A 72089-nucleotide genomic window follows, 5' to 3' on the forward strand; every position below is an offset into this window, starting at 1 on the left:
AATATCTTTATTTCTTAGTTTTCAGACTTGCCTATCAAGAATAGAAACTGGAATTTCTTCATAAGTCAATTCCTTATTAATCTCAATAGTTTCAACCGGAACAATGAGTGTCGGGTCTCCAACAACTTTCTTCAACATAGACATATGAAATATTGGGTGCACTAATGACATCTCAGGTAGTAGCTCAAGTTTGTACGCCACCTGACCAATCCTCTGAATGATTCTCTACGGGTCCGACATACCTCGGACTCAATTTCCCCTTTTTACCAAATCGCATTACACCCTTCATGGGGGAAACCTTCAAAAATACCCAATCATCTTCTTTGAACTCCAAATTCCTATGACGAACATCCGAATTGAACTTCTGATGACTCTGAGTAGTCTTCAACAGCTCCTTAATGATTTTAACTTTTTTCAAAGCCTGATGCATGAGGTCTGGCCCTATCAACTCTGCTTCCCCAATTTCAAACCACCCAATGGGAGATCTACACCTCCTACCATATAAAGCCTCGAACGGTGCCATCTGAATGCTAGCGTGATAGCTATTGTTATAGGAAAATTCTATGAGTGGCAAATGATCATCACAACTGCCTTTGAAGTCTAGAACACAAGCGCAAAACATATCCTCAAGCATCTGAATAGTCCGCTCTGCCTGCCCGTATGTTTGCGGGTGAAAGGTTGTACTAAGATTCACCTGAGTACCAAAACCTTGCTGAAATTTCTTCCAAAAATTAGCAGTGAATTGTTCTCCCCGATCCGAGTATATTATTCCACTGAATCGGTAGACTTAACCGGCAAGAAGTGTGTTGATTTCGTGAGTCGATCCACAATCACCCAAAATGAGTCAAACTTACGAGGAATACGAGGTAATCCTACCACAAAGTCTATATTAATCATTTCCAACTTCGACATATGAATTTATATGTTCTGTGCCAACCCACCGGGCCTTTGGTGTTCGACCTTCACTTGCTGAAAAATTTGGACATCTCACCATAAAGCCCGCTACATTCCTCTTCATATCATTCCACCAGTAGACTTCCTTAAGATCATGATACATTTTCGTAGAACTCGGGTGCACAGAATACCTAGAAGTGTGAGCTTCAGTCATAATTCTTTCCCAGAGACCATCAATATTTGGAACACATAGACACCCTTGGTACCTTAGCGTACCATAATCCATGCCAAGAGAAAAGGACATGGTCTTATGTTTATGGATCCCCTCTTTTAGTTGTGCCAACAATGGATCATTGTACTGTTTCTCCTTAACTTCCATAAAAAGTGATGATTTATCCCTATTTTGTACAATCACCCCTCCTTCACGAGAGTCCGGAATATGAACTCCCAAACTAGCCAATAGATGAACTTCTTTGGCCAATGGTGTTTGATATGCCTTCAAGTATGCTAAACTACCCATGGATTTCCTGCTAAGGGCATCTGCCACAATATTAGCCTTTCCCGGATGATATAGAATATCAATGTCATAGTCCTTGAGTAACTCAAGCCATCTTCTCTGCCTCAGATTCAATTCCTTTTGTTTGAAAATATATTGAATGCTCTTATGGTCCATGAATATATCTACATGGATCCCATATAAGTAATGACGCCAAATTTTCAATGCAAATACCACCGCCGCAAGTTCTAAATCGTGTGCAGGATAGTTCTTTTCATGATTTTTGAGTTGCCTAGAAGCATAAGCTATCACCTTACTGTGTTGTATTAATACACACCCAAGCCCGATCCTTAAAGCATCACAATATATCACAAATCCATCTATACCCTCTGGTAGGGTCAACACTGGTGCCGTATTCAATCTTGCTTTCAATTCCTGGAAACTCCTTTCACAAGCATCTGACTATTGGAACTTAATTGCCTTCTGCGTCAATTTAGTCAATGGAGAGGCAAGAGTAGAAAACCCCTACATAAACTTTCTGTAATATCTACCTAAGCCTAAGAAACTGTGAATCTCTATTGGAGTTGTAGGCCTTGGCCAATTATTCATAGCTGCAATTTTCTGAGGATCAACCTTAATTCCCTCATTAGAGACTACATGACCCAAGAATGTGACAAATTTAAGCCAAAATTCACACTTCAAAAACTTTGCATAAAACTTGTGCTGATATAGGGTTTGCAGAACTACCATAAAATAATGGCATGGTCTTCTCGATTGCGTGAATACACAAGGATATCGTCAATAAACACTATCACAAAAGAGTCTAGGAATGGCTTGAAAACTCGATTCTTAAGATCCATGAAGGCTGCTGGGGCATTTGTTAGCCCAAAAGACATCACCAGAAATTCAAAATGCCCATACCAGGTCCTAAAAGCTGTTTTCAAAATATCCTGCACCTTGATCTTCATTTGGTGATACCCGGATCTTAAATTAATTTTAGAGAAGTACCTGGCACCTTACAATTGATCAAACAAGTTATCTATCCTTTGTAGGGGGTATTTATTTTTGATTGTGACCTTGTTGAGCTGCCGATAATCAATACACATTCTCAGTGACCCATCTTTCTTTCTTACAAAGAGAACAAGTGTGCCCCAAGGCGACACACTTGGTCAGATGAAACCCTTTTCTAACAAATCTCTCAATCCCAAAATCAATCTCCATGTCTGGAGGTATCCCAGGGAGCTCATCAGGAAAGACCTCCGGAAATTCATTCATCACTTGCATAGACTCAAGTGTATGTGTCTCATCATCGGTGTCCGTAACCCGGACCAAATGGTAAATACACCCCTTGTTGATCATCTTCGTAGCCTTAAGTTAAGAAATATACCTTCCTTTCCGTACCACATCATCACCCTTCCACTCAATAACTGGCTCATTTGGAAATTCGAACCTAACAGTCTTAGTTCGGCAATCAAGCTTGGCAAAACAATAATAAAGCCAATCCATCCCCATTATCACATCAAAACTGACCATTCTTAATTCAATAAGATCAGTCACGGTGTCCTGACCACGCAATGTGACAACACAATCCCTATAAACCCACGCGGCCAAAATAGACTCACCAACCAGAGTAGATACAGAGAACGGCTCATGAAGCTGTTCCGGTTCTATCCCAAATTCCATAGCAACATAAGAAGTGACATATGACAAAGTGGAACCGGGATCAATAAGAGCATATACATCACGAGACTGGACAGTAAATATACCTGTGACAATATCTAGAGAAGCCTCTACACTCTGGTGACCATTCATAGCATAGAAATGGTTGGGTCCTCCTGAACCCTGCGCACCACCCCTAGCTGCACCACGCCCTTCTGGTGCTGGAGTACCTCGAGCTGGAGGGGGTACTGAAGATGTAGCAGCTACAGAACGGGATGGTTGTGTTGTGCCCCTGCCCGCACCCTGGCAGGATGCACAACACTCCCTCTGAATATAACCCCTCAATCCGCACCCGTAACATACTGGCAGGTCCATGTAGCAGATTCACAAATACATCATCCCATACTTGGGGCATGGGGGCCTCCGCTGCTGCTGGAATCTCGGTCCTGATCGGCCCTGCTGGTGGGGTCCCCTACTGCCCTGATTGGTCCTCAAACGACTCGTTTGCTGCTGACTAGCCCCTGCTGGCATTACACTGGCTGAACACTGAGCAAAAGACTAGGATGGCCCTGATGACCCTCCCCTGAAAGCTGATCTCCGCCCACCAAATGACTCCCCAAAGTTGCCCGCGGACCAGGCCTTGCTGGTACACTCTCACTCCCTTATGTTCTTCAACTTACGGTCCTCTATAGCTTGAGCAAATGCTACCATTTTCCCATAGTTCATATCCGAATTCAAGGCAGCTGTAGCGGCCTCAATGATAACCAAGGGGCTAAGGCCCTGCACAAACCGGCGCACTCTAGCCTCCATAGTAGGAAATATTAGAATGGCATATTTTGACAGTCGCGCGAACTCCATATGATACTCCCACACACTCCTACTCCCTTGCTTAAGATTCTCAAACTCTGTGGCACGAGCTACCCTAGTCTCGGCCGGCAAGAAATGGTCCATGAAGGCGTCAACAAACTCGCTCCACCTTGCTGGAGGGCTCCCCTCCTCCCGAGAGTCCTCCCACAACTCAAACCAAGAATAGGCCATCCCTTTCAGGCGGTAGGCGGCCAACTCCACTCCCTCCATCTCAGTAGTGCGCATAACCCGAAGAGACTTATGCATCTCATCAATGAAGACTTATGGGTCCTCCTCGGGATTAGCACCTGTGAACACCAGAGGATCCAACTGAAGAAACCTGTTCACCATGGAACAACTAGAATCCCCTTGTTGGTTAGAAGAAGTTGGTGCAACATTTGATCTCTGGGCTTGAGAAGCCACTATCTATGTCAGCATCTGGATAGCTCCCCTAAGATCAACATTAGAAACACCAGAATCGAAAGCTGGGACTGGAGGTGGAAATGGTATATCAGTTGGAAGACCATTGTACCCTCAGTAGGCATAGGGACAGGTGCGGTCTGATCAGTTGTAGTAGAGTCAGGCAGTGGAGTAACTGGAGGAATGTTCTCACTCCTCAGGTTCTCACCCGCATCATCAATTATAAGGTCAACTGTCACTCCTGGGGTGACATTGGCTCTTTGGCCAGTTCTTGTCTTCTTCTTAGGTGCCATATACTGAAAGCTAAAGTAAAGCACGAGTTAAAGGAGGAAATATCTTACAATTAGCTTGATCGCATGATCGAGAACATGAAAGAAGGGTATTGTTCCTAAATGCCCATGTAGCATCCTAATTATAGATGTGGTTGACAACACACCGATAATAAGGACTCTACTAGACATGGCTCCAAGACATCCTAGGACACTTTAAAATCTTTGGCTCTGATACCAAGTTTGTCACGCCCCAAAACCGAGGTTTGAGACCGGCGCTCAGCTGAGTAAACCCGGTCGAGCAAGCCTGTTAGATTCTTTCTACCCAATTCACCCATGATCAAGAAAAGACATGATTTCATAAATTATACAGCAGGAAGTTCATACATACGATGCTAAATCATTTGATTAGCCATTACGCCTTTAAGTCTCAAAATAAATATTTCATATAGTTCTAATGGAACAAGTGATCAAACACAACATAACTGGTTTAACATTCCCAACACCCATATACAACCCACATAGTGCCTACGGAGCGTCTAAAAATACAAAAAAGAGTAAAGATGGTGCCGGCAACAAGGCCCCGGCTATACCTCAAAAAATGACCACAATATAAACAAAAGATACAATACATGACCCCAGAATGAAATGGGGCTCACCGAATCTGCTGGGAAGATGATGATGAACCACTAACTGCGATCAACATTGTCTGCTATGTAACCACCTGCATCCATTTAAAGATGCAGTACCCCAGCAAAAGGGATGTTATTACCGTCGAATAGTACTAGTATGTAAAGCGAAAACACCATCTCAATAGAATGGACAATAATACAAGGGGAAAAACAGTCATGAGTTCAATAAGAGCTTCAAAATAATACTAAAACATCAAGTAAGGATCACATAAGTTCTCAAGTCAATTTCAATCTTATTAGGTTGGGTAATCTTTAGTGCCATACACCAGAGTCCGATCTCGACTCGATCAGCTAGGTCATCTCATTAGAGACATCAACCATATCCATAAATTCAATTATCATTTCCAACACAGTTACCACCATGTGTGCGACATGGTGTCCAATCACGGCCCAATCAGCTAGGCCATCTCACTTGAGACACCAACCATAACCACAATTTTAATTATCTCACATCATAATTCTTTCATATTCTTTCCACTCATTGGCACTAGTGATCACGATTACAAAATCATTCTTGGCACTTGGCCATATTTCATAATTCCAGTCCCCTTTTCCACATTCCAATATCATTATCATAATAATTATCAACAACAATAAGGCTTTCCGTTCAAGACATTAATTTCACATAACCCAGCAATTTGGGAATCTTAGGCACATAGAGGCTTTTCATACTATTTGGCATAACAACCTTTACTTCGATCTTGACATGAAGTCTTAACATTTCTAACACATATTCCACATTTTGAGCATATCCTCAAATGGCAAGAAGACATGATGAAGCATTTAGAATAAATATTGAATATATATCCTTCGACACAACCACATTAGGAATAGCCAATTCAATAATGATCAAGGTCTTACTTCAATTAAATGAACACCGTGGGATTTGATTCTAAGAAGAAGAGGGTTTAGCCATACATAACTTAATTAAGCTTCCTTAATCTCTAAAATATTCCGGAATTCTTAGCAACTTCGATCTAATTTAGAAATATAACAAGTTGGACCAAGATTAGGAAGATGAATATGGTTTTAGCTCATTTGAGCATATTATCAAACACTAGGTATGCATCAATGTTTTAAGCCCCCTTTTTGATGGATTACATCTTTCCCCAACCCATTCTCTACCATTTTTAGCTCACAACCTTCCCACATACTTCAAGGATACATGCATGCAAGACAATAACCCTCGCACCCAATAACTGTCTCTCTAATTAACCCATTTTTGTAAATTTTTGAAATCGAGAGCTATGATATAGATTCTTACCTCTTATAAAGAAGACCTAGGTGCCTCTCTTGATAATCTTCAAGGTTTTAAGTGAGAATTGAAGAGCAATTTTGATAAAGATCACTTCTCCCTCTAGGACCCTCTCTCTCACTCTAAAAATATCAGAAAATATGTTCAAAATGGTCCAAGTAGGTGTTTTAATGGAATAGGGTCGGGTTTAAAAAATAGGAGAATGGATACTCCAAAATTTTGGATCGGTCTACAGACCAAGCTAGGCACACTCTGTAGCGAGCTATAGACCAGGCAAGGCACGCTCTGTAGCAAGCTATAGACCGGGCTAGGCAAGGGATATAACATAATCTAGCGCGCTACAGACCTGGCTAGGCGAGGGATATAGCATGGTCCAGCGTGCTACAGACCTGGCTACGTGAGGGAAATAGCATGGTCTAGCGCGCTACAAGCTGGGCGACGCGAGAATGAAAATTTTCAACTCCCCAACACACTGTTCAACCCAAAAACTCCGAAAATATAATACATTAGCGTACCTTGGCACCACTAAACCTTAAATTACTTAGCGAAATTTTTTCGGTTCCTTACAGTTCCTCCTTAGTAGCCGAAGTGAAGGAGAAACAATTAGATGATCCCTACTTATTGTAGCTGAAAGAGGGGATTCACATGCATAAGACGATGGCTTTTGAACAAGGGGGATATGATGGTACTTTGAGGTACCAAGATAGATTGTGTGTTCCAACCATAGATGGACTTATCGAGGGAGGAAGATGTTAGAAGTCCATAATTCCAGGTCTTCTATCCACCTAGGTTCCCCAAAGATGTATCATGATCTTATGGAGATTTATTGGTGGAACGACACGAAAATAAACATCGTAGACTTTGTGGCCAAGTGTCCTAACTGTCAATAAGTGAAAGTCGAGCAGCAAAAAGCCTACTGTTTTACCACAGAATACACATATAATTTAGTGGAGATGGTAAATATGGACCTTATAATAGGATTATATCGCTCATTTTGAAAGCATGATTTGTATGGGTGAAGGTGTAGATCACCAATTGGTTGGTTTGAAATTGGTGAAGCAGAGTTTTGGTACAAAATTTGGTCTATCAAGTTGTGGAGAAATTCAAGTTGATTCAAGAGATTTTGAAAATAGCTCATAGTCGCCAAAAGTTCTATTCGGACGTGCGGCATAGAGATCTAGAGTTTCAAGTTGTTGATTGGGTGTTTCTGAAAGTTTCACCTATAAAAGGTGTTATAAGATTTCGGAAGAAAGGATAACTCGGTCCTAGATACAACGGGACGTATAGGATCCTACAAAGGATCGGGAAATAGACTATGAGGTAAAGTTGCCACCAGAATTGACAGCTGTACACCTAGTATGTCACGTGTCATGTTATAACATTCATGTTTCCAGTATTCAGATGTTCATGTCAGTTTAGTACTGAGATACTTATGTCAGTTCAGTACTCAGATACTTATACCAGTTTTGTACCTAGATACTCATGTCAGTTCAGTATCAAACACTCATGTCATTCAAATATTCAGATATTCATGACACCTTAGTACTCAGATATTGATGTCAGTTCAGTACTCAAATATTCGTGCCAAACCAGTATTCATGTATATGTTTCATGTTGTGAGTATTATGATGCCTTGTGAGTCTTGTGTTATGCTTTGTTAGCTGGAAGATGTTTTGGAGAAACGTTAGAGGTAACTAACCATTTCATTTAGACCTTAGATTATAACCTCCATGTCTTTCAATATTCAGTAAGCTGAGTATTAAGTCAATTTAGTAGCCTTTCAGCTCAGTAACTATTCAGTTCAGTATCTCAGAACTGTCGCGACCCAAACCTTAGGACCACGACGGGCACCCGGTGCCTACCTCAATCGGGTACTAACGTAATGTATTCTTGTTATCATACTATCATGGGTAAATGAACCGGAAAGGCTGTCATGAGATAACTAGAATTAAACATAAGAGAATACTCGACATGGGATGATCCAACATGATATAGAAGCTTATGTATGCGACATACGGGCCTATAAGGCCGACATGATCATTTGTATACTCAAATCATAGGCCGACAAGGCCATACAAGTATCCATATATATGACATCTCTTTACAAGCCTCTACGAGTACATAAATGTCAAAAAGTTTTAGATATGGCCCCGCCATACCCATCAATATATGTCCAAATCATACTGACCAGATAGGCAACTCCGAAGCAAGTGGAGTGCACCAACACCTTCTGCTGAGCTGATAGCCTACTAGGAGGACTCTCAACCTGCTTATCGGGACCTGCGGGCATGAAACACAGTGTCCCCAAGCAAAAGGGATGTCAGTACAAATAAAGTACCGAGTATGTAAGGCATGACAGTAGTATATAAAAGACATGAAAGAAACATGGAGTAAAGAACTCAACCTGTAATTCTGAATAGCTCTGCGAATCATGAAAAATTTATAATGCCATGCATGTGCGTATAAATGCCATACCATGCATAGGTATATGAGTACATAACATCATCAAGCCTCTGAGGGTATCCCATCATATCATCTCAGCCACTATGGGCGAAATCATCAACGTATACTAGCTGATCAGGTGGTGGTGCGCATATAACGCCATTACCCTTTCCCGTATCCCATATACATATAATATACGCGTATATAACACCATCTGGTCATGGGTCAATGTACATATATAAATGAATGCAATGCATAATGAAGTAAGTTAGTAAGATTTATCGTAATGTCATAAGATCAATATGCCTTCGGATAAACTTTATCAACTTACGTATTTTCTGAGACCCATGAACAAACGATGTAATAATAGGACACATGGGGAATCAAGAACATAGGCACCCCTAGTACTTCTATGAATAGAGTCATTTATGAAAGTTCCACGTTTGCACGTTTTGTTTGTATCATATGGATCTTGCCAAAAGGAAAGAATGGATAGCCTTAACATACCTTAACTCCATTTAGTCCTTAATACCTTCCAAGAAATTCTTCAAACAACTCAATCCAATATACCATAGCATAAGGAAATTCAAATTCAGTGTTGAGTAAAGGCTAAGTCCGCAACTTAAACTAGTAGCTCGTTTATGTAAATTTGGGCAGCATCTCCCCTATAACAAGAGCCTCCTCCAATACCATATACTAATAACAATGACCAGAGAAATCCAGCAATACATAATTATCAATAACAAGACACCATATAACAACAACAAGTCACAACTACTTCACGACGAGCTACAAGCCCAATTGGAATCCGTATACCCCATATCACCCCTTATAGATTTATTACTTTAACTTACTAGTATCATTAACATGATAATGAAGTCATTCATCAATGATTCCATCCTTATACCATATATTTATAACAAATAAAATAATCCACAACTCCAACTATCCTCAATTAGCAACTTTATACACTAGTTCATGTCTAGTCAATCCGTTTAACTTAATCAACATCACGATAACCTTAAGCACATGAAAGAACACAATATAATTACCTCCAGTGGATTCAAGTCGAGATCCATGTTATATATAGCTTACAACATCCCAACACACCCCAATCACTTCATACCCAAAACGACAACTATAGTAGTGTCAAACACCCCGAACATGTTATAAAGAACGACTAATCCACCATTTCGCCATTATGTGGTGTTCCTCCACACCATTTCTCCTCCAAACCTCCATTAAATATTATCAAAATAGACAGCCCAAAAGAACACGAAACAACCCACAAATCAGTCCCTTACAAGTCAAATAACTCAAACTCACTGCTTCCAATTACCGTCCTGTGAGTTCTAACTATTAGGAAACGAATTTATCAACCTTTCATCATATTTAAAAGTGTAAATAGAGAAAGTTGGCATTTTATTAACTATTACATACATTCCAAAACTCAAACTACAAAGAAAAAGAGAGGCGATATAGCGATACTTACATCGTAGGGATCGTTTTAATGTTATCGCATCTTAATTTTATGATCAGGATGATAATCTTGTTTAACGCCCTTATGGAGAGCTTAAGGGGGAGGTTAGGGGTGTTATTTGGTCGTTCTCGCTGTAAAAATGGAGAAAGAGACGAGATAAGGGATGTAAATATCTCGTTCTTTATCCGAACATCGTATGAATGAACGGTAAAGAGAATTGAAAACTACATTCCAAGACCTTCAATTTGGTATATAATATGTCCCAAAAGACCCCATATAGCATACAAAATTTATTGCTCAAAAAGCTCTGTTACAAGGCAAATCCTTAGTCGGTTTTCCGCAACTTTAATCCGATTTTTTCCAAACTTTATATTTCATATCTAAACATCGTATATAGTCATATCATGAATTTAAACTCATTTAAATCATGATTAAAAAGTCTCATATTTATCTTAACTTAAGACTTCGGTAAACCTTTCTTATCCCTATAGAAGGATTTTGTCCTTTTTGAGCTTACATTAGATAATCCTATAATGACAGTGAATTCTGAAGTATGGGGTGTAACAACATGTCCCCTTAGAAACATTTGTCCCTGAATGATAACTCTTAAAGACTTGCAAAAATGGGACGTAACATCATTAAATCACTTTATATACCTTCAAAGAGGATCTCATTTTCAAGCTTACATCAATTGACTTACGACGTACTTTCACGTACAAAAATATGGGGTGTAACAAGAACATCAGTAATCATGTATTCATTCAGTTTAGTGTGCATGTGTTCATGACGGTTCAACTTTCACATGTATCCATCCATCCCATTAAGGTCCAGAGTTAGTTGTAGTTACAATCAGGACAACCATTTGAGGACGAATGATCCCAAGGGGGAGATAATGTAACACTCCGTAAATCTGAAATTAGTTGTGGATGCATTAAATGAGTATTAATGTGACCTTTTAACATGTGAAGTCTTATCGGGATTGCGGGAGTAGATCAAGATATCATCAATAAACACGATCACAAAGGAGTCCAAATAAGTCTTGAACACTCGGTTCATCAAATCCATGAATGCTGTTGGGGCATTTTGTCAACCCAAAGACATCACTAGAAACTCATAATGCCCGTAACGAGTCCGAAAAGCTGTCTTAGGGACATCGGATGCCCTAATCCTCAACTGATTGTAGCCAGATCTCAAATCAATCTTCGAAAACACCCTCACACTCTGAATCTAATCAAATAAATCGTCAATCCTTGGCAATGGATACTTGTTCTTGATGGTGACTTTGTTCAACTGCCGATAATCTATGAACATCCTCATCGATCCATCCTTCTTCTTCACAAATAACACAGGTGCACCCCAGGGCGAGACAGTAGGTCTAATGAAGCCCTTATCAAGCAAAACTTGTAATTGTTTCTTTAATTCTTTCAACTAAGGCGGGGCCATGCGGTATGGTGGAATAGAGATGGGCTGAGTGCCCGGAGCCAAATCAATACAGTAATCAATATCCCAGTCGGGTAGCATCCCAGGAAGGTCTGCAAGAAAAACCTCTGGAAACTCACGAACAACGGGTACTAAATCCATGGAAGGAACCTCCGTACTAGAATCGCGAACATAAGCCAAATAAGCTAGACACCCCTTCTCGACCATATGTCGAGCCTTCATATAAGAGATAACCCTGCTGGTAGAATGGCCAGGAGTCCCTTTCCACTCTAATCGAGGCAACCCCGATAAGGCTAAGGTCACCGTCTTGGCATGACAATCCAATATAGCGTGATAAGGTGACAGCCAATCCATACCCAAGATAACATCAAAATCAACCATATTGAGAAGTAGAAGATCTACACTAGTCTCAAGACTCCCAATGGTGACTACACATAAATGATAAACACGATCTACAATAATAGCATCTCTCACATATGTGGACACATACACAGGAGCACTCAAAGAATCACGAGGCATAAACAAATATGAAGCAAAATAGGATGACACGTAGGAATAAGTAGAACCCGGATCAAATAGAACTAAAGCATCTCTACTGCAAACTGAAACAGTACATGTGATAATAGCGTCAGACGACTCAGCCTCAGGCCTAGCTGGAAAAGCATAACATCGGGACTGGGCCCCACCACTCTAAACTACATCTCTATAACGGGCCCTAGCTGACTGGCCTCCACCTCTAACAGTCTGGCCTCTAACTCTGGCTGCCTAACCCCTGCCTCTGGCTGGCTGAGCAGGCGGTGCAGAAACTGGTGCCGAAACCATGGCACGAGAACCCTGATGCTGTGAGCTGCCCGATGCCCGAGGGCAAAATCTAGCAATGTGCCTCGAATCACCACAAGTATAACAGGACCTCGGCTGCTATGACTGCTGACCCTATAACTAACCCTGTCGACTTGAGTAACCACCCTGAAAACTCTAGAGCGGAGGTGCACTAATAGGAGCTGGTGGTGCACTTTAGGCTAGCTGGTTGGAATAAGGCATATGAGGGCCACGACCACCCGAGGCACCGTGGGATGCCTGAAGTACTGAATGAAATGGCCTGGGAGGATGGCCTCTACCTAAAGTACCCCTGCCTTCAGATGAGGCACCGCTGAACCCCCCGGAATGTTGTGGTCTCTTGTCAGACCCCTGACCTCCCTGAGCAAGAACCATCTCGACTCGCCTGGCGACATTGGCAGTCGCCTGAAAAGAAATCTCACTCCCAGTCTCCTTAGCCATCTGCAATCTGATAGGCTGAGCAAGTCCGTCAATAAACCTCCTCACCCTCTCTCTCTTGGTAGGAAGCAAAAGAAGAGCATGATGGGCCTAATCCACAAAACGGGTCTCATATTTAGTAACAGTCATATTGCCCTGTTGGAGATGCTCGAACTGACGAAGGTGCTCCTCTCCCAGTGTGTTAGGGAGAAACATCTCTAGAAAGAGCTGAGAGAACTGGTCCAAAGTAAGAGCAGGCGACCCCGCTGGTCTGGTCAACAAATAATTTCTCCACCATTTCTTGGCGGAACCAGTCATCTAAAATGTAGCAAAATCGACCATATTGGTCTCCACTATACCCATGTTCCATAGCACCTCGTGACAGCTGTCAAGATACTCTTAGGGATCCTCTGAAGGAGCACCACTGAAGTGAACAGGAAAGAGTTTGGTAAACCTGTCCAATCTCCATAAAGCCTCAAAATACATAACTGACCCATCACCGGTCTGTGCCGCTATAACCGGCTGAACTACTCTGACTTCATGAGCAGCTGGAGTCTGATACTAGGGAGCCATCTGCTCCGGTGTGTGAGTAGCAGGAGTCTGGGCTTCTCCTCCAGTCTGAGAGAAGGCTGGTGCCATGAGAAATGTGCCAGTCTGGGCCACACTCTTCATAAGGCCCACCAAATAGAGCAAAGCGTCCTGAAGCACTGGGGTGGCAATGAACCCCTCCGGGACCTGAGCTGGTCCGACAAGCACAACATGGACTGGAACCTCCTCATCAAACTCTACCTGAGGCTCCACCGCTGGTGCCACTGCTCGGCCTCTAGGCTGAGCCCTGCCCCTGCCTCAGCCTCTGGCACGGCCTCGGACTTAACCTCTGCCCCTCGTAGGAGATGCCACTAGAGGCTCTGGTTGCTGCTCGGCTGAAGATGCGGTACGTGTTCTCGCCATCTGTGAGAGAATAAGAGTAGAAGAGTTCAACTAGCATTGTGAGAACAAAATCGCATGACAGAAAAGAATAGAAGTGAAATTTATTCCTAAACTTCATAGCCGCTGGGAGATAAGAACAAACGTCTCCGTACCGATCCCCCAGACTCTACTAAGCTCGCTTGCGAATTGTGAGACATAGGAAACCTAGTGCTCTGATACCAACATGTCACGACCCCGAGTCCAACCACCGTCGGGACCGTGATGGCGCCTAACATTCCACTTGCTAGGCAAGCCGACGTTAGAGAGTTATTAAGCCAATTCTTATTTAATCCAGTAAATAACAACAAATAAGCTAAAATGAAATACACCGAGTGCGGAATATTATAAAGAATCTAGCCACAAGCAGTACGATATAATTAATATAGGCCTAACGAATCAATTCCATAAGAAAAACAAAAATTATAAGCCAAAATCCGAAATATGCTCAAATCGGACCCCGGGCCCACGTCTCGAAATCCGACAAAAGTCACAAAATGTGAACACCCATCCACTCACGAGTCTAACCACCGTCGAGACCGTGATGGCGCCTAATATTCCACTTGTTAGGCAAGCCGACGTTAGAGAGTTATTAAGCCAATTCTTATTCAATCCAGTAAATAACAACAAATAAGCTAAAATGAAATACAGCGAGTGTGGCATAATATAAAAATTTCATTAATTACTACCACCTAGAGCTGGAGTCACAACTCACGAGCTACTATGATTTAGTACAAACAGAGTCTGAAAAGGGAAAAAATACATTGTTCTGGAGTATCAGTAAATGATACTCCAGGAAGAGATAAAGCTAGGAAGAGACTCTCGGGTCTACAGACCCCAATAGATCTACCTTGGGTCTCCTGACAGCAAATCCAAGCTGCTAAGCCTCAGGATCAGCTAGGACCTGTACCAAAATCTGCACAAGAAGTGCGGAGTGCAGTATCAGTACAACCGAACCCATGTACTGGTAAGTTTCAAGCCTAACCTCGACGAAGTAGTAATGAGGCTATGACAAGACACCCACATAAATAAACCTGTGCAGATAACAGCGTATGTACAAGAAAACAACAGTAATAGCTAAACATGTACTATTGGGAGGGGGAACATGCTAAAGGGGAACAGGGTATAGGAGATACAACGAAATTGATGACCAGAATAGTCAACATGCTTTTAACCAGAGAAAAATAACTAAACACAATGAAGGAAATTGCACGGCATCACCCTTCGTGCTTTTACTCTCAGCCTCACAATACAAATTAATAGATACGGCATGGAATCACCCTTCATGTATTAACTCTCATAACGTGGCACGGCATCACCCTTCGTGTATTAACACTCATAATATGGCACGGCATCATGATGACATCCAAATCCACTACCAAAAAGTAAATGGACATGGTCGCATGCAATATAATTTACCCAACTATGAGTAGAGGTCGAATCCCACAGAGAACAATATGTAGGCGATTGGGCGTGTAAGAGAATTATCACTTATTATGCAATGTCAAACACTTAGAATGTGATTGTAAAAATATTTATCACTAAATGCAAAAATGTAAACTAACCTAGAAAGCAAGTAAAATGATCAATGGCTACAAGAATAGATGCATCGGGAATTACACTCAAGTCATGATCCAATGTATTTCATGATTTTACAAATATGAGTGAGTTTATGTTAATTAGCCTCGGGTAATAATTCTATATTAGCTTCTTTCGAGGACTAACAAGACTTCCTAATTGAATTATCCCTAAAAAAATTAAGAGATTAAGAACACCTGAATATGGCTACAAGTAGTTCAATCCTATCCCTAGGTAGAATCTATAAAGTGTGGGTTAAAGCCTCAAGTTCTTGTTAATTAATCTTTCCCAACCCCAAATTATCTTTCCCAAAATTAATTCAAAGTTAATGGGTGAGTCCTAGGTTTAGCTAATACCTTTGGAAATATTAAATAACAAGAATAATTAAAGAAACAATAACTCACTTCATAATAAATAAAAATTGTTCAATACATAAGCACAACAAGATATTTAATCCACACTTTAAATATGAATATTTCCATAAACAAGATTCAAGTGTTGGAATAAATACTACACACTTAGACATACAATACAAAGCAAGGAAATGGAGAAATGAGCATAAATGAGTAAGAAATTTTCAACCAAAAGCTTCAAATCTTCAAGACCCAAGTGTGTGTGAAAAACCCTAGCTTCCAAACTTGTTCTCTCTAGTCTAGGAATAGAAAACTAAGCGAAAGATCATTTTCCAATAAGCTAGGTCATGTATTTGTGGGTTTGGAGTTGAGAAAATGTGAATTGTCATTCCTGTCCAGGTTTGAGCCCGTTAACCGCACCGGCGGAAGGATCCTCGCAGGTGCGGCTCCGCAAAAGTAGACCTTCAATCGCAGATGTGTAAACTTAGGAGATTGCCTACTCCGCATATGCGTACATGTTGGCGCAAATGTGTCTCCGCAGATGCGGATAATTCATCGCAGATGCGAGCCTGTGTGGAATTCCCTTCTTCGCAGATGAGGACCAAATAGTCGCACCAGCTACTCCGCAGGCACAGATTCTTGCCGCAGATGCGGTCCTAGTGAATGAAGCTTAACTCCTCAGATGCGGCCTTCCACCTCGTAGATGCAAGGTCGCATATTCGGACAGTGTTCCACAGATGCGGAATCACTGAAGGATTTTGCACTTTTGTACTCTTTTTTTGCTCAATTCCACTTCAATCAAATTCAACTCTCTCCATGGCTTCATTTACCTGATCATAACATAGCACGACATCACCCTTCGTGCATTAACACTCACAATGTGGCACGACATCAACCTTCGTGCATTAATACTCAGAATATGGCACGGCATCACCCTTCGTGCATTAACACTCATAATATGGCACGGCATCACGCTTCGTGCATTAACACTCTCCCTTACCATAATGCAATGAACAAATAACAACAGGGAGATAGAATAACTAGTGCAGTCCTTACTTCAATATTTGGTTCCCAATATCAACCTCAACTTCAAAATCAATACCCAATTATCACCAGAAGATCCGTAAACATGATAAGAAAGATCAATTTAACAATACTAGTATACGCATGGTTCGCGTAGCGTAACCTCAATTTCCCTTCCCAGCCTGCCTATTGCTACGCGTTCGCGTGACATTCATATTCGCAGAGAGCAATCCCTCTAATGCTTCGCGTTCACGACAGTAGTCTCGCGTTCGCATAGGAGAAAAACCCACCCAGCCCAGGTTCACACATCGCGTTCCCGAGAGTGTCTTCGCGAACGCGAAGAAGGAAACCATCAGGCACCTGAAACTATAGAAAAACCAAAATTTCTAAGTTCAAATCACCCCGTAGCTCATCTGAAACTCACCCGAGCCCTCGGGGCTCCAAACCAAACATGCACACAAGTCCTAGAACATGATACGAACTCGCTCGCACGAACAAAATACCAAAATATAGACTAGAACTATGAATCGGATACCAAATCGAATGAAATTTTCAAGAAAACTTTAAAACTTCTATTTTCACAACCGAACGTCCGAATCACGTCAAATCAACCTACGTTTCTCACCAAATTTGATAGATAAGTCATAAATATTATAGTGGACCTGTACCGGGCTCCGTAACCAAAATACGGATCCAGTATCAACAAAATCAAATATCAGTCAGTTCTTAAAATCATTAAACTTTCAAACTTTTAATTTGTCATCAAAATTCCATAACTCGAGCTAGGGACCTCAGAATTCGATTCCGGACATACGCCTAGGTCCCAAATTACGATACAGACCTACCGAGATCATCAAAATACATTTTTCACGATTTTTAACATAAAAGCTTTTCAGAAACACGCTCGGACTGCACACGCAACTCAAGGAGGGTAAAAATGAGATTTTTAGGGCTTCAGATCACAGAATTAGGTTTTAAAACATATGATGACCTATCGGATCATCACAAATGGCACAATTATTAACACAGACAAATGACAAACAACTTACTGTCACTTGGAACATGTCTTAAAGGAAACTTATCAAGAAAACAAGTCCGATTTTATAAAACTTTCTTAATAGTATCATGAAGATTCACAAACAAGCCAGTTGATAGATTTCATCAAAGAGCTCATAAATAATAATATCAAAGCTTTTCGTAGATAATAAGTTTAGAACAAACTAATAAAATTGAAATGGACAAAGTAATAAGACCATGTTTACCCTAAAAAATGGATAACAATTAAATTTATATGCGGTTTTAAGGATATGTGGATTAATTCAATAAAAGTGATTAATGATGTTAGATTAAGCAAATAAAAGATGTGATAAATAGCCAAACCAATGATGAAAGTGATCACAGGCTCGATTAATGGCTCAATGAGGAACCTTCCTTCGATTCCGAGCTTGCACTTATAAAGAACTTATGAACAGAAATAAGAACTTTGAATAGCAAAGAGAATAGAAATAAATTGCCTTGGCTTGCATGTTACAATGTGTCTGATAAATAATAAGCCCCCCTTTATATGGTAGGGGAGTTTAACCCTAATTACAATCCTAAGAAAGGTAAAAATCCTTCATTTTGCTTATCACTGATTTTCTATCAACACGGGCCGAGATTCACGTCGTGATATCGGGTTGGGCACGGACATCACGACCCTTTATTAGGCATATGCAGTTGTCTGGTAATGCTCTCCAAAGTCTTGAGGATTGAACTGGTCTCGTGGAACGTGGTCCCGATGCCCCCGAGTTTGCTCGAGCCCCGATATGAGAGGCTCCTCCCTCTGACTTCGATTCCTTACAGTCACGTCCCTACTCCGTTTGCCTCACCGAGAACCCTGGATGCTCAGTGGGTTTGATTTTACCCGTATACAGATAGTCCCCTAGTTTCTCAGAGAGTAGGCTTGCCGAAACGATGAGAAATGACAGATGACTCTGGTTCCTTCCTTCGTACATTACTACAAGGGAGCCAAAACATCCCGCCAGTCGCATCTTTCAGACATCGAACACGTGTCGCTCATCGGCAGGTTGCTCCCGAATGTGAAACGACGGCTATTTCTCTATAAATGCCTTCTCCTTTTGTTCTTTTTCTACTTTTTGACTAAATTACTACCTTTGAGCTTTCCAGCCATCATCAAACCATCTTCAAACCTTCATATCTTCATCCTTGTTCTTCAATCTCCATAGTGATCTCCAGATTGTTTCCCAGATTTTCTTCAAATCTTCGTACTCTGTTCTTCATCTTCAAAACCTGTTTTCCAAAACATTGCTTTATTTCCTCAAAGTGTCAAACACTCCCCCAGATGACAATGACCAAAACATCAAAAATCGTTCCACAACAAGTTGCCTCTCCATCATCTCAACCGGCCGCTGGTACTAAAGCGGTTGCCCCTGAAGTGGTCGCCTTCGAAACTGCTTCCCACATTTTGGTTACTATCGAACCGATTGTCGAGCCTCCCTTGATAGCGTTCATTCCCGGGGGCTGCTCAATTGCAGATGACTTTAAAGTTGAGAAGCCTTCACGCAAACAAGACCGGGGTAAAGGAGTCTCGAGATACATATGTTCTGTGACTGAAGATGTTCTTCCCATAGTGCGTAAGGACTGCAATTGGGAAGGCAAGAATGTAGTAGTCCCCGGGCCCGAGGATGCCATTACTACCCATGTGGAGGGGTACATAAGTGTTTACACTTATCCCTTCATACTTGCCCAATGGACCCAATCATTATAGACTTTTGCAAGTGGTACGATGTGTGCCTCGGGCAAATCCATCCATCATTGTGGAGAATCGTGACCTCCTACCCCACTTTGTGAATAAGACCGAGTCTCATCGGTTCATGATCGACCACCTGCTCTGATTATACACTCCCCGAATGTTCTAAGATGGACTGATCAAGCTTACTTGTCGGGCTAGCAAGGCCCCCTTTTCAAGTATCGACGAAGATCGAGACCGGGGCTGGCAGGGATGCTTTGTCCGAGTGAAAACCGAGGGTCTGATCCCCCCTGAATACATGCCATTCCTTGAGAAATGGAATTCGTCTAGTAAGTGCAGTCTTTCTCTATACATCAAAATTATTTTTCTACCTTTTATTATACTAACTCCTCTTCCCCTTCTGTTATTGCAAGTTTGAGTAAGACCACTTAACTTAGGCCTTCAGAAGGGGATGAGGATGTGCCCCCGTCTGTTGAACCCTCTGTGGCTTCCACTGAGGGAAAAAAGAAGAGGAAGAGAAACCCTCGGGCTCCCCGGGCTCCGAGGTGAAGAAATCAAAGAAACGAGTGCTCCGCAAACCCAGGAGGGGCTCCAGTACCCGAGTGCCGGACTCCGATTCCCTCCTCCGGCTTAGGGATGAGCCGGAGGATCAATATATTTTAGTTACCCATGGGACGACCTATCCCGGGGACACGGATGCATCCGAGGGGGAGACTCGTGAGATCGACCCCCCTCAAACTCAAAAGACCGATATGGATGCCAGGGGTGAAACTTCCGAGAATGCTGGTTCCGCTCCAAAGGAAGTGCCGGTGTAATTGAGAGGAGGCCCAAGCAAGAAAGGAGAAGTCTAACAAGGGGGATATGGTGCGGAAGATCCCATTCACTCATTTTTCGACGTCATGGACTCATCTATTTGGGAAGACTTTTTCGGGATGTGTGACCTGGAAGTTCCGAAGAAAGACACTTCCTCTAAAATTGGCGGGCCGATCTCGAGCCCGAAACTGATCAATTCGTTCCCTACTCCGAGTGCAGACCCCGGTCGCAAGAGATCATTTATACTGACCGTCCCAGAGGATGCCCGTGTTTTGTCCGCTCCTGTGGGGGTAGCTAGCTACCTTCGATGCCTGGTGACCGTTGACGTCCAGGAAAAATACATGTGATGAGCGTGCCATGCCTTTTCAATGAGGCGCAGTAGGCGCTAAACCGTGTAAGGTATCGTTTCCTTCCATCTATCTATTATTATCTGTGTTTGATGTTTCTTACATTTTCATCATTTTGCCTGCCTCGGTACTTCACCACGAGAGTTTTCTTCGGTACCGGGTTGAGGTCAATGAACTCGAGCTCGAGATCAAGGAGCATGACCAAAAAAGGAACATGTACAAGAGGGGGTCACCAAGAACCTCCAGGCCGATCTAGATGCAACTCAGAAAGAAGCATCAGCCTTAAGGCAGGAGCATGCCGACTTGGTAGAAAAGGTAAAGGTTTTTGAAGTTAGAAACAAAGGTCCAGTCGCCGAGGGTAACAACAATACTTCGCAGGTCCAGCTGAAGATCGACCAAATCGACCAACTCTGCAAGGAGATGGACGAGATCCAAGTAATGGCCGATGGGTGGAAAAATAAGATGGACCTGCTGGCATTGGGGAAGGAGATCGCCTAGGCTAAGCTGTCTTCAGTGGAAGTTCAGCTTCGGGTGGCGAAGGAGAAGGCCGTTGCACAGGCTCAACAAAATGAGGACCTCCAAGCACAACTGGGCTCGGCTATCGCTGAATGGAATTCCCTTGGCAAGGAGCTCGAAATAACGAGGTTGAGGTTGGAAGTAACTTTAGCTGATGCTGACGAGATGGTGGCCCAATACAAGGCCGATCTTGAAGTAGCCGAGGCCCGCCTGAATACTACTGCTGAGTACATGAGGTGGCTATCCTGAAGGGAGACCCTCGAAGAGATCCATGCCCGAGGCTTCGACCTATCTGCCGAGATCGAGGAAGCAATAAAACTTGAGGTCGAGGCCAGGAAGCTAGCTGAACCTCGAGGTGAAGAGAGTTCCGAGAGCTCTGAAGAATTCAAAGGCCCAGACGGTTCTGGTGACGAGTTAGGTTCCAGTGAAGATCAGGCATAAATGCCTTGGATTATTTTATTTGTTTTTGTATCCCGTACATATATTTTGTCGAGGCCATTTTTGTTGGGCCTTTTTGTAGATATTCCAGAATTTTTAAAAAATTTCCCTTTTGGCAATTTTCAAGTCTATTATCTTAAAATCTTTTTATAATTGAAAATATTTCTAATGCTTTAGCACAGAATCAAACATAGTAATAAGTCATTTCTCGGAGGTCCGAACAAAGCATGTCCTCGATGCAATTTTTTCTCGAAACTTGTGAAAACTCGAAGTGACCAGAAATTTCTCCAAGATGCTTGCTTAAATGTTTTTAGACAATGCCTTTGTAGAGGGTAACCCTTGAACATGTTTAGAATGTTGTTGAAGGCCTTATGTTTTGATAACGGGCTACAGACGTCTCTGAACCATTTTTAGGGTGGCCGTTGGCTTTTAGGTTTAGGCACTGCCTAATAGATTTTGTGCCTCCGGGTTTCGATAACCCGAGCCGCCCGAACTTGTCTCGGAGGATAGCCCCTGAGTGGGTGTAGCCCTTTGGGCTCGGATAATGGTGGCCCTTGGGCTCGATAGTCCCCGGGAGATAAAGGTGGCCCTTGGGCTCGATAGTCCCCGGGTAGGAATAGCCCTTAGGCTCGATACTTTTAAGAAGCAAAAGTGCGTATTAGCAAGGCAAAAACTTTCTTTTATTTCTATGTTTAACGTACAAGATTGTAAGCATGTAAAAGCTCGTATTATGGATAAGGTGGCCTACGCGGGCACGGTTCTCTTGACCATTTGAACTTTACTGTGACACCCCAAAATAGAGGAGCGCGACCGGCGCTCAACCGAGTGAACCCGGCCGAGAAAGCCTATTAGATTTCCTTCTACCCAAACTCATTCATGAATAAAGAGAATATATATATCTTCGTTAATCAAACAATAAAGTCATCATGTTTGCAATACTAATTTCTTACAGTTACTTCATTTAAAGTCTCAATTTCACACAAAAATTCCATAATCTTAAGTGGAAATAGTAATTCAAACACAACACAATGCATTTGACTTCCCCAGTGCCACTACACAACCTGCACTATGTCTACGGAGCCTTTATAGATAAAGAAGAGTACAACGATAATGCCGTCAACAAGGTCCCAGCTATACCTCAAACAGAATACACAAAGTACAAACAATTCATGACCCCGGGATGAAATGGAGCTCACCAAGTCAGCTGGGAAGAAGGTGTACTACTATCAGTGATCAATATCTCCTGCTGTGGAACCACCTGCATCCATTAAAAGATGTAGCGACCCCGGTAAAAGGGACGTTTGTACTGTAGAATAGAACTAGTATGTATAACTAAACACCCTCTCAATAGAATGACAAATAATACAAACAAGATTATCATAATGTCAATGGTAGCCTTAATCAACATCAAACCTCAATTTAGAATCAAGATAGTGTTCAAATTAATTTCCATATCTCACATTTGGAAATTTTTAGTATCGATATACCAAGTGTTCACAATACCATTATTCACAATACCAATACCACCGCACTCTCAGCAGGGAGTACGATCATGACCTGATCGGCTAGGATATCTCATTAGAGACATCAACTACAATTAATCTCAATGTCAATACCACCGTCTTTAACACGGAGTCCGTTCACGGCCTGATCGGCTAGGCTATCCATTAGGGACATCGACCACAATTACCATTTTCAATTATAATTTCCAGCACAATCACCACCATGTGTGCATCATGGTATCTGATCACGACCCGGTCGGCTAGGCTGTCTTATATCAATCATCGCATTTCATACTTTTTCACATCTTTACATTTCATTGGCATTAATGGCCATAATTATATAATCATTCTTGGCATGTTGGCCGTATTTAGTATCTAATGCTTACCTTTTAACTTGCTAACATCATCATCATCAACAACAACAATAAAATTTCAAATCAAGGCATGTAGTACATATGTTAGCAATTAAGGATCTATGGCACCTAGAGATTTTTCATAAAATTTGGCATAATAGCCTTCGTTTGAACTTGACTTAAAGTCAAAACATTATTAATGCACAAACCATATTTTAACATATGCTCAATTGATAACATAACATAAATAAAGCATTTGGGATATTTGTTGAGCATATATCTTTCAACTCAATCTTACTTTGAATAGCCAATTTTATAATGAACCACTCGGGACTTACATAATTTACATGAATATCGTGGGATTCAATTCTAAGAGGAGAGTTTAGCCAACATACCTCAATGGAGCTTCCTTAAACTCTAAAATATTTTAGAATTCTTAGCAACTTTAATCTATTGTAGAAATATAACAAATTGAACCAAAATTAGGAAGATGCTCATGGTTCTAGCTCATTTGAGCGTTTTATCAAATACTAGGTGTGCAATAAGGTTTCAAGGTCCTTTTATGGAGGATTCCATCATCCCACAACCCAATCTTTACCAATTTTAGCTCAACAATCTTCCTACACCATTTGATAACACATGCATGGAACATAGACAACTCTCATGCCCAAAAGTTTCTTGCTAATTACCCATTTTTAGACAAAATTCGGAATTGAAGGTTAGGGTGTAGAATCTTACCTCTAGGATGAAGACCTAGTGAGTTTCCCTTCTTAATCTTCCAAAATTTGAGCAAGAATTGAAGAACAATTATTGAGGAACACCTTCTCACTCTAGGTCACACTCTCTCACTCCAAAATGTCGTGTTTTAACTCAAAAATGACCCAAAGCATGTATTTAATGAAATAGGGTCGGGTTTTAAAAACTCAAAATTAGAGCTCCGGAACAAGGTCTGCGATCGCATAATTGATATGCGGACCGCATACCAGCCGCATAATTTGGCATCCAAAACTGGGTGTGACTGACCTGGTCTGCGATCATTATGCGGCCCCCAGGCCTGTTCTGCAGTCGCATAATGCACCGCATAATTGGTCTGCGTTCGCACAATGCGCTGCAAACCTGGTCTCCAAACTTCCCATTTCCTGTCTCACTCTGCGACCATTATGCGGTCCGCAGAGTGATTCTGTGACCGCATAGTGGGCCGCAGAAATGCCTTCTTTTATCGAAAATTTTCCTTTACTCTCCGGTGCATTGTTCAAACACGTAAGCCTAGTCCGGCACCATGAAACATTATTTTTCATTTGCAAAAGTTTACGGGGCCTTACATTCTCCCCTACCTATTATCATTCGTCCTCGAATGAGAGTCAAAATCTATTATTAGCATCTTATGCAACTCATTTTTCATATCACACACCAACAGCCCCAAATTTGACTAACTCCCTAAATTTTCAAAAATTTCGCCAGAGTTTCCCTTGTAACTAGGCTTATCCACCTGTCAGAGAGCCCCAGAAATACATCCTAACAACATATACATAATCCAATGACGTAACATAACACAATAGAACAGCAACTGTGGCCTCACAAGAATCCATAGGCGACAGTTTTATAAAAAGTTCATATAGTTTATACAAACAAGTAAGGATACTTCTTTTTCATTTCTTCCTCGGCCTCCCAAGTAGCCTCTTCAACTTGCTGGTTTCACCATAACACCTTCACAAAGGCAATTTCTTTATTCCTCAACTTTCAGACTTGCCTATCAAGAATGGCAACTGGAATTTCTTCATATGACAGTTACCTCAATGGTCTCAACCGGTACAATAGCTGACGGATCTTCGACTACCTTCTTCAACATAGACACATGGAATACTGGGTGCACTAATGACATCTCAGGTGGTAGCTCAAGCTTGTACGCCACCTTACTGATCCTCTAAATGATTATGTACGGTTCGACATACCTCAGACTCAATTTCCCTTTCTTACTAAATTGTATTATACATTTGATGGGGGAAACATTCAAGAATACCCAATCACCTTCTTTAAACTCTAGATCCCTATGACGAACATCCGAATAGGACTTCTGATGACTCTAAGCAGTTTTTAACCGCTCCTTAATGATTTTAACTTTTTCCATGGCCCGATGCACGAGGTATGACCCTATCAACAATGTTTCACTAATTTCGAACCACCCAATGGGTGATCTACATCTCCTACCATATAAAGCCTCGAACGGTGCCATTTGAATGCTAGCGTGATAGTTGTTGTTGTAGGAAAATTCTATGAGTGGTAAATGATCATTCGAATTACCTTTGAAGTCTAGAATGCAAGCACGCAACATATCCTCAAGCGTCTGAATAGTCAGCTCTGCCTGCCCATCAGTCTGCGGGTGAAAGGCTGTACTAAGATTCACCTGAGTACCCAAACCTTGCTGAAATGTCTTCCAAAGATTAGCAGTGAATTGTGCCCCCCGATCAGAAATGATAGAAACTGGAGTGCCATGCAGCCTGACTATTTCTTTGATATACAATTAAGCATATTGTTCCCCTATATCAGTAGCCTTAACTGGCAAAAAAGTGTGCTGATTTCGTGAGTCGATCCACAATCACCCAAATCAAGTCAAACTTACGTGGAGTGCATGGTAATCCTACCACAAAATCAATATTAATTATTTCCCACTTCCATATTGGAATTTCTATGTTCTGTGCCAACCCACCGGGCCTTTGGTGTTTGGCCTTTACCTGCTGACAACTTGGACATCTTGCCACAAAGTCCGCCACATTCCTCTTCATATCATTCCACCAATAGACTTTATTAAGATCATGATACATTTTTGTAGAACCTGGGTGCACGGAATACCTAGAAGTGTGAGCTTCAGTCATAATTCTTTCACAGAGACCATCCACATTTGGAACACATAGTCGCCCTTGATACCTTAGTGTACCATCATCCATGCCAAGAGAAAAGGCCATGGTCCTATGTTTTTGAATCCCCACTTTTAGTTGTGACAACAATGGATCATTGTACTGTTTCTCCTTGACTTTCATAACAAGTGATGATTCAGCCCTATTTTGTACAATCACCCCTTCCTCACTAGAGTCCACAAGACCAACTCCCAAACTAGCCAATCGGTGAACTTCCTTGGCTAATGGTCTTTTGATATGCCTCCAAGTGAGCCAAACTACCCATGGATTTCTGGCTAAGATCATCTGCCACAACATTGGCCTTTCCCGGATGATATAGAATATCAATGTCGTAGTCCTTGAGTAACTCAAGCCATCTTCTCTGCCTCAGATTCAATTCCTTCTGCTTAAAAATATATTGAAGGCTCTTATGGTCCGTGAATATATCCACATGGACCCCATATAAATAATGACGCCAAATTTTCAATGCAAATACCACTGCTGCAAGTTCTAAATCATGTGTTGGATAGATCTTTTCATGATTCTTGAGTTGCCTAGAAGCATAAGCTATAACCTTGCCATGTTGCATTAATACACATCCAATCTCGATTCATGAAGCATCACAATATACTACAAATCCATCTATACCCTCTGTTAGAGTCAATACCAGTGTCGTAGTCAATCTTGCTTTAAATTCCTAGAAACTCTTTTCACAAGCATCTGACCACAAAGAGTCATATCAGTCAATTTAGTCAATAGAGAGGCAACAGTAGAAAACCCCTCCACAAACTTTCTGTAATATCCAGCTAAGCCTAAGAAATTGCGAATCTCTGTTGGAGTTGTAGGCCTCGGCCAATTCTTCACAGCTAAAATTTTCTGAGGATCAACCTTAATTCCCTCACTAGAGACTACATGACCCAAGAATATGACCGATTCAAGCCAAAATTAACACTTTGAAAACTTTGTATATAACTGGTGCTGATGTAGGGTTTGCAGAACTACCTTGAGTTGATCGAAATGGTCTTCTCGACTTCATGAATATACAAGAATATCGTCAATAAACACTATCACAAAAGAGTCGAGGAATGGCTTAAAAACTCGATTCATAAGATCCATGAAGGCTGCTAGGGAATTTGTTAGCCCAAAAGACATCACTAGAAACTCAAAATGCTCATACTGGGTCCTAAAAGTTGTTTTTGGAATATCCCGCTCCATGATCTTCAATTGGTGATACCCAGATCTTAAATCAATCTTGGAGAAGTACCTGGCACTTTGCAATTGATCAAACAAGTCATCTATCCTTGGCAGTGGGTACTTATTCTTGATTGTGACCTTATTAAGATACCGATAGTCAATACACATTCTTAGTGACCCATCTTTCTTTCTTACAAAAAGGACCGGTGCGCCCCAAGGCGATACACTTGGCCGGATAAAACCCTTTTCTAACAAATTTGTCAATTGTTCCTTTAGCTCCTTTAATTATGCCGGTGCCATTCTGTAGGGTGGAATAGATATGGGATGCGTGTTTGGCATTACATCAATCCCAAAATCAATCTCCCTATCTTGTGGGATCCTAGAGAGTATATCCGGAAAATCTCCCGGAAATTCATTCACAACAGGCATTTTGACCTCCTTCAAGTAGGCATTATAACATGAGCTTAATCTCTCCATTTTGACCATGCTCAATTTCTTCCACTTCCGTATCACTATAATTTTCATCACAAAAAGTATAATCATCATAGCAGGGGCTTGGGGAAGGGAAGGACAAATAAGCACAATTATCCCAATGACCATTTTGACGACCACACTTATCACAAATACTCCACTCATGGGTTTGAGATTGTGCGCACAATCCGCCCCTAGAGAATTTAAATAATTTTTTCACGAGTGTGGTCCTTCACAATAAGGACAAGGGTCATCAAAGTATGAACAAATACCATACGACCAATTTTCATTATATGATGCCATTTTTGTTTTAAAAGAAATTATGAATATAAACAAAAATATCAATAAATAAGAAAAATAAACAAATATTAGAAAATAATTACACAAATATTTACAAGTTTGGACCAAAGCACTTATGCTTATTTCTCAAACAACCTAAATACGCCAAATTGTTCCCCGGCAACGGCGCCAATTTTGATAACATCCAAATCCATTACTAAAAAGTAAATGGACACGGTCGCATGCAATATAATTTACCCAACTATGAGTCGGGGTCGAAACCCACAGAGAATAATATATAGGCGATTAGGAATGTAAGAGAATTATCACTTATTATGCAATGCCAAACACTTAGAATGGTTGTTGTGAAAATATTATAGCTAAATGCAAAAATGTGTACTAACCTAGAAAGCAAGTAAAATGATCAATGGCTACAAGTATGGATGCATCGGGAATTACACTCAAGTAACGATCCAATGTATTTTACGATTTTACAAATATGAGAGAGTTTATGTTAATTAGCCTCGGGTAATAATTCTATATTAGCTTCTTCCGAAGACTAACAAGACTTCCTAATTGGATTATCCCTAAAATAATTAAGAGATTAAGCACACCCGAATATGGCTACAAGTAGTTCAATCCTATCCCTAGGTAGAATCTATAAAGTGAGGGTTAAAGCCTCAAGTTCTTGATTCGAAGTTAATGGGCGAGTCCTAGGGTTAGCTAATCCCTTTGAAAACATTAAAGAACAAAAATATTTAACGAAACAATAACTCACTTCAATATAACTAAAAATCGTTCAATACATAAGCACAACAAGATATTTAATCCACACTTTAAACATGAATATTTCCATAAACAAGGTTCAAGTGTTGGAAAAAATACTACACACTTAGATATTCAATACAAAATAAGGAAATGAAGAATTGAGCATAAATGAGTAAGAAATTCTCAACAAAAAGCTTCAAATCTTCAAGACCCAAGTGTGTGTGCAAGAACCGTAACATCAAAACATGTCTTCTCTAGTCTAAGAGCTGAAATATAAGCCAAAGATATGCCAAAGATCTTCTAGGTCATGTATTTGTGGGTTTGGAGTTGAGAAAATGTGAAATGTCATTCCTGCCCAGGTCTGAAGCCCATTGACCGCACCTGCGGAAACATCCTCGCAGGTGTGGCCTCGCAGATGAGGATAGCCTATCGCTGATGCGTGAACTCAGGAGATTCCTTATTCCGCATATGCGTACATCATCACGCAAATGAGTTTCCGCAGATGCAGATAATTCATCGCAGATGCGAGCCTGTGTGGGATTCCCTTCTCCGCAGATGCGGACCAATTAATCGCACCAGTGATTCCGCAGGTGCGGATTCTTACTGCAGATGCGGTCCCAGTGCATAGCAGCTCAATTACACAGATGCTGTCTTCCACCTCGTAGATTTGAGGTCGCAAAAGCGACCTGTGTTCCGCAGATGCGGAATCACTGAAGAGATTTGCATTTTTTCCACTTTTTGTTTTGCTCAATTCCGCTTCAATTGAATTCAAATCACTTCATGGCATCATTTGCCTGAAAATCTAATAATACACACCATAAACGACCTCATATTATAATTAAAGGACACAAAATCTAAAGAAAAGAGACTAGAATGAGTGGTAAAATCACCACTCATCATCCTACACCTGCTATTCTTGATACCGATAATAGTTTATTACAATTTAGTGACACTGAATTTTTCCATAATATTACACCTGGTGAATTTTTAAACCATGAATTAATGAATGCTCTCTATTCTTATAATTATAATATTATTGATGAAAATGATGATGAGGAAATTGATCTTGATGAAACTTAACCGGACGATGATCCACCCACTGGTCCTGCTCCTGATGTTGACCCAACTAGTGATAACGCTGCTAATCCAAATGATGACCCATATGATACTCCTGTTACTGTCCTTACTTTTTCTAGAGAACCTACCAAACGGCAGGAAACGTCTCCTGTTTGGCCAATTTTTACTCAACTAGTTTCAAAAAAATAAGGCTAAGTGTAAATCTTATGGTCTAGAGTTAGCTTTTAAATATGTAGGAATGCGGTCTGGGAAGAGATCTTTGGGTAGACACATAAAGAAAATACCCTAATGATAACGTCAACTATCAACATCTGAAAGCTCTGGCCGAGGGGAAAAGTGCACCTAGTCCTAATCAGACTTACCCTAGTACCGGTTCAAATCATTTTCAATCGGGAATTAATACTGTTACCGGTGGTATTTTATATTATGATCCAAGAAAAGATCGAGAAGAATTGGCAAAATCGGTAACTGTTACGTGCTTACCCTATAGTTTTCCTTCTGACCCTGCGTTTGTGCATTACATTATAAAAATTTATAATCCTACTTATAAAGGTTTTTCTCGCACAACCGTAAAGAGCGATATATAAAAATATAAGCATGAATATGAATAATATTTGCACTATTTATTTACTCATATAAATTGTCGTGTTGCTATTACAACTGATATTGGTAGAAGTAACAACGACTGTGATTACCTTACTATTACATATCATTAGATTGATGAGGATTGGATAATGCAAAAGTGCATAATTTCTTATAGAATAATTGCTTCACGATACACGGGGCAGTTTATTGCTAGCACAGTTACATATATTTGCAGATATTTTTTGCATTAGTGATTACATAATGTCGGTTTTAATGGATAATGTTACTAATAACACAAATGCTATAGACTTGCTTACTACTACGCTAAATCCTGCATTTAGTAACATTATTCATGTTAGATGTATTCGTCATATTTACCATTTAATTATGGGTGATGGTATGAGAATTTTAAATATTCAAATTGAAAAGGTTAAAATGGCTCTTAACTAATTATTTCATTCAAACCGTAGAAGTAGACTTAGAGAATATTTTAAAAGATGCGATGATTGTAGCCTAAGAGAAAGAAAGGTTCCTAAACCTTGTCCAACTAGATAGAATTACATGTATGAAAGTTTGGTTGTTGCATATGAATATAGAAGCCCCATAAACGCAATGTTTAATACACATGTAAGTGTTGATAACGATTACCTTACGAATGGGGATTTGACTAATGTTAAAATGCATGTTGATTTTTTAGAAATATTTCATAGTCTGCTAAAGAATTTTCGGGAAATTATTATCCTACTATTTCTAACTGTTTAGTTTATATTGCAGAATTTGCAAATTTGTTTGCTCGTTTATCACAGGGTGGAGAAATTTATCAACTTGCTATTGATTCTATGAGAACAAAGTTTTAAAAATATTTTTTTCCTATTCCCCCTATTTATGGTGTTGCTACTTTGTTAAATACTTGTACGAAATTAGGAGGTCCTCAATTTTGGTATAAAACTGTATATACTGGTTTAGCACTTGAAAATGATGAGTTGCCTAAACTTCCGAAAGCAATAGCCTCAATTAGAACAAATGCTGAAACTATTTATAATATTTATCAAGTTGCATTAAATCATTCTAGACCAAATGTTCAAACTCCTTCTTTTTCTGATTCTCATTCTTCCAAAGAACTGCGGGAGTAAGAAGACTTAGTGTTTGGGTGGGGTATAGGGGTTTTTGTACTTCTAGTAGTAATGATTTTTCACAACTAAATGAGCTTGAAGTTTATTTGTCTTATCAACTTGAGGAAGTGAATCCCGATGACAACTTTGATATTTTGCAATGGTGGAAGGACAAAGAAAAAATACTTTCCGGTTCTTTCAAGGATGGCCCGAGATATTTTAACTATTCAAGCTTCAACAGTGGCATCGAAGAGCGCTTTCTGTCAATCAAGACTTCAAATCGGTGATCATAGACAATCTATGAGGGATAGCTTGGAAAAATCAGTACTTTTCAGAGATTGGATCCGTTCAGAAAGAAGAAATTTTGGACTTGCTCAATCACAATTAGAGGTAGATGAAGCTTACGAAGAAATGCTAGCTGAACTTGCTGTGAACGCTGCTTCGTCCGACAATGGAAGCGGCGATAAACAAGCTACTTTTCCGCTACCACCAACAGAACTTCCTCCGAACCTTGAATGATTAATGAAGTTTGTAAGAGATAGCATGTAACTTGTATGATCAAAAATTAGTATGTAACTTGTATTTTGGCACTTTTTGATTAATTTGTTTTTCTTCTCAATGGTGGTATTAGCACCTTGTTGTGCTCATTTCATGGGGGGGGGAAGAATAATAAAGATATTGCCATATTTTTTATTACTATAATAAAATTTTAAGGCATTGCTTTGAATATTGTTTTACAATATTTTTGTCTTTAAATTTGAATTAAAAAATTGGTCACAATTCTATAAAAAAATTACAAGGCAATGCCTTAGATGTTTTTTTAACATCTTTTTGTCTCAAAGTTCTATTTAATTAAAAACAAATTACTGCTAAGCCGTTGGACCCATTTAGCCCGTTTGGCGACCCGTTTAGCCCGGTATCATGAGTTAGTAGGCCCGATCTCGGGTCGGTTCCTACAAAAAGTACATTTAGCCGGGGATTATTTAGCCCATTTATTTATGGACCGGGACCGCGGTCCGCGAGACAGGCCTATTTAGCCTATTTGGGGCCCGACCCGGCCCACTTGCCACCCTTAAAACAACTCAAAGGGTAGTAACTAAGTAGAAAAATGGCAATAAATTCTAAATGCTCAAGAGTGAACGTCAATCAAGCATACAAACTTGCAAATAAAGTGCATGACTTCGCTTGGAGATATATCGGTAAACCCTTATACGATGATATACTTGGAAAACCCCAATTATTCTTTTCACCCACACAGTTAGGGTATAAAATTAGGTAAAATTGCAGGGGAAAAGAATCAAAACAATATTGATAACTTACCCAAGCACAAAGAACTTTGTGGTCTCACATCAACTGGTAAGAATACAGAGTAGCCAAATGCCAAATTTTGCCGTTGCCGTTAAATTACTTACCCTAGGCTATGCGTGAGCTAGATGATGTGTACTGGAGAAGCAATTCGGTAGCCTTTGTTGTAGCCTTGACGGATGGCCTTGTGAATCGTCGAAGGAGTTATGGTACGAAGGGTCGAGGATAAGAGAAGGGAATGGAAATGTTCTAAGTTTAAGAGATGATTTAGAGAAATAAGGTAAAAAGGCCAGGCATGGGGAAAAAGAAGGTAAAATCGAGTTTAATAAAATAAAAAGAGGGAAAATATTTAGTGAAACCGTCGCAATAGCCTAATATTCCAAATAACTGTTGCCACGGATGAATCTATTAGAATGGTTACTGTATCGTTGCCGTAGATTCATTTATTGCAACAATTATTGTACTATTGTAATGGTTTATTTTTGGAAATGTCTCAATAGGGTGGAAAGGCTTATGCAATGGTTGTAACCGTTGCAATAGACTATCTATTTTAACGGTTACACAGCCGTTGCTATTGAATTCATTACAATAGGCCTATTTTCTTGTAGTGGGGTGAGTGGAAGGAATTCAAAAAGATACGCTTCAAGCTGAATAAATGTAACACGATAAGAAAAAAAGGATGGGGAGTATATCCTAAATGCCATGTAACCTCTCGAAGATAGGTATGGACGTCATCATACTGATCCGCAAGACTCTACTAGACATTTGCTTAAGACTCGTAGAACCTATGAACATAGAGCTCTGATACCAACTTGTCACAACCCAAAATCCAACTAGTCGTGATGGCACTTAGCCCCAGCCCGCTAGGTAAGTCAATTTAACAGTAATCCAATTTCAAATGAGATTTACTGAGAAAATAAATAATGATAATATATCTGAACTTTCATACAAAGAATCCCCAATGACTGGTAGTACAAATCATCAGCTTCTAAGATTTAGAGTTTACAAAGCTAGTATAAAATAAATACATGATCTGTTCGAAATGTACATAAATAGATTTTTTTTTTATAAATCTAAAGCTACCATGAAAAAGAGACAGTTGTAACCGGAATGCAGGTTCATTTTCAATGCTAGCTCCTACCATACATAGCAACATCAACATCCAAAATATGCACGCAAGGTGCAGAAGTGTAGTATGAGTACAATTGACCCCATGTACTCAATAAGTAACAAACCTAACCTTAGGTTGAAAGCAGTGACGAGCTTGGACAATGGTCGGAGTCTGACACCAACATCCAAGAATAACTCGTAACAGTATAACAAAAACAGTTCAAGTAATACTCAAAGATATGATACTCAGCTCATTCATAATTACGGAAAATAGGCATGTTTTTCAGGTGTGACGGTAAAACCCAAATATTTCACCGAAAACACCAAAATGTGAGTATATTAGAAAAACTGAGATTTTTTCCAAAACATTCAACAACAGATAAGATGTTTCAATATCAGATTGTATGAGGAATGTACATATCAATATGCCTACATGTCAATGTATATGTGAATTCATGAATGTGACATTACCGTACAGCATGAGGAAATACATCTTTATGCCTACATGATATGTATGCATGTCAAGTGTAATATACCACAGTGATAAACTCATGTGCTCATGCTCTCAGAGCAGTCAACCTCATTTAGCACGATCAATCAATAAGTCCTCCCAGTCATTCAGTCCTGCCAATCACTCAGTCCTCTGAGTCACTCAGACCTCCCAGTCACTTAGTCCTCCCAATCACTCGGCACTCGCAATCAGCACTCGCACTTAGTAGGTACATGCGCTCACTGTTGTATGTTAGACTCCGGAGGAGCGGATCCTGCCCAAGCGCTAATATGAGCCAATTATGTCATGAATCAATAAAGTCTGCTGCGGTATACAGCTCGATCCCATAAATATCACTCGTAATTAGGCCATCAGCCTCACTCAGTCATCATCCTCTCTAGTCTCTTAAGTGAAGCTACTCAAGGCCTCAAATGACCGAACGATGCACTAGGGATCAAAACGACCAGTTAGGTCGTTACACTCTCCCCCACTTAAACATACGTTAGTCCTCGAACGTGCCAAGAACCGCTCCAGAGTTTCCCAAAATCGCTGTTTAACACCTCGTGCACCTATTCGTGCCACCACAACCCATATGAACACATTACCACGAGCCAGACTGAAGACCCTTCCAGCTACCTTAGCCCCCAAGCCTTAGAACCAAATTCCAGCATCCGGAATTCTCAACCAGGTCTGATTCTAACATACGTACGCCGCATCAAATTCTACACGCTGTACCAAAACATGATCATGCACCCATGCTGAAATCACACCATGCACCACATAACTCGTATGTCCATAATAACATCCTCCAACCACAATAACTGCAATTTCATGAATCTGATGCCTGTGATACACCTCATAACACATACAAGCCATATTCCAACTCTCCCAATACTGCCACGACTAAAGAGATGTGTAAAAACTCATAATCACCTGCCACATCAACCACTCAGGGAGTCTCTCTGCTTGAAAGAACCATTGCCTCATTCTACTCTGATTAGTGATATTTTCCCTCTAACATACATTATACAAGTTCGATTGCACTGTTTCCAAGTCCAGCAACCTCGTCTGACCTAGTACAAGTGTAAGGCCCCGTAAAAATTTTCCTAAAAACCCGGATTCCGTGATGCCAAAGTAGTCGTAGAAGTTAATAGTAGTAGAAATTCTTCACGGCGAGCTTGCTCGCTGCGGTTCGGACTTTTTGGATTGAACAGTGCCTGGGGAGTTAAACGAAAATGTTGGGCAGAAGTAGGCATTTCTGTAGCCCATTCTGTGGTCGCAGAATGGTCGCAGAGTGAGGCAGTTTTTTGGGGAGTTTTCTATGTCAATTTCGCGGCCAATTATGCGATCGCATAACCGTTTCGCGGGCCGCACTTTGGTCACATAGTCATCCTTAGACTTTTGCGGAGGGAGGTTCTGCGGCGCATTATGCGACCGCAGAACAGGTCTGCGGGCCGCATAACGGCCACAAAGTGAAGCAGGCCAGCCCAATTCCCAGAGCCACCTTTCGCGGTCATTCTGCGGACCGCATAATCATTATGCGGTCGCATATGCGACCATAGAACCTGTTCCGGCGCTTCATTTTAGGGATTTTTAAACCCGACCCTATTCCGTTAAAACACATCCCATAGACCATTTTGAGCTTATTTCTGATATCTTTGGAGTGAGAGAGAGAGTCCTAGAGGGAGAAAGTGATCCTCATCAAAACTTTCTCTTCAATTCTTGCTTAAACCTTTGAAGATTATCAAGAGAAGCACCCTAGGTATTCATCCTAAGAGGTAAGATTCTATCACCAAGCTCTTAAATTCGAAATATAACTAGAATGGGCAATTAGTAAGGTAGTTCATGGGGATGGGAGTGCCTACCTTGCATGCATGTATTCTTAAGGTACGTGGGGAGGTTGTGAGTTAAAGATAGAAAAGAATGTGGTGTAGTATGGTGAAGTCTTTCATAAAAGGGACATGGAACCTTAATACACACATAGTATTTGATAAAATGCTCAAGTGAGCTACAATCATGATCGTTTTCCTAATTTTTGGTTCAATTTTTGCTATATGCTAAAATAGATTGAAGTTGCTAATATTCCGGAACATCTTAGAGTTTTAAGAAGCTCAATTGAGGTATGTTGGCTAAACCCCCTCTTCTTAGAATTGAATCCCATGGTATTCATGAAATCGATGCAAGTCCCAAAATGAACATCCTAGAAATTGCTATCCCGAATGTGCTTGTTTTGAAAATATATGTGTAATATGTATTCCCATGCTTCCATCATGTTATCTCGTCGTCTGAGGAAATGTTCATTCAAGTCAAATTTGACTAAAGACTGTTATGCCAAATTGTGTGAAAAGCCTCTATGTGCCTTAGATTCTAAATTACTCACATGTGAAATCAAAAAGTCTTGAATGAAAAATGGTGTTGTTGTTGTTGATGAAATACGGTAAAGCGCCAAGAATAACTTTATAATTGGGGCCACTCGTGCCATTGTATTGAAAAGATGGGAAAGAAATATGAAGTGAGATGACTGATTGAAAAGGGGTGATGTCTCGAATGAGATGGCTTAGCCGATCGGGCGGAGATCAGACTCTGTGTAAGAACACGGTGGTATTGTGGATGAAATTGTGAATATGCTTGATATCTTAGATGAGATGGCCTAGCCGATCGGTCCAAGATCAGACTCCGTGTAAGAAAACGATGGTATTGTGGATTGTGGCATATTGGCACTAAAAACCATCCAACCTAATAATGCGGGAATTGACTTAAAAATCTATGTGATCCTTAACTTGATGTTTTAGTGTTATTTAAAGCTCATGTTGCATTCTTGACTGTTTCCCCCTGTTTTATTGTTCATTCTATTGAGACAGCATTTTAGTTTTACATACTAGTACTATTCGATAGTACTAATGTCCCTTTTGCCAGGGACGCTGCATCTTTAAATGGATGCAGGTGGTTCCATAGCAGACAGTGTTGATCACAGATAATGTTGCATCCTCTTCTCAGCGGACTCGGTGAACCCCATTTGATTTCGGGGTCATGTATTGTACCTTTTGTTTATATTATGGTCACCTTTTGAGGTATAGTCGGGGCCTTGTTATCGGCACCATCTTTACTCTCTTTTGTGTCTTTAGAGGATCCGTAGACACTATATGGGTTGTATATGGGTGTTAGAAATGTCAACGGATCATGTTGTATTTTGGGCTCTTGTTCCACTCAGCCATAAGGATGTATGTATTTTGAAACTTAACAATGATGTAACAAAATGAAATGACTTAGTAATGTATATATGTATGAACTTTCTACTGCCTAACTAATGAGAGCATGCCTTCTCTGGATCATAGGTGAGTCGGGTAGATAGTGTCTAGCAGGCTTGCTCGATCGGGTCCATTCAGTTGAGCGCCGGTCGCGCTACCCGAGATTGGGGCGTGACAACAAGCCACCTGGGCAATAAGCCACCTCAAATACCATCAAAAATCTCATATGACGCCACTAATGCGCCGGCAAGCTACAACTGAAATAAGACCCATAAGGAAGAACAAACTCTGGCAAAGAACTATCCAGCCCGCATAATGAATAAAACGGCCAAACATATGTTATGAACCTATCTCAGAGATGAGAAACAAGGCACACAAAATAAGTATAAGGAACCGTACTCAACATCTCACTGTTGTCGCATACAACCCGATCCACACATGACACTGTTGCGGCATGCAACTGTTATATCTCGCATTTTCGTATGTAAAAGTTTCGTCGTAAGTTAATCGACGTAGACTCGGGGATGAGATTATCTTGAGGTTATAAGCATTTATGCTATTTAGAACAAGCGATAAGTAAGTGCCGTGAAGGATAAAGGGGAAACGAATCAAAGAAAATAAGTTTCGTTGAAGGTTGTTGATTTGGATAAAATATGGTCTGAGCTTCAATACCCGGCATTTATGGACTAATGCCATACAAGGTACCCCATGACCACGATAGTAGGGTACATAAAGTATATTAAAAGTGAGTAGTATTTTAAGTAATTTGAGATAATTCTTAATTGTGTGGGTAATTGGTTAATTACAGGGTAACGGAATATTACCTAATTAAATTAATAAGTTAAGTGGATAAAGACTAAAATCTTCCCCCCACCCCACGTGGAAGCAAGCCACTTCTTAGACAAATGACTCTTAGTCATTTTGGTTAGGTGGCAAAGTAATGTGTTAATTACATTACACTTCATTTCTTATATCTTGAATACAAAACACTACAATCAGATTCCTACAAATTCCTTACAAAACTCTACAATCAGATTCTAAAACACTACATTAGCAACGTGATTTCTTCAAGCAATTCCTACAAGTTTTCAACAAAACTTCTTGCAACCAAACAATTCCAACAAGAATTACTAGCACCTTAGCAACGTAAACTTTTGCGGTTCTAAAGGAGTACGGTGCAACCTTTTCCAAGAATATCATACAGATTTTTCCCCTCTCCAGGTATGTTAAGGCTATCCCTTCTTTCTTTTTGGCATGATCCATACAACACAAACAAAGCGGGTAAATGCACAATTTTCATAAATGACTCTATTCATAGAAGTATTAGGGGTGTCTATATTATTGATTCCCCATGTGAATTATTATTATATCTTCTGTTCATGGGTCTCAGAAAAATACGTATTTGATAAAGTTTATCCAAAAGGCATAATGGTCCTATTACGTTCCGAGAGATTTTATTGACGTATTTCATATGCATTTCATTCATTTATATATGTACATTTACCCATGACCAGATGGTGTTATATACGCGTATATTATATGTATATGGGATATGGGAAAAGGCTATGGCATTATATACGCACCACCACCTGATCAGTTGGTATATGTTGATGATTTTGCCCATAGTGACCGAGATGATATGATGGGATGCCCTCAGAGGCTTGATGATTTTATGTACACCTATACCTATGCATGACACGACATTTACATGCACGTGCATGATATTATAACTATTTCAGGATTTGCAAAGTTATTTAGACTTACAGGCGGAATTCCTTATTCCATGTTTCATCTATGACTCTTATGTACTGATTTTCATGCCTTACATACACAGTACATTATTCGTACTAACGCCCTATTTCTCGGGGCCTGCGTTTCATGCCCGCAGGTGCAGGTAGGCAAGCTGATAGTCCCCCTTCTTAGGATTCTTGATCAGCGAGAGTTGGCGTGCTCCACTTGATCTGGAGCTGCTTTTGATTTTGGTACAATATGCTTGTATACATATATGGGTATTACGTGGCCCAGTCCCGTCCTTGTACAGTTGTATTTTCTATTAGAGGTTTGTACACAGTTATGTACAGTCAGATAGTATGTGGCCTTGTCGGCTTCCAGTTTTGGGTGTATAGTTGTCTATAGCAACCTTGCCGGCTCTCCCACTATATTTTGCATGTATATGTACATATGTCTTTTGGATAGGTTTCCCTCACGTATGTTATTCATGTTTATATCTTAAACGCATGCTTAAGGATGTTCGACATGTAGGATTCGGGCACCCGTCGCGGCCCATCGGTTTGGGTCGTAACAAAAGTGGTATTAGAGCAGTTCTGTCCTAGGGTTGTCTACAGACCGTGTCTAGTAGAGTCTTGTTTATAGGTGTGTTGTGCACCACACTTATAAATAAGAGGCTACAGGATATTTAGAATTGTTACTTTTCCTTCTAATCCATATTGTGCGATAGAACTGAGTCATAGGTATCCACTCCTAATCTTTACCTTATTTATGTTTTTAGTGATGCCTATTACTACTAGACGACAGGCGCAAACCGCTATCACGGGTTAGAAGGCTACGAAGGTGTTAAAAGGAGATATAAGTTACACTATGGAATCTGATACATCAAAGATCATGGGTTCTATCGAGGAGGATCTATCCGAGGATCCATATGAGTCATCCGTTCGAGTAGTTTCGATTTTGCCGGCAGCAGATGAGGTGAGAGGAGTTCCGACCTCACCAAGGCCCTTAGTTTAATTATCAGGGCCCATTAATCAGGGTATAAGGAGAGTGGTGCATGGATTGGCACAACCAGGTTCCCCTCAGGCTCAAAACTATGTCAAGGTATTTGCGGACACCAGCTCTTCTGAGGTTCCAGATAGTCCACAGTCTTGGGAGTCCGTCAATCAAGGCTCGTCAGTGTATGTTATGGGATATGCAGAGGAAGAGGATAGTAGTCGGGCCAAGAGGAGGAAGGTAACTGATAAGGATATAAAGATTCCGCTTCAAAGTGTGTCTGATCGAGGCTCTCATATAGGACGAGTCAAGGACCCTCTACTGTAGACTTCCTCCAGATGTCAGCTTTTGGTCGGTGAGCTCCACTTCTTCTTGGAATATTACCAATTCAGGGTTCTGAATATGTTAGGTTATTTTATGAGGACGTAGGGAGCCCTGTCCCGACTTGTATATATTATGGTTATGTTTACTTAGAGGTTTTGCAGATAGTATCATGTATATAGTTTTGGGTATGACATGTCTACGGCCTTGTCGGCCCTTATGCATCTATATAAAATTTTTCTTGCTTTGAATGACTTCTATGAATTAAGTCCTGATATTGTTACATATATATAGATGTGGCCCGTTATGGCCCGTGATAAGTTTGATAACAAAAAAGGATAAGGTACGTGGCGCTTGGTTGGCTAGGATTTGATGTTATAATGGGAATGGATTGGTTGGCTTCTTGTTATGCTAACATTGATTGTAGATCAAAGGTGGTTCGATTCTAATTTCCAGGAGATCCTATTTTAGAGTGGAAAGGTAATACGGGATCACCGAGAGGTAGATTTATTTCCTATCTCAAGTCAAGGAAGATGATCAGAAAAGGTTGTATTTATCACTTAGTTTGAATTCAGGATGTAGAAGTAAAGTCACCAACCATTCAGTCCATCCCTGTGGTTAATGAGTTTCCCGATGTTTTTCCCGATGAGCTTCCGGGTCTTCTGCCAGATCAAGAAATTGAGTTTGCTATTAACCTACTACCAGATACTCATCCAATATCTATTCCTCCCTATAGAATGGCCCCCGCAGAGCTAAAAGAGTTGAAGGAACAACTAAAGGACTTGCTTGAAAAAGGCTTTATCAGACCTAGTACATCACTGTGGGAAGCACCAGTGTTATTTGTGAGGAATAAAGATGGTTCCTTACGAATGTGTATTGATTATAGACAGTTGAATAAGGTGACGATCAAGAATAAGTACCCGCTCCCAAGGATTGATGATTTATTTGATCAGTTGCAAGGTGCCAAGTGTTTCTCAAAGATAGAATTAAGGTCCGGGTACCATCAGGTAAGAGTTAAGGAGAAAGATATTCCGAAGACAGCATTCAGGACTAGGTACGGCACTTAGAGTTTCGTGTTATGTCATTCGGTTTGACCAATGCCCTAGCAGTATTCATGGATTTGATGAACCGTGTGTTCAGACCCTTTTTAGATTTGTTCGTAATTGTATTTATTAACGATATATTGGTGTATTCTCGTTTAGAGGCTGAGCATGCAGATAATTTGTGTACTGTGCTCAGAATTCTATAAAGAGGGAAGTTGCATGCAAAAAACAAATTCTCAAAATGTGAATTCTGGTGGAACTCTGTAGCTTTCCTTGGGCATATCATTTCGGGTGAAGGCGTCCAGGTGGATACACAGAAGATTGAGGCAGTAAAGACTTGGCCTAGACCCACAACACTGACGGAGGTTTGTAACTTTCTCTGTTTGGCAAATTATTACATGAGACTTGTAAAGGAATTTTCTTCTCTTTTAGCACCTTTGATAAAAGTGCTATAGGGCGACAAGGTTTTAGGAAGACAGGAGTAGGATAAGAAAAGGTGAGTGAGAAGGTGACGAGAATGGATAAGTCCTTGGGATTAAGCCCATGAAAATAAGAGAGCTGATGGTTTCTCTAAGTCATAGAAAGATTAGTATAGCCTGAATGAACTCAAAGGAGTCTAAGACCAGTAGCATTTAGAAGAGATGGAATGCTGCCCTGGTAGTGGAATAAGGGCATAATTGTGATAGATAAAGGATGACGTTTGGGCCTTCAAAAGGAGGAATTTCATGAATTGTAAAAGATTAGAATACCCATGTAAGTTGACTCAAAAGGGAGCTAAATTTCAATGGACTGACGCTTGCAAACGGAGTTTCCAGGCATTAAAGGATAGACTAATTTCAGCACCGGTTCTAACGCTCCCAGAAGGGACCGATAGTTATGTTATCTATTGTGACGCTTCGGGCATTGGACATAACACGAACCTGCTCGAGGCCTCAAATCACGCCAAGCAACATCCAAACTTTGAATCAACGATCAAAACCCTTCTTTCAACTTTCAAACTTCGTCGAACGCGTCTGAATTATACTTAAACATACTGGAATGATGCCAAACTTTACGTGCAAGTCACAAATTACAGTACGAGCCTATTCCAAGGCTCGAAACCCCATACAGACATCGATAAAACCAAAGTCCACTTCAAACCAAACTTAGGAATTCTAAACCTTCAAAATGCCAACTTCCACAATAAGCACAGAAATGCTCCCAGACCACCCGATACTCAACCCGAACATACACCCAAGTCCGAAATCATCGTACGAACCTATTGAAACCTTCAAATCTTGATTCTGAGGTCATTTACTCAAAAGTCAAACCTTGGTCAACTCTTTCAACTTAAAGCTTTTGAATTGAGAATTTTCCTTCCAAATCAACTCCGAACTTCACGAAACACAATTTCGACCACACGTACAAGTCATAAAACATGAAGTGATGCTACTAAAGGCCTCAAATCGCCGAACGATGTGCTAGGGCTCAAAATGACCGATCATGTCGTTACAGATAATAGAGAGACAAGTCTTTGCCTCAGTAGTGAAGTCATGGAAACAACATATTTGTGCAATTTCAACTAATTCGACCATTTGTGGTGTCACATCAGTGTTATGCAATTTGTCCACCAACCATTGGTATCCTCCTACTTTTTCTCTATCTCTACAAACCTCAATATAAGCATTAGGGAGGACATAAAGTGCATTGATTATTGCACGGTTGAAATTGACTTGCACACCCAGTATAGTGGTAACTAAGGCTCCTTGGAAGTCGGTTCTCAAGGCATTTGCATAAAATTCTAGCACCATTGTGTAGTTGCCATCATTTGGTTGAAGGGAAAAACAAATCCACCCACTTTCTACCAATCTTGTTTAGAAGCTCGGCATTTTAGCTTCAACCTTTTCCATGTTTATGCCTCAATCCTTGACTATGGTTTTGGACAAGAGTTCTTTGTATTTTCGTTCAGATGCCTCAATACTGGTAAAATAAGCCAAGTATAGCTAACATGAGGAGTATTGCATCTCTATGTCTACATGTCAAATATGCATGTCACCTGTAATGCAACACAGTGATAAACTCATATACCCATGCTCTTGGAGTATTTAACCTCACTCAGTACGCTCAATCACTTAGCACTCCTAATCACTCAACACTCTCAATCACTCAGCACTCACACTTAGCACTCAACGGTACATGCGCTCACTGCTGGTATGTCAGACTCCGGAGGGCAGATCTTGCCCAAGCACTAATATAAGCCAACATGGCATGCTAAGACGTGCAGCCCGATCCCACTATGAATCAATAAATCCTGCGGCAACATGCAGTCCGATCCCAAAAATATCACTCACAATCAGGCCCTCGGCCTCACTCAATCATCAATCTCTCCAGTCTCTCAGGCTCACAAATCTCATGCCAAACAGCCCAAACAATGATACATGATGTAACAATAAATGATAATAGAGACAGAAATATGATATGCAAATGATGAATGTGACTGAGTACATAATTGTAATTTAAGCAAATAACTCAACAACAGAAACGTCCTCGGTGGATCCCAACAATACCAACATATAGCCTAAACATGATTTCTAACATAGACCACAGCTCAATTTCTCTAACACGAGGAGATTACATGAATAACAACAAAATTAGGTAATTACACAGTACCACGGAATCAACCAAGTCACAATTACTATGGTGCATGCCCACACGCCCGTCACCTAGCATGTGCGTCACCTCAACACCAACCACATAACACGTAGTTCCGGGATTCATAACCTCAGTATCAAGTTTAGAAGTGTTACTTACCTAAAACCGTGCAAATCCTTACTCCAACAAGCTCTTACCTAGCGAATCGGCCTCTGAACGACTCGATCTAGCCATAAACAACTTAATACAATCAATACAAGCTATAGGAATCAATTCCATATGATAAAGCTAAGTTCGTTAACCAAGGTCAAAAATTAAACCCCAGGCTCATATCTCGGAACTCGACAAAATTTATAAAATACGAGCACCCATTCAACAACGAGTCCAAATATACCAAAATCATCCAATTCCAACCACAAATCGACACTCAAATTCCCAAATCATGCTCTCCAATACATGGGTCAAAATCCCCAAATTTCACCTCAAAAACACCAAATCTATGGGGAAAATCCAATGGGTATTCAATATTAATAGATAAAAATGATCAAAAGTTGCTTATCTCTTGAAATCTAGTGAAAACCCCTTCAAACATCGCCTTAATCCGACCTCCCAAAGTCCAAAAATGAAGAAATTATTCTAACCCTCGACTTTATACATTCTGCCAGTGGTTCTGCTTCTGCGGTCCACTTATCCGCATCTGCGGTACTGCTTTTGCGGTTAAAAGTCCGCACCTGCGGAAAAACACTAGACCTCCGACCTGTCACTTCTGTGGCAAAAGGCTCGCACCTGTGAGACCGCTTCTGTGGCACCACATCCGCATCTGCGCATCCAGGCCAAGTTCTCAAACTTCGCACCTACGGACTCCTCATCGCGGAAGCACTTTCGCTTCTGCGGAACCTCACCCGCTTCTACGAGCCTCCCCGCCTTCACTCCTATCCGCACCTGCGACCACATATCCGCATCTGCGACCTCACAGATGCAAAATATCCCTCGCACCTGCGCAACCACTCCAACTCGCCCAGAACCGCATCTATAACCCCTTGGCCGCTTCTGCGGCTCTGCACCTGTGACCAAATTCAGGTAGGTGCTGTCACACTAGATTTGAACATACCAGAAATTTTTACAAGTCTAAAATTCAAATCCAATTTAATTCTGAATCACACTCGAGGCATCCGGGACCCCATCCAAATATACCAACACATCCTAAAACATCATGCGACTTTAATCGAGGCCTCAAACCACATCATATAACATCAAAAACATGAATCACACCCCAATTCAAGCCTATTGAAACTAATGAATTTCCAACTTCAATAATCGATGCCGAAACCTATCAAACCAATTCCGATTGACCTCAAATTTTGCACACAAGTCATAAATGACACAGTTACCTATTCCAACTTCCGAAATAAAAATCTGAGCCCATTAACGATAAAGTCAACTCTCGGTCAAACTTCTCAACTCTCCAAACTTCAACTTTTCTAATTTTTGCTAATTCAAGCCAAAACGATATACGGACCTCCAAATCAATATCCGGACACACTCCTAAGTCCAAAATCACCATACGGAGCTATCATAACCATCAAAACTCCATTCTGGAGTCGTTTACACATAAGTTAATATCCGGTCAATTCATTCAACTTAACCTTCCAACCTTGGGACTAAATATCCCAATTCATTCTGAAACATCCCTGAAACTAAAACAACCGCCCTGACAAGTCACATAACAACAAACGAACATAGAATAAGCAATAAATGAGGAAATGGAGCTATAATACTCAAAACGATTGGTCGGGTCTTACAAAAATGTGAGGCGACATGCATATAAATACACATACTTTAAGCCAAATATCAACACCCCACACTTAGAGTCTTTCTCGCCCTCGAGCAATGTAACTCTTAACTACACCCCAACAACTTTACATATCAACTATAGAAGAGCAATTCATTTTCAACCATACACTCTACCCTTGACTATGGTCGATACCGGCAATTAAGCATAAGCGTACGAAATTCACAATCTTCCCGTTCTAAACATGCCAAAGTATAAGTGTTTCAATTCAACCAATTTAAAAAACCTACCCTTAACCACCTTGCCTAAAGAGCCGACTCGTTACCACTGAACACTTTCAACTCGCGCACCCACCCAATAAGAGAAATTAACAACATTATCAATCTGTCATGAGACAATGTGCCCTCTTCAAGAAAATAAGAGAGTGAATATAAAAGTAGTCCACACATTCAAGTATAACTTTAAACATAATTTAAGAAAATCACACAATTGAACAAAAGTCACTCACTCTCGCAAAGAAGTTTATGTGCATTCCGTAATCGTACCTTAGGCTTGACCATAGTGTATATCTCTACTAATCTAAGCTAGCCAAGTCTAGGATCAATTAGGTCTTTCCGGGTTGTAATGTAGGCTAAGGGACGGGTAAGATAATTTTGGATAATAGTGGCTAACCCTCCTAAGAACTTTAATACACTACACTCAACATTCAAGCACACATTCTTCTCAACCAATTTACCTTGCCACAAAACCATACACACTTACCCTTTTTTCATTTAAGCACTTCTATATCCCCCACTAGAATGAATTGGGAAAATTAGGAGGTACGTTTTTTTTCTCTTTTTGAATATCCACATTATTCATATTTTTTTCCTTGTATTTTTTTTCTTTTCTTTTTGTTTTCTTTTCTACACACACTCCTTATATTAAGGTTCACGGCACCTTGTGGGCACTTCCATGCTTCCACTCAAAAGCTACTTCCCAATATATCACCTTACTTCTTTTAGCGATCAAGTGACTTCAGAGGTAAAGGTTCAACAAGCTCAGGTTAAGAACAAAAAATGGGGATATGGCTTGTAATGTGGGTGCCAAGAAAAAGGTCTACAAGCTCAAAGTGGCTAACAATGGAAAATTTTATTTTAAGTGACAAGTACATCCATGATCAAGCAAAGATACGCCTACTTCATCTCCTAGACTAGCACAACTTAATGATTTTGCTTCGATTAACACACATGGAAAATTCTAGACTACACAGGATAATACAGAATATCAAAAGCTCCTCACACACATACATTGCACATGACCCATTCAATACGGTTCTGATTAACTCTCAAGTAAAGGTATCACACATAGTTGAGAATTTTAATCAATAATGCAATAAAGGACATACGAGTTAAGCAATTGAGAAAAGGCGTCACAAAATATGCTATTCATTTTACTTAGGCATCACATTTCTAATCAAATACAACATGAAGATAGAGCGCATGCCTCAATGTGCCAACACCAAACATATCAACAGGTATCTAGAGCAACTCAATTTCCTTCATATCCTACTCCCAAAAAGATAAAACCAAAATACCCGGTTCAAGATACACCCCTTGAAAAAGAACCGACGCCCAAAGAAAAACTAAGAGAACCACTACCTAACTATCATAATAAAAGCAAAAGAAAATCTTTTTGGTGTTTTTAATCAGACCTTAATCCCTCAAGAAATCTATCCAAGAGATCCATCATCGGAAAAAGTCCGAGCTTTTCTGATTTTTTCTTCTTTTTTGTTTTATTCATTTTTTTCTTCTCTTTTCAATATTTGTCTACAAATCTATGCTAAACTACTACTAACTACGAGTTATAAAAAAATAACGACAAAGTTTATACAATTACACTATGCAAAAAGTAATCCCCCCACCCCATACTTATTTCGTGCATAGTCCTCGATGCGTATAAGATATCAAAATAAAGGTAAGGTGGGAAGAAAAATTCCTTGCTAATCCAAACCATTCGGGTCATACTCTAAACCACCATCATCAGATCGCCCACCGGCCAAAGTTCAGGGATCATCATCATCTGCACCCACCAAGCGGCACCAAAGCCATCGGCCCTGTGACCTCAGCATCAGCATCATCGTCATCATCCGATCCAGCATTTGTGTTCTCATCTTCAGATGGGTGAATGGTACTTCCAGGTGCGATCCCTAACATCTCCGTCGTAGCACCAGGAAACTCGATGTTCAGCTGCGTCCGCTCTTCATCAGTCACTCCAAGCCAGTACATCATCAAATTTAGCGACCCATAGATATATCTGTCAATGTTCTCCTCATGCTCATTCTGAGCTATCTGGCTCAGCTTGGAAGTGGTGTCCAGCAATGGCGTGATGTCCATCAATCCCTTTGGTTCTTCTACCACCTCATACCCTGGGTACTCAAGCACCTCGCGAGATAACATATACTGAGTCAAAAGATTACCATAGAAAAACCTTTTTACCTTTCGCCCGAACTGCGCGCGGGACATCTCTCCCTGCATGATCTCACCAACATTGACTGGCCTCCCAGTCATCAGAAAATAAATCAGGCATACCCTAGAATGTGTGTAGCTCGTGTTGTGTTCCACCGGCATCAACCTAGCTTGTACAAAATTCTGCCACACCTTGGCAATCTTGTTAAAATACACCCGGAGAAGCTCATTGTGGTCATGACCTTTGGACCTCGTCCACTTAGGATTTGAATCCGCGCCACAAAGAGTGTGGAAAATAGCTGTGTAGCTCGGGTACCTCACAAACCTTGGCAAAATCTTCAGGTTGGGACAATTAACCCCTAAGAACTTGCATAACGACTCCCTGTCCAGTGGCACCTTCTTTCCTCTTACCCATGACATGTACCTATGCTAGTTCCAGTTTGCATACAACTCCTTTACCATGCTCAAGTTTGCATGTCCAAAACACTCTAGCAATTTATCCATCTTCAAGCTCTTCAACCTTGCTAGCAACTCAGGGATGTTCATGTCCAAACGTTGTGTCCAAAAGTTTGCATGTCCAGGAAGTTCATGTCCAAAAGTTTGCATGTCCAGGAAGTTCATGCTAGCAACTCAGGGAAGCTCTTCAACCCTATCTCAGATTCATATCTCCCATACGGCTCAAAGTTGTGATACCATTGGATAGCATCCTCGCGAACCAATTTCAACTTGTGTCGTGGTCCCGAGGATGCATTTTTAGATCCCTCAGCAACTTGCTTTCCTTTAGCTTGCCTAGACAAGCCCTCACCTTGCTTATGATTTTTGGTATGGGGAGCAGTGGTGGAGGACTTCCTCGTACCCTTTCCTTTTCCTGCACCATCACGAGCTATTGCAACCTACAAAACAATCAACTTGAATGTGAGAATTAATCAAGAAATCTGCCTAAGGTTATAGTGGAAATCCATGATGACCCCACACTAAGAACTGAAGGCTCTATGCAATATTCTTATAATAGTAGTCTAACATGCGCACAAGGGTTGCACAAGAACCGAGTAAATCGTAGGCTTTTATATGCCTTATTTTGCTATCATGCCTCTTTGATACCGTATTTTCCCCACTTGTATGACTACAGGAGATGTAATTCATTCTAGAAATCATGTCTAAGTTATGTGCTTATTTATTTGAGACATGATAGGACTATTTCTACTATGTTCGGATTTTGGGATGGTTCTAAGTTGTATCATTATTTTAATTCAGTTATTTATATTGTTCCACAATTAAGACTATTTAATATTGTAATTGAAGTTTATTTTAGCATATATGTTGTTGGCTTGCTTAGCAAGCGGTGTTAGGCATCGTCACAGTCCCGATGGGATTTTGGGGTCGTTACAAGTTGGTATCAGAGCACTAGGTTTTCTAGATCACACGAGTCATGAGCAAGTCTAGTAGAGTCTTGTGAATCAGTACGGAGACACCAGTTAGGAGAGTTCGGCCTACTATTGTTGTGTAGCTTGAGGATAGGCCTGTGATGTCAGTTGAAGTGGTTGGATAAGTTCACAAAGTTGCATCCTCCTCACATCAGATGTACATCTTGAGAGGCTGCCCAAGAGTTCTTGGATCGTTGTCACGAAATTCTATGCAATTTAGGACTAGTTGAGCCTAATGGAGTTGACTTTACCACTTCCAGATGCACGGTCCAGCCAAAAGGTGGTGGAAGGTTTATGAGCTGGGCAGACCAGAAGGATCACCTCCTCTTACTTGGGCTTGGATCTCCGAGGTCTTTTGGAAAAGTATGTGCCCCCCACCAGGAGAGAGGAGCTGAGGAGACAATTTGAGCATCTTCAGCAGGGTCAGATGTCAGTCACTGATTACGAGATGAGGTTTGCAGAGATGTCCCATCATGCTACTATTTTGATTCCATCAGAGGAGGAGAGAGTGAGGAGATTCATTGATGGTCTTTACTATAGTTGTAAGGCCCCGTAAAAAATTTGCAAAAGAAAATAATAATTATGTTTCGTGGGGCCGAATTGGTTTTACGTGTTTTTTGGGTTCGGACCTTTTGGGTTGAACAATCCACCGGAAAGAAAAAGAAATTTTCGGCAGTGTCATGCATTTCTGTGGTCCATTATGCGACCGCAGAATCACTCTGCGGACCGCATAATGGCCGCAGAGTGAGGCAGTTATTGGGCCAGTTTGGATGAGTTTTGCGGTCGACTATGCGACCGCATAAATGTTCTACGGTTCATTATGCGACAGCAGAATAGGTCTGCGGGCCGCATAGTGATCGCAGACACGGACAGTTCTTTTTGGCTGTTTGGTCACCGATTATGCGACCGATATGTAGTCCGCATATCAGTTATGCGATCGCAGACCTTGTTCCGGAGCTTCATTTTTGGGGTTTTTAAACCCGACCCTATTCCGTTAAAACACACCCCATGGACCATTTTGAGCATATTTTCTGATATTCTTAGATGAGAGAGAGGGTCCTAGAGGGAGAAGTGATGTTCATCAATTATTCTTCAATTCTCACTTAAATCTTGAATATTATCAAGAGAGGAACCTAGGTCTTCTTCCTAAGAGGTAAGATTCTATCACCCAAACTCTTTCAAAGTGTAACTAGAATGGGCCATTAGTAAGGTAATTCATGGGAATGGGAGTGCTTACCTTTCATGCATGTATCCTTGTAGTATGTGGAAAGATTGTGAACTAAAGATGATAGAGAATGGGTTGGGGAAAAATGGAATCTTCCACAAAAGAGCCTTAAACCATTGATGCACACCTAGTGTTTGATAGTATGCTCAAATGAGCTAAAACCATGTCCATCTTCCTAATTTTGGTTCAATTTTGTTATATTGCTAAAATAGATTGAAGTTGCTAATAGTCCGGAACATCTTAGAGTTTTAAGGAGCTCAATTGAGGTATGTTGGCTAAACCCCCTTCTTCTTAGAATCGAACCTCATGGTGATCATGTAAGTTCGATATTTGTGTTGAAGGATGTAAGTTCAATATTTATTCTAAATGCTTCATCATGTTATCTTGTCATTGAGGATGTGTTTAAAAATGTGGAATATGTGTTGGAAATGTTAAGACTTCATGTCAAGATCGAAATAAAGGTTGTTATGCCAAATTGTATGAAAAGCCTCTATGTGCCTAAGATTCCCAAATTGCTCATATGTGAATTTACTGTCTTGAATGTGGAGCCTTATTGATTTTGATAATGATATTGAGTGTGGAAAAGGGGTCTGGAACTATGAAATACGTCCAAGTGCCAAGAATGACTTTGTAATCATAATCACTAGTGTCAATGAATCGAAAGTACATGAAAGAAGTACGATGTGAGATGATTTACTGAAAAAGGTAATGTCTCAAATGAGATGGCCTAGCCGATCGAGGGGAGATCAGAATCCATGTAAGAACACGGTGGTATTGTGAATGAAATTATGGTAATGTCTCCAATGAGATGGCCTAGCCGATCGGGCCGTGATCCGACGCCATGCCGCACACATGGTGATACTGTGCTGGAAAGTTATAATGAAATTGTGGTAATGTCTCAGATGAGACGGCCTAGCCAATCGGGCCGAGATCGGACTCCGTGTAAGAGTACGGAGGTATTGTGAATTGTGGAATATCGGTACTAAAGGTCACCCAACCTAGTAATACGGAAATTGTCTTGAAAATGTATATGATCCTTTACTTATTGTTTTACTATTATTTGAAGCCCTTATTGAATTCTTGATTGTTCCTCTTGTGTTATTATTCATTCTATTTAGTTGGTGTTTAGCTATACATACTAGTGCTATTCGACAGTACTAATGTCTCTTTTGCCAAGGGTACTACATCTTTAAATGGATGCAGGTGGTTACATAGCAGACAGTGCTGATCACAGATAGTGTTGCATCCTCCTCTCAGCGGACTCGGTGAGCCCCATTTCATTCCGGGGTCATGTATTGTACTTTTTGTTTATATTATGGTCACTTTTTGAGGTATAGCCGGGGCCTTGTTGTCGGCACCATCTTTACTCTCTTTTGTATCTTTAGAGGTTCCGTAGACACTATGTGGGTTGTATATGAGTGTTGGAAATGTTAAATAAGTCATGTTGTGTTTGATCACTCGTTCCACTTGAACTTTAAGAAATGTGTATTTTGAGACTTAAAGGCGCAATGACTAATGAAATGATTTAGGATTATATGAATGAGATTCCTACTGTATAACTAATGCAATCACGTCTTTTCTTGATCATGGGTTAATTGGGTAGAAAGTATCTAACATGCTTGCTCGGCCGGGTTCACTTGGTTGAGCACCGGTTGCGCTTACCGAGGATTGGGTATGACAAACTTGGTATCAGAGCCTAAGGTTTAAAAATGTCCTAGGATGTCTCGGAGCCGTGTCTAGTAGCGTCCTTCTTATCGATGTGTTGTCGACTACATCTATAAGTTGGAGGCTACTTGGACATTTAGGAACAATACCCTTCTTTGATATTCTGGATCATGCGATGAAACTAATTGTGCAATTGTTCCTCTTCTAACTCGTGCATTCCTTTTAGCTTTCAGTATATGGAACCTAAGAAGAGAGCAAGAACTGGCCAAGAAGCCAACGCCGCTTTAGGAGTGGCAGTTGACCCTTTATTTGATGATGCGGGTGAACACCCGAGGGGTAAGGATAATTCCCCGACTGCTACACTACCTGATTCCACTACACCGGCCCAGACCACACCAGTTCCTACACCTACTGAGGGTGCGAAGGTTCCTCCACCTGGCATTCCGATTCCACCTCCAGCCTCAGCTTCCGGCTCTAGTATTTCTGATGGGGATCTTAGGGGAGCTATTCATATGTTGACTCAGATAGAGGCTTCTCAGGCCCAAAGGTCAAATGTTGCACCTACATCTTCTAGCCAGCAACGAGATTCTACTAGTTCTAGGGTGAACATATTTTTGCAGTTGGATCCTCCGGCCTTCACGGGTGCTAATCCCGAGGAGGACCCACACGACTTCATTGATGAGATGCATAAGACTCTCCGAGTTATGCGCGCTACTGAGACGGGGGAGTGGAGTTGGCCGCCTACCGCCTGAAAGGGGTGGCATATTCTTGGTTTGAGCTATGGGAGGACTCTCGGGAGGAGGGGATCCCTCCAGTGAGATGGAGTGAGTTTGTTGATGCCTTTATCGACCATTTCTTACCTACCGAGACTAGGGCAGCCCGTGCCGTAGAGTTTGAGAATCTTAAGCAAGGGAGTAGGAGTGTGTGGGAGTATCACATGGAGTTCGCGCGCCTGTCAAAATATGTCATTCTCATGTTGCCTACTATGGAGGCTAGAGTGCACCGGTTTGTGCAGGGCCTTAGCCCTTTGGTTATCAATGAGGCCGTTATAGCTGCCTTGAATTTGGATATGAACTATGGGAAAATGGTAGCATTTGCTCAAGCTACAAAGGACCGCAAGTTGAAGAACAGAAGGGTGCGAGAGTGTACCAGCAAGTCTCGGTCCGCGGGCAACTTTGGGAAGTCATTTGGTGGGGGAAGATCAGCTTTTAGGGGAGGATCATCAGGGCCAACCCAGTCTCATGCTCAGTCTTAAGCCAGTGCATTGCCAGTGGGGCACAGTCAGCAGCAGGGGAGTCGCTTCAGGCCCAATCAGGGCAGCAGGGAACCCCACCATCAGGGCCGATCAGGAGGGAGATTCCCGCAGTAGCGGAGGCCCCCATGCCCCAGGTGTGGTAAGATGCACTCGGGGATCTGCTACATGGACTTACCTATATGTTATGGGTGCGGATTGAGGGGTCATATTCAGAGGGAGTTCCGTTCATCCCGCCAGGGTGCGGGCAGGGGCACAGCACAGCCATCCAGTTTTGCAGCTGCTACATCTTCACTACCCCCTCCAGCTCGAGGCACTTCGGCACCAGCAGGCATGGTGAAGCTAGGGGTAGTGCACAGAGTTCAGGAGGACCCATCTATTTCTATGCTATGAGTGGTCGCCAGAGTGTAGAGGCTTCTCCAGATGTAGTCATAGGTATATTGACTGTCCAAACTCATGATGTATATGCTCTTATTGATCCCGGTTCCACCTTATCCTATGTTTCCCCTTTTTTGCTATGGAATTTGGGATAGAACCGGAACAGCTTCCTGAGCCGTTCTCTGTATCTACTCCAGTTGGCGAGTCTATTGTGGCCGCACGAGTTTATAGGGGTTGTGTTGTCACGGTGCGCGGTCGGGACACCGTGGCCGATCTCATTGAATTGGGGATGGTTGATTTTGATTTAATTATGGGAATGGATTGGCTTTATTCATGTTTTGCTAAGCTCGACTGCCGAACTAGAACTGTGAAGTTTGAATTTCCTAATGAGCCGGTTATTGATTGGAAGGGGGATAATGTGGTGCCGAAGGGTAGGTTTATTTCTTACCTTAAGGCCACGAAGATGATTTACTAGGGGTGTATCTATCACTTGGTCCGGGTTACGGACACCGATGCTGAAGTACCTACACTCGAGTCAGTGCCAATTGTGAAAGAATTTTCGGAGGTCTTTCCTGATGAGCTTCTTGGGATTCCACCAGATAGGGAGATTGATTTTGGGCTTGATGTGATGCCAGGCACGCAGCCTATATCTATTCCGCCCTACAGAATGGCACCAGCAGAATTGAAGGAACTAAAGGAACAGTTGAAAGATTTGTTAGAGAAGGGTTTCATCGGACTGAGTGTGTCGCCGTGGGGCACACCGGAAGAAAGATGGATCACTGAGGATGTGCATTGACTACCGGCAGCTCAACAAAGTCACAGTCAAAAACAAATACCCACTACCAAGAATAGATGATTTGTTTGATCAGTTACAGGGTGCTAAATACTTCTCCAAAATTGACATACGATCCGAGTATCACCAAATGAAGATCAGGGAGCAGGATATTCCAAAAACAGATTTTAGGACCCGGTATGGGCATTTTGAATTTCTGGTGATGTCTTTTGGGCTAACAAATGCCCCAACGGCTTTCATAGATCTTATGAATCAGGTTTTCAAGCCTTTCCTCGAATCCTTTGTGATAGTGTTCATTGACAATATTCTTGTGTATTCACGAGGTCGAGAGGACCATGTCAATCATCTCAGGGCATTGTTGCAGACCCTTCATCAGCACCAATTATATGCAAAATTTTTAAAGTGTGAATTTTGGCTCGAATTTGTCACATTCTTGGTTCATGTTGTCTTTAGAGAAGGAATCAAGGTTGATCCTCAAAAGATTTCAGCAGTAAAGAATTGGCCTAGACCTACAACGCCCACCAAGATTCGCAGTTTCTTGGGCTTAGCAGGGTATTACATGAAGTTTGTGGAGGGTTTCTCTACTCTTGCCTCTCCATTGAGTAAATTGACTCAGAAAGTAGTTAAGTTCTAATGGTCCGATGCTTATGAAAGGAGCTTCCAGGAGTTGAAATCGAAATTGACTACACCATCGGTGTTGACCTCGCCAGAGGGTACAGATGAATTTGTGGTATATTGCGATGCTTCAAGAATTGGGCTTGGGTGTGTATTAATGCAACACGGCAAAGTTATAGCATATGCTTCTAGGCAACTCAAGAATCATGAAAAGAATTATCCAACACATGACTTAGAACTGGCGGCGGTGGTTTTTGCATTGAAATTTTGACGTCACTATTTGTATGGGGTCCATGTGGATGTATTCACGGACCACAAGAGTCTTCAATATATTTTCAAACAAAAGAAGTTGAATCTGAGGCAGAGAAAATGGCTTGAGTTACTCAAGGATTACAACATCGATATTCTATATCACCCCGGGAAAGCCAATGTTGTGGCGGATGCACTTAGCTGGAAATCTATGGGTAGTTTAGCACACTTGGAGGTATATCAAAGGCCATTGGCCAAGGAAGTCCATCGATTGTCTAGTTTGGGAGTTCGTCTTACGGACTCTAATGAAGGAGGGGTAATTGTGTAAAATAGGGTTGAATCATCGCTTGTTGTGGAAGTCAAAGAGAAGCAATACAACAATCCATTTTTGGTGCAATTAAAGGAGGGGATTCAGAAACATAAGACTACGGCTTTTGCTCTTAGCATGGATGATGGTACACTAAGGTACTAAGGGCGGCTATCTGTTCCGAATGTAGATGGTCTCCGGGAAAGAATCATGACCGAAGCTCACACTTCTGGGTATTTCGTGCTTCCAGGTTCTACGAAGATATATCACGACCTCAAGGAAGTCTATTGGTGTAATGGCATTAAAAGGAATGTGGAGGACTTTGTGGCAAGGTGCCCGAATTGTCAGCAAGTGAAGACCGAACATCAACGGCCTGGTGGGTTGGCACAGAACATAGAAATTCTAATGTGGAAGTGGGAGATGATTAATATGGATTTTGTGGTAGGATTACCATGCACTCCGCGCAAGTTTGACTGAATTTGGGTGATCATGGACCGACTCACTAAATCAGTTCAATTTTGTTATATTGCAAAAATAGATTGAAGTTGTTATTAGTCCGGAACATCTTAGAGTTTTAAGGAGCTCAATTGAGGTATGTTGGCTAAACCCCCTTCTTCTTAGAATCGAACCTCACGGTGATCATGTAAGTTCAATATTTGTGTTGAAGGATGTAAGTTCAATATTTATTCTAAATGCTTCATCATGTTATCTTATCATTGAGGATGTGTTTTAAAATATGGAATATGTGTTGGAAATGTTAAGACTTCATGTCAAGATCGAAATAAAGGTTGTTATGCCAAATTGTATGAAAAGCCTCTATGTGCCTAAGATTCCCAAATTGCTCATATGTGAATTTACTGTCTTGAATGTGGAGCCTTATTGATTTTGATAATGATATTGAGTGTGGAAAAGGGGTCTGGAACTATGAAATACGTCCAAGTGCCAAGAATGACTTTGTAATCATAATCACTAGTGTCAATGAATCGAAAGTACATGAAAGAAGTACGATGTGAGATGATTTACTGAAAAAGGTAATGTCTCAAATGAGATGGCCTAGCCGATCGAGGGGAGATCAGAATCCATGTAAGAACACGGTGGTATTGTGAATGAAAGTATGGTAATGTCTCCAATGAGATGGCCTAGCCGATCGGGCCAATATCGGACGCCATGCCGCACACATGGTGGTATTGTGCTGGAAAGTTATAATGAAATTATGGTAATGTCTCAGATGAGGCGGCCTAGCCAATCGGGCCAAGATCGGACTCCGTGTAATAGTACGGAGGTATTGTGAATTGTGGAATATCGGTACTAAAGGTCACCCAACCTAGTAATACGAAAATTGTCTTGAAAATGTATATGATCCTTAACTTGTTGTTTTACTATTATTTAAAGCCCTTATTGAATTCTTGACTGTTCCTCTTGTGTTATTATTCATTCTATTGAGTTAGTGTTTAGCTATACATACTAGTGCTATTCAACGGTACTAACGTCCCTTTTGCCGAGGGCGCTGCATCTTTAAATGGATGCACGTGGTTACATAGCAGACAATGCGGATCACATATAGTGTTGCATCCTCTTCTCAGCGGACTCGGTGAGCCCCATTTCATTCTGGGGTCATGTATTGTACCTTTTATTTATATTATGGTCACTTTTTGAGGTATAGCCGGGGCCTTATTGTTGGCATCCATCTTTATTCTCTTTTGTATCTTTAGAGGCTCCGTAGACACTATGTGGGTTGTATATGAGTGTTGGGAATGTTAAACAGGATATATTGTGTTTGATCACTTGTTCCACTTGAACTTTAAGAAATATGTATTTTGAGACTTAAAGGCGCAATGACTAATGAAATGATTTAGGATTGTATTAATGAGATTCCTACTGTATAACTAATGTAATCACGTATTTTTTGGATCATGGGTTAATTGAGTAGAAAGTATCTAACAGGCTTGCTCGGCCGGGATCACTCGATTGAGTGCCAGTCGCGCTTCCCGAGGATGGGGCATGATAATAGTATTCTCCTTATTATGGCTAGAGAGGCAGAGACCGTGACTTAATTTCACTAGGTTGCGGAGATAGTGTGTCGTATTGAGCGCATCCACAGTGAGACTAGAGAGTTGATGCAGTGTAGGGACAAAAGGTCCCAAAATTTAGGTAGCTTTAGTGGAGCCTCATCTGGAGAGCCGAGGTCAATATGGGAGAGGCCAGTTTATCATACCCTACCACCCAGGCGAGGAGGTTCTGTGCAATCGTAATTTAGTGCACTTCTAGCATAGAGTTCTTATCGCACTACATCTATTTAGGGTTCACTGGTACAAAGTTCTACTAGTGGATATTTGGTTCACGGGGTCTGACTCAGACCCCTCAATTATTTTTTATCAGAGATTTCTATTGGTATGGGGATTTAGGGCATGTCAGGAAATACTACCCCTGTTTCACAGAGGTTCAGGGAAGTATAGAGGTCAGACTATAATCCATGCGCCGGTTGCTACACCACCTACTCAACCATCTCGGGTGGAGATCATCCTAGACGTGGTTGTCCTAGAGGGGGCGCTCAGTCTAGTGGAAGTTAGGCCAGATGCTATAGGTTCCCAAGGAGAACTGAGGTTGTTGCTTTTGATGATGTTATTATAGGTATTGTTTTTGTGTGCCACAAAGATGCTTCAAGTATGTTTGATCCTGGATCTACTTATTGATAGGTGTCATCAGACTTTGCTTCTTGTCTGGATATGCCACGTGATTTGCTTGCTACCCATGTTCATGTATCTACACTGGTTGGGGTTCCATTATGGTAGATCTAGTTTATCGATCATGTGTGATCACTATGTGTGTTTTGAGAAGAGGGCGGACTTTCTGTTGTTATACATGATGGATTTTGTTGTGGTATTAGGTATGGATTAGCTATATTTGTACCATGTTATTCTGGATTATCATGCTAATACTGTGACGTTAGCTATGCCGGGGTTGCTGAGGTTGGAATGGAAGAGTTCTCTTGATCATACTCCTAGCTGAGTGATCTCATTTCTGAAGGCTTAGCAGATGGTTGAGAAGGGATGTTTGGCATACCTGGCTTTCGTCAAAGATGTTAGTGCTGATACTACTGATGTTGAATCAGTTCCAGTAGTGAGGGAGTATCCAGATATGTTACAAGCAGATCTATCAGGCATGCCACCCAATAGAGATATTGATTTCGGCATTGATTTAGTATCGAACACTCAGCCTATCTCTATTCCACCGCATCGCATGGATCCTACTGAGTTGAAGGAATTGAAAGAGCAGTTACAAAAGTTGCTAGATAAGGGGTTCATTAGGCCTACCGTATCTCCTTGGGGTGCGTCAGTGTTGTTTGTTAAGAAAAAGGATGGTTCTATGAGAATTTGTATTGATTACAGGCAGTTGAACAAGGTTACCATCAAAAATAAGTATCCACTGCCATGTATTGATGATTTATTTGATCAGCATTAGGGTGCCAGGGTGTTCTCAAATATTGATCTGAGATTGGAGTATCACCAGTTGAAGATTAGGGCTTCGAACAACCCTAAGACGACTTTCAGGACTCGATATAGGCATTATGAGTTTTTGGTGATGTCTTTTGGTTTGACTAATTCCCCAGTAGCCTTCATGCATTTGATGAATAATGTGTTCCAGCCTTTTTTGGATTCTTTTGTCATTATTTTCATTGATGATATATTCGGTGTATTCCCGTAGTATGGAGGAGCATGGATAGGGAGGAGCACGAGCAGCAATTGAGGATTGTATTTCAGACTTTGAGGGAGAAGAAGTTATATGCTAATTTCTCCAAGTGCGAGTTCTGGTTGGACTTGGTGCCATTCTTGGGCCACGTAGTGTATAGTGATAGGATCAAGGTGGATCCAAAGAAGATTGAGGTAGTTTAGAATTGGCCCAAACCTTCTACCGCTACTGAGATCAAGAGTTTTCTAAGGTTGGCTGGTTACTATCACTACTTCGTGGAGGGTTTCTCGTCTATTGTAGCTCTATTAACCAAGTTGGCTCAAAAGGATGCTCCATTCGGATGGTCTGACAAATGTGAGGAGAGCTTTCAGAAGCTCAAGACTGCTTTGATACAGCTCCAATTTTAGTATTGCCCTAATGATCATGGTCCTATGTTATATATTGTGATGCTTCATGCGTTGGCCTTGGGTGTGTGTTGATGTAGGATAATAGGGTAATTTCTTATGCATCATACCAGTTGAAGCCCTATGAGAAGAACTATCTGGTACATAATTTGGAGTTAGCAGCTAATCTGTATGCGCTCAAGATTTGGAGGCATTACTTATACGGCGTGTCTTGTGAGGTGTATATAGATCATTGGAGTCTTTAGCATATATTCAAGCAAAAGGATTTGAATCTGAGGCAGCAGATGTGGTTAAAGTTATTGAAAGATTATGAAATCACTATCTTGCATCACCTAGGGAAGGCTAATGTAGTAGCGGATTCCTTGAGTGGGAATGCAGAGAGTATGGGGAGTTTGGAATTTATCCCAGCTATGGAGAGACCTTTGGCTATGGATGTTCAGGCTTTGACTAATAGATTGGTGGGATTGGATATTTCTGAGCCTAGCAGGGTTCTCGATTGAATTGTTGTGCAGTCATCCTTGTTTGAGTGCATCAAGGATCGCCAGTATAATGATCCTCATTTGCTTGTCCTTAAGGACACGGTGTTGCAAAACAGAGCTAAGGAGGTTACTATCGGTAATGATGGTGTATTGCGACTGCAGGGTCAGATTTATGCTCCTAATAATGTGGATGGGTGGAAGGGAGTTGATTCTTGAGGAGGCTCATAGTTTGCGGTATTCTATTCATTCAGGTGCTACAAAGATGTACCATGCTTTGAAGCAGCATTATTAGTGGCGCAGGATGAAGAAGGACATTGTTGAATATATTGCATGGTGTTTGAATTGTCAGCAGGTCTAGTATGAGCATCAGAGATCGGGTGAATTTCTTTAGAAGATTGAGATACCGGAGTGGAAGTGGGAGCCCATTACTATGGACTTTGTGGTAGTATTGTTGTGGACATTGAGGAGATTTGATTATTTTTGGGTCATTATGGATAGACTAACCAAGTCTGCTCATTTCATTCTAATCATGACTTCCTACACTTAGAAGTAGTTGCTAAGATCTACATCAGAGAGACTGTCAGTTTGCATGGTGTACATGTGTATACCATCTCGGACCGAGGCACTCAGTTTACTTTGCACTTTTGGAGATAAGTTGGGCATGCAAGTTGAGTTGAATATTGCATTTCACCCTCAGACAGACGGTGAGCACACCATTCAGATTTTGGAGGATATGTTGAGGGCCTGTGTTATAGATTTCGGTGGCTAGTGGGATCAATTTCTTCTGTTAGTGGATTTTTCATACAACAACAGCTATCAGTCGAGCATCCAGATGGCTCAGTATAAGGCCTTATATGGGAGGCGATGTTGTTCTCCGGTTGGTTTGTTTGAACCTGGTAAGGCTAGATTGTAGGGAACAAATTTGGTGTGTGATGCTTTGGAGAAGGTGAAATTGATTCATGAGCAGCTTCATACAGCACAATCCAAGTAAAAGAGTTATGCTTATAGGAAGGTTCTTGATGTGGCTTTCATGGAGGGTGAGAAGATTCTTCTCCGAGTTTCGCCTATGAAGGGCTTGATAAGATTTGAGAAAAAGGTCAAGTTGAGCCCTCGGTATCTTAGTCCATTTTAGGTGTTAGAGAGAGTGGGTGAAGTGGCCTACAGACTTGCTTTGCCACCCAACTTGTCGAGAGTTCACCCGGTGTTTCATGTTTCCATGCTTCGGAAGTATTACGAGGATCAGTAACACGTGTTGGATTTCAGTTTAGTGTAGTTGGATGAGAATCTATCTTATGAAGAAGATTCAGTGGCCATTTTGGATAGGCAGGTTTGGAAGCTGAGGTCTAAAGATATTGCATCAGTGAAGGTTCAGTGAAGAGGTCAACTGGTCGAGGAGGCGACTTAAGTGACCGAGCATAATATGCCAAGCAGATATTCTCATCTTTTTGACTTTCCAGATATGATTCTAAACTCATTTGAGGAAGAAATTTTATTTATGTTTGGGAGAATGTAATGATCCGGATGGTAATTTTGTGTATTTGAGTCATGTTTCCCTATTTGATGCTTCACGTATGTTTTATTGTTATTTTGTGACTTGCGGGGAAAGTTGGTTTGGTTCCGGAAAAGTTTTAGAGTGAATTACAACACTTAGTTCTGTTGTTGGAAGCTTGAGTTGTAAGAGTTAACCAAGGTTTGACTTTGGTGAAAACGACCTCAGATTAATGATTTGATGGTTACAATAGGTTCGTATGGTGATTTTGAACTTAGTGCTATGTTTGGATTTGGATTTGGAGATTCCTAGGATATTTCGGCTCAATTTGCCAAAAGTTGGCAGTTTGAAGATTTGGAAAGTTCACAAATTTGACCGGGAGTTGACTTTGTTGGTATCGGGTTTTGATTTTTGTTCCCGAACATGGAATATTTGGAGCTTTTGTGCAAAGTTTGATTGCATTCCGAATTGGTTAGGTATGAATCGGATGCTTGGTTGTGAATTATTGAAGTCTTAAGCTTGAAGGCATGCAACATGAGTTTTGATGCTTGATTCTTGGTTGTGAATGTTTATTTTGATGTTTTGAACCTAGGAGAGAGTTCGTGTGAGGTTTATATGTTTAGAGTGGGTGCCCGAGGGGCTTGGGTGAGTTTCGGATTAATTTCAAATTGATTTTGGATGTTGGGAGTTTTGTTGGTGCTACAAACATCGCATTTTGTGATGTTCTGCTTGCATTTGCGAGGTCTGCATTTGCATATTGTTGATTGCATTTGCGATAGATGGCTGTGAAGGCTAGCTTCGTATTTGCAAAGCTGGTGTCGCAATTCTGACATCCTCTTTTGCGAAGGGTGCTTCCCATTTGCAACGATTGGTCACTTGTGTGCGGTTCCTAGTCGCATTTGCGATGTCTGCTACTCAGGGGCCTATTTCGCATTTGCGGACCCTTTTGTCAAATTTTCAGGATCGCAAATGTGACATCTGCAGCTGGGTTTATAGAGCTATTTCAGGATTTTGGCTCGTTAAATCATATTTTGAGTCCTAGACTTGGGGGAGGCAATTTTGGCTTGGAGATTTTCACATAAGCTTTGGGGTAAGTGATTTTTACACATTTTTAGTATTATTTCAAGAATCTACATGGATTATTAAAACCCAAAACATGAAATTTTGAGGAAATGTTTTTTTTTTTTTGGGGGGGGGGGGGGGTTCCTATAACTTAAGAAAATGAAAATTGGGGATTTGAGCTATGATTTGGACTTGGTTTTGGAATCTAATCACGTATTTGGACTCATGGGGTTATGGGTAGTCAACATCTACCCTTTGACTCGGGTTTTGACCATATAGGCCCGGGGTTGACATTTGTTGACTTTTTGAAAATTGAATAAAGATCAAAGCTTTATTGTTTTGAATTGGTTCCTATAGCTTTGTTTGACGTTATTGAGTTTTTTTTGGCTATATTTGACCCGTTTGCAGGTAGATTTGAGAGGCAAGAGATTTTTGGAGTATTGATTCTCACACATATTAGATAAGTATCTTGCCTAGGATTGCCTTGAGGGTATTTTATGTAGATTATGATGTTGTTATATATTGGTATGACACATATGTGAGGTGACGAGCACATATGCATGCACCATGATTATTCATGATCTGGGTAGATCGTAGGCTATTATATGCCTTATTTTGTAATCATATTTCTTTGATATCGTGTTTTCTCCCACTTGTATGACTATGTGAGCTATTATTCATGCTAGAAATCATATCTAGGCTATGTGCTTATCTGTTTGAGACATGATAGTGCTATTTCTGCTATGTTGTACTGTTTGCCTTAACTGTAGTCATATTTTCAGTCATGATATTATATCCGCTAGTATATCTTTGTCTTTGTCCCCTCTTTATATGTTATCTCACATTTTGTTGGTGCATCTATTGTGTGACATGAGTTGCAGCAGAGTTATGGCATGTTGGAATATTCCATGCGACATTCCTGATTATGGTACCGTGAGATATGAGCATATTAAGACTTGAGCGGGTTGATGACTGATCTTGGGTCATTAATCCGTGTTGATATTGATTGTGAGGTGACATTTGTGTTCATGCCCTATATTGGGCTGAGTGATATTGATCGTTGACTTTTGATCCGATCAGCACTTGGGCTAGGATTCGACCCTCCGTAGTTAGGTCATAACCTATGAGTGCAGGCACTTGATATGTTCTTAGAGAGGGGCGTACGTTAGGTACCTATACAATGTTGAGTGTGTGTGATTATTTAGGGGCTTCGAGTCAGGTAGCAAGAGCATGCTGAGAGTGTGATTGAGGGGTGTTTGTGTCAGGCAATATGTATGTGCCGATATTGTGTTTACTTGATGATTAATCTATGATGGTGTTGATCTTGGCATGTATACTTGTCATGCAGACATAAAGTTATATTCTCCTTGTGCTAATTGATATTTGATGTCTTTAAAGTCGATGCCTTGACTGATAAATTTAGAAAACATGCCTATAAAGATGAATCCTTATATAATTGAGATATTCTCCCTTTTGCTATTATTATGTTTTTATTGTTGTTGCTGACTATTGAATGTGAGAATTGTACCTTGCCAACCTCGTCACTTATTTCAGACTACCGTTAGGCTTGCTACTTATTGAGTACATGGGGTCTGTTGTACTCATACTATACTTTGCACTTTATGTGCAGATCCAGGTGTTGCTGGTAGCGGTGATTGCTAGAGAGTTATTATCCATATCTGCGTGGAGGTTTCGAGGAAGCATTGATGTTCCATTCGCATGCCTTAAAGTCCCTTCCCTTATTTCATGTCATTACTTTTAGCCTTTCGGACAATATTGTATTCGACTCAGACCTTGTATTTACTCATTCTATAGAGCTCATGCACTCGGTGACACCAGATTTTGGGGTGGTTCTCAGTTGTATTATTATTCGACTTCAGTTATTTATATTGTTCCACAATTGAGACTATTTAATACTATTGTTGAAGTTTATTTCTGCAAATATATTGTTGGCTTTCCTAACAAGCGGGTATAGGCGCCATCACGGTCCCAGTGGGATCTTGGGGTCATGATATATTGGGTGCATGAGAGGAAATAAAGTGGTTTACGAGTCTTAGGATGATGTGGTTTCATATGGGAAGAGTTTTGATTGAGGTCCATAGTGTATTGAAAAAGAGAAGCGTTATCTTGAAGGCAAGTCAAGAGGAATTTGAAGAAGTTGGGTCAGCTTAGCAGTGGTTTGGATTAGCATAGTAATATAAATGATCGGTTCCTTTTATATGATAGGGCTTTACAGATGCTTTATGGCAATACTTTTGGATTTGACAGTCTGTGTGACTTGGTTGATTTAGATGGATTTAGCTCGGATGGCATGGCTATGTGCAAATGGGTGTCAAAGAGCTCACGGTGGTCTTAACCATGACTTGACACTAATGTCTTCTACGGGTATGGAAGATTTGTTGCGTGTTGTGATGTTCTCCTAGATTGAGTTAAGTGGAAGGTTCCTAGTTGATGAAGTGTTTATCCTACTTGTGATTTGGAGTTGATATCGAAGTTCTTGTATTTTCACACAATAGCATTATAGATGTGTTTAGTTGTATGGGACTAGGATTGAATGATCAAGGTTACAGTCCAGTTTCGAAAGAAATGTCATGAGTTCTAGACAGCATAGGAGATTTCAGATTTTTAAAAGGATGCTAGCACTATCTTGTATCGCCTGAGAAGATGTATGTTGTAGAAGATGCATTATGTATTGAGTTGTGGATGCTTGACCAGTACTACTGAAATCCCATGGTTGGTAACCATTGATGTTTAGGTTTGATACTCGACGTGGAGGACTGTGGCAGTTATTTAGGTGGAAGATTTTGAGATCGGATATAGAGATTCTTGTATTCATGAGATTTAGAGATTGGATCTTCTTAGAAGCATACTATCCCTTTGGTTGTAGATGTGAACATGTGTTAAGGGTTAGACAGTTGATTGTATGTGTTATGATCGGTCATTGTGGAAATTTGGGAGGCTATGCACCTAATCGAAATGGTTTGAATCTCCTTGAGGGCATATTTGTAGGCCTAATGGGTATGTGTATTTTGCACTGCATTGGATTTGCTTACTCGCACAACAATTGCTTGGCGTGTGTCATCGGCTAGAGTTGATCTTATTCATGTCTTAATTTGCTCTTTGTGTTACTCTCTTATGCTACGATGGGTTGTGAGATTATTTTACTATTTACACGCATAATGTGGTATTATGGTCCTGTTTAGGCCTTGTGGCGATATTTGAGCGAGATGACTCTTATAATATTGAATTACTTATTGCACCTTAGTCATGCTTTGCATGTCTATGGTATATTGTACTATCCGTCTCTCCATGGTTATAGTCATGCACTTCGCATGCTTGCTGTTGATACACAAGTGTTTGCTGATTGTGAGCATTATGGCTCGATGGGTATTTCATGTGGATTGATATGTTTGGATCGGGTTACGCTCAGCAACGGAGTTATGATTGGATATGATTTCTTGTGCTTATTCCTTGTGTCATTTTCTCCCTTGTGGTATGGATTCCTAGCGTAGTGATTTTGTGGCTGTATCTGTTAAGCTTTTTGGACAGTTCTCTTATTTGGTTCTCTATCCATTATTGGTTACATCCGAGTTGTTGCTTGTTTGGTGCATGGAATGTGTCGTATATGGTTCTGGTATCATTTGGGGTGGCAGGTTGGTCGACCAATTATCACAACCCAAATCCTAACCTGTCATGATGGCGCCTATCGATGGTACTAGGCAAGCCCTCATTTCTAAATACTCCAAATATTTAACAGAAAAATAATTCAAGACATTTGAAATAGGCAAAGTTTTCATAAACAAAGGGGTAAAACCCAAAACACAAGTGCGATGAGAAACCCTCTACAAAACGACGGTAATAACCAGCCAAACCAAGAAAACTCCGAATCTTCGTGGCTGAGGACGGTCTGGGCCAACTCCGAACTGCCTCTATCTTCTTCAGATCTACCTGAATACCCTCACTGGACACCACGTTCCCCAAGAACGCCACTGAACTGAGCCAAAACTCACACTTGGAGAACTTTGCATAAAGCTTCTCCTCCCTCAACCGCTGCAACACGATCCTCAAATGCTGGGCACGCTCTTCCTGGATATGAGAGTACACCAGGATATCATCAATAAATACAATAACGAACGAGTCAAGAGAAGGCTGAAACACATTGTTCATCAGATGCATGATCGTTGTTGGGGCGTTGGTCAGCCCACAAGACATCACAAGGAACGTATAATGACCATAACGGGTCTTGAAAGCTGTCTTAAGAATATTCGAGTCCCAAATCTTCAATTGGTGATATCCTAACCTCAAATCAATCTTGGAGAACACCCTCACTCCCTGAAGCTGGTCAAATAGATCATCAATACACGGCAAAGGATACTTGTTCTTGATTGTGACTTTGTTCAACTACCTATAATCAATGCACATCCTCATAGTACCATCCTTCTTCTTCACAAAAAGAACTGGTGCACCCCAAGGTGATACGCTAGGCCGAATAAACCCCTTATCAAGGAGTTCCTGAAGCTGCTCCTTCAATTCCTTCAACTCCATCGGTGACATACGATACGATGGAATAGAAATGGGATGAGTCCCCGGCACCAAATCAATACTGAAGTCAATATCCCTATCAGGCAGCATGCCCAGCAAGTCTGCAAGAAACACATCCGAAAAATCTCGCACCATTGGAATAGAATCAATAGCAGGGGTCTCTGCACTAACATCCCTCACAAAGGCTAGATAAGATAGACAACCCTTCTCAACCATCCATTGAGCCTTCAAGTATGAAATCACTCTACTGGGAACATAGTCTATAGAGTCGTTCCACTCAACCCTCGGCAACCCCGGCATCGCCAACGTCACAGTCTTCGCGTGACAATCTAGAACCACACGACATGGAGACAACCAGTCAATACCCAAAATCACGTCAAAATCGACCATACTAAGCAACAAGAGATCTACTCTGGTCTCCAGGCTCCCAATAGTCACCACATATGACCGATATACTCGGTCCACAATAATAGTATCTCCCACTGGAGTAGATACATGAACAGATGAAACTGGAGACTCACGGGGAATATCCAGATAATGAGCGAAATACAAGGACACATAAGAATAAGTGGAACCAGGGTCAAATAGTACAGAGTCATCTCTGTGGCAAATTGAGACAATACGTGTGATCACAGTGTCCGAAGCAATGGCATATGGTCTGGCGGGAAGAGCATAATTTCGGGCCTGACCGCTACTCGATCGTCCTCCCCCTCTAGGGCGACCTCTACCTGACTGGGCCCTACCCTAAGCTGGCTGAGTGAGTGGTGAAGTAAGTGGTGTTGAAGCCGTAGTCTGACTCTTTTGCTGAGCCGGACCTCCCGTAAGGCAGGGACAATACCTCCTGATATGGCCAAACTCTCCACAATCATAGCAACTCCCTGGTGCTGGTGGTGGGGACTGGAGGGGGCCCCGAGCACCGGGATAACTGGTAGAAGGACTTGGCATAGATGAGCCCTGACCCGATGGAGCACGGGATGAACTCTGAGCTGGAAAGGCACTAAGAGATGAGTGACCCTGCAGGTAACTGTGTGAACCATGGCCAGATGATGGACCACGGTGAACTGGGTGAGCCGTCTGAGCATGCCTGTAAGGACGACCCCTATCGTGGTAGAACTGACCCCCAGAAGGAACATCGCTAAATCCACCCTGTCCACGAGGCCTCTTGGCCTCCCTCTCAACCCGCTCCTAGTTGCGAACTATCTCAATCTGACGAGCAATGTCGACAACCTCATCAAAAGTAGCACCAGACACTCTCTTTCTAGTCATAAGCAATCGCGCTGAAAAGTGAGGCCATCTATAAACCTCCTGATCCTCTCCCCGTCGGAACCAACAACACAGCATGACGGGCCAACTCATAAAATCTCATCTCATACTGCATCACAGACATATCACCCTGATGAAGCTGCTCGAACTGCCTGCGCAGCTCCTCTTTGTGGGACTGAGGCACGAACTTCTCCAGGAAGAGAACGGAGAACTCCTGCCATGTAAGGAGTGCTGCGCCGACCGGCCTATGCTTCTCATAAGCCTCCCACCAACTGAAGGCAGCCCCAGAGAACTGAAAAGTAGTGAACGAGACCCCACTGGTCTCTAGAATACATGTTATACGGAGTATCCTCTGACACTTATCCAAGAAGCCATTTGCATCCTCTCCCTCTGTACCACTGAAAGATGGAGGTTGGGGTCTCCCAAACCTCTCCAATCTACACTGCTCATCATCAGGCATGACAGGAATCACATAGTCCTGAACAGCTGCAACAGGCTGGGCTGGTGGTACCCCTAGTGTCTGGAGTCACTGTACCACCTGCTCTGGTGTGCGGGCGGCGGGAGTCTGAGCACCTCCCCAGGCCTGGGAAGTGGCTGCTGCAGCCGGAACAGAGACCGCCTGAGCAAGACTAGTGCACATGGTCAGAATCTGAGCCAAGGCCTCCTGAAGGCCTGGAATCACGATGGGCACAAGTGGTGCCTGAGCTGGTCCCACAGGCTCATCCACAACTGGAGCCTGCTCCTGAACTGGGGCAACTGGTGGATCTGCAGGTACTGCCCTAGTTGTTGTGCGAGATGCAGCTCTGCCCCTACCGCAGTCTCTACCGCGACCTCGGCCTCTCGTGGTCCTGACTGGTGGTACTGGTGGCTGTCCATCTTATCCGGTAGTACTTGTCCTTACCATTTGTGAGAGAATAGAATAACATAAATTTAGTTTTCGAAATCAACAATTCGCACGACAAAATACAAGAAAGTGAAAATTTCCTAAGGGTTCGACACCCTCTCGAAGATAAGTACACACGTCTCCGTACCGATCCACAAGACTCTACTAAACCTGCTCATGACTCGTAAGACCTATGTAACCTAGGCTCTGATACCAACTTGTCACGACCCAAATCCTAACCTGCCGTGATGGCACCTATCGATGGTACTAGGCAAGCCGTCATTTCCAAATACTCTAAATATTTAACAGGAAAATAATTCAAGACATTTGAAATCGAGAAAGTTTTCATAAACAAGGGGGTAAAACCCAAAACACAAGTGCGGAAATAACTCTCAATATCGGGGTGTCACTAAGCCATGAGCATCTATACATAATCAGTCTAAAAATGAAACGACTATAATAGTTTGGATCTAAAAACAATGAAAGAAAGGATAAGGAAGGAGAAACAAGGACTGCGAATGCCATGCAGCTGCCTCGGTATCTCCAACGGTCAGCTACGTAAAATATCAACACTCTCCGCGTCCAAAAACTCCTGGATCTGCACACGAAGTGCAGGGTGTAGCGTGAGTACAACCAACTCAGTAAGTAACAATAATAAATAAGGAGCTGAAAGATAGTGATGAGCTATACAATTATAGTTTGTTTTCAGTAATCTCAGCAAGAAAGTAGACATGCTTTCAAATCCGGCAATTTAAGTCAAATCAGTTTATACATTGCCAAGTTCAAGTAAAACCGGATACAATATCTTCCAGGAGCTTCAAAACAGTGACATATAGCAGCTAAGTGCAACAACAAATGAAAGCAAGTACAGCCTCTCAGGGCAACAGTCACTCAACCTTTCTCAATAGCTCAATCACTTGGCTCTCAGCTCTCAACACTCCCACTCAATAGGTACATGCGCTCACTAGGGGTGTACAGACTCCGGAGGGGCTCCTTCAGCCTAAGCGCTATATCGTTGCAGCATGCAGCCCGATCCCATATAAATAGCCATAAGGCTAGTTGCGACATGCAACCCGATCCATATATACAGCCC

Source organism: Nicotiana tabacum, chromosome 15 (assembly GCF_000715075.1).
Source record: "Nicotiana tabacum cultivar K326 chromosome 15, ASM71507v2, whole genome shotgun sequence".
NCBI lineage: Eukaryota > Viridiplantae > Streptophyta > Magnoliopsida > Solanales > Solanaceae > Nicotiana > Nicotiana tabacum.